Source organism: Arachis ipaensis, chromosome B5, assembly GCF_059453495.1.
Source record: "Arachis ipaensis isolate K30076 ecotype BB chromosome B5, ASM5945349v1, whole genome shotgun sequence".
NCBI classification, from domain to species: Eukaryota; Viridiplantae; Streptophyta; class Magnoliopsida; order Fabales; family Fabaceae; genus Arachis; species Arachis ipaensis.
Genome location: NC_142440.1, coordinates 91,472,237 through 91,544,325, shown reverse-complemented (window position 1 = coordinate 91,544,325; position 72,089 = coordinate 91,472,237). Strand labels below are relative to the sequence as shown.

Sequence of the window (72,089 nt, the reverse complement as noted above, 5' to 3'; positions counted from 1 at the left end):
ATAGCCACACAACAGGAGTCTCGTACACAAGATTTAGGTTAAAGTTCACGTACAAACGGGGTGCAGACATTGGCTGGTCTCACAGTATATACATATAAATAGAAAACGAAATTCACCCTAGACTCAGAAGACTACCTAGGGCAGAATCCTTTTTGGGAACGATTGTCAGCAAACTATGGAAGGTTACTCATGCTTCAATCTGAAGGGGGAAGGGAGAGAGAAAGGGTAAGAACTGGGGAGTTCTTAGTAGGGTCGGGGTTATTAGTTATGTTCATTAATTATATGTTGTTTTGCAAACGAATAGCAAAATATAAAAAGCAGTAAATAGAAGATGAAGATAAATAGAGGAAATAGGGAAAATAGAAAACAGAACACAAACAGAAGAATACAAAAAAAATACAACACAAACACAGAGAATAGTATACAAACAAGGAAAGCATACATTCATACCACAATCATAACAAAGGAAATGTGAAACCAAGTATGATACATGTCTAGCCCTAGCGTAGGTAATGAGCTCATTTGTCAGTTTCTACCCGCTCCCGACATAACCCGAAGCAGCTGAAACGGGTATGGTTTTCCAGTCAGCATAGGTACAGTTCTCACTAACTGACGTATGCGTCATATCCACTGTAAGCAGACTCTACCTTACAGGTGACGGCATTCCAGCCGTGTATGAAATCATATCCTCTGTAAGCAATCCTTGCGTTACAGATGCGGCATTCTAGCCGTGTATGAATTAATATCCTCTGCAAGTGATCCCAGGTTATCAGTTGCAGGTTTAGCTCTCAATAGCTGTGCAGCACTGAAAAACGCTCTGTGGTTGTACAACTATCTATCTGTCTGCCTTCACGCAGCAGATCATCACATAATCATTCTCATTACCATAATTTATTATCATTCTCCTTATTTGTCATCACATTCACATTCTTATGCAATATCTCTTTCTTTCTCTATTCAATCATACTATACAAACTTTACATCTTTCACTTTTACAATATCTTGGCTCAAACCATTTCTCTTTATCATATTACTCTTTTTTCTTTGTATCTCTTTACTCTATTCTGGTTACTCAGTTCTCTGTATTTCTTTACTTTTCTCTGATTACTCTTTCTTCTGTATCCATATCACTCTTTTTCTCTTTATCTCTTTACTTTACTCTGATTTCTCTGCTTAACGTATGTATTTAAAGCTTATGTAAATTTCGGTATGAATAGTTATTCTGCCCTAAGTATAGGTTCATTAAGTCTATACTGAAACAGTTTAACTTTTCATATAATACCTAACCCTAGTCGCAACTCAAGGACTAACTATGTTGCCCTAGTTCGTTTACTAATCTCTGTCTGTTTTCTGTCATTAAAACTTTACAGACTTTTCCTTTGATTTTTATCTTTTCTTCAACTTTTTATCATTCTTTCATCTTTGCCTCACAAATATGTTCTTACCACTCCCTAAGTGTTTTATGAAGGTGGTGCACGAATTGTGAATCACACTTTTCACAACGCGTACCACTAACCAGCAAGTGCACTGGGTCGTCCAAGTAATACCTCACGTGAGTAAGGGTCGAATCCCACGGAGATTGTTGGTTTGAAGCAATCTATGGTTATCTTGTAAATCTTAGTCAGGAAGTCAATTATGTTTATCAGTTGAATTGTGAATAACCAAGAGAACATAAATTAAAGATTACTTGTTGTGCAGTAATGGAGAATATGTTGGGGTTTTGGATATGCTTTGTCTTCTGAATCTCTGCTTTCCTCTGTCTTCTGATTCACGCACGCACTCCCTCGTATGGCAAGCTGTGTGTTGGTGGATCACCGTTGTCAATGGCTACCTTCCGTCCTCCCAGTGAAAACTACGCTCACGCGCTCTATCACAGCACGGCTAATCACCGGTTGGTTCTCGATCCGGTTGGAATAGGATTTACTATCCTTTTGCGTCTGTCACTAACGCCCAGCCTTCAAGAGTTTGAAGCTCGTCACAGTCATTCAATCCTTGAATCCTACTCAGAATACCACAGACAAGGTTTAGACTTTCCGGATTCTCATGAATGCTGCCATCAGTTCTAGCTTATACCACGGAGATTCTGATTAAGGAATCTAAGAGATACTCATTCAATCGTATATAGAACAGAGGTGGTTGTCAGGCATACGTTCATGATTTGAGGAAGGTGATGAGTGTCACAGCTCATCACCTCCATCACAGTTAAGCGCGAATGAACATCTTAGATAGGAACAAGCGTGTTTGAATGGAAAACAGAAATACTTGCATTAATTCATCGAGACACAGCAGAGCTCCTCACCCCCAACAATGGGGTTTAGAGACTCATGCCGTCAGAGAATACAAAGTTTAGATCTGAAATGTCATGAGATACAAAATAAGTCTCTAAAAGTTGTTTAAATACTAAACTAGTAGCCTAGGGTTACAAAATATGAGTAGACTATGGTGGATGATGCAGAGATCCACTTCTGGGGTCCACTTGGTGTGTGCTGGGCTGAGACTTAAGCAATTCACGTGCAGAGGCCATTTGTGGAGTTGAACGCCAGTTTTTATGCCAGTTTGGGCGTTCAACTCCAGCTTTTGATCCTTTTCTGGCGCTGGACGCTAGAATTGGGCAGAGAACTGGCGTTGAATGCCAGTTTACGTCGTCTATCCTTGTGCAAAGTATGGACTATTATATATTTCTGGAAAGCCCTGGATGTCTACTTTCCAACGCAATTGGAAGCATGCCATTTCGAGTTCTGTAGCTCCAGAAAATCCACTTTGAGTGCAGGGAGGTCAGAATCCAACAGCATCAGCAGTCCTTTTTCAGCCTGAATCAGATTTTTGCTCAGCTCCTTCAATTTCAGCCAGAAAAATGCCTGAAATTACAGAAAAACACACAACTCATAGTAAAGTCCAGAAATATGAATTTTTCCTAAAAACTAATAAAAATAGACTAAAAACTAACTAAAACATACTCAAAACTATATGAAATTATCCCCAAAAAGCGTATAAAATATCCGCTCATCACAACACCAAACTTAAACTGTTGCTTGTCCTCAAGCAACTAGACAAATAGAATAGAAGACTAATAGGTTGAGAAGCAATAATATCTCAGAGTTTTTTTTTTTTTTTTTTGATTGAAACTCAGATCCTAATTAGATGAGCGGGACTAGTAGCTTTTTGCTTCTGAACAGTTTTGGCATCTCACTTTATCCTTTGAAGCTCAGAATGATTGGCATCTATAGGAACTCAGAATTCAGATAGTGTTATTGATTATCTTAGTTCAGTGTGATGATTCTTGAACACAGCTTCTTTATGAGTCTTGGCCGTGGCCCTAAGCACTTTGTTTTCCAGTATTACTACCGGATACATAAATGCCACAGACACATAACTGGGTGAACCTTTTCAGATTGTGACTCAGCTTTGCTAAAGTCCTCAATTAGAGGTGTCCAGAGTTCTTAAGCACACTCTTCTTTTTGCTTTGGACCTTGACTTTAACCGCTCAGTCTCAAGTTTTCACTTGACACCTGCACGCCACAAGCACATGGTTAGGGACAGCTTGGTTTAGCCGCTTAGACCAGGATTTTAGTCCTTTAGGCCCTCCTATCCACTGATGCTCAAAGCCTTGGGATCCTTTTTATTTGCCCTTGCCTTTTGGTTTTAAGAGCTTTTGGCTTTTTTTTTTTTTGCAAGCTTTGTTCTTTGCTGCTTTTTCTTGCTTCAAGAGTCATTTTTATGATTTTCAGATTATCAATAACATGTCTCATGTTCATCATTCTTTCAAGAGCCAACATATTTAACAGTCTTAAACAACAAATTCAAAAGACATATGCACTGTTCAAGCATTCGTTCAGAAGACAGAAAGCATTGCCACCACATTTAACCAATTAGAATTTCTTTTATTAAACTCGAAATTTTATTGCTTCTTATTCAAAAGATCTACTATTTTATTCATGTTTAATGATGATGAGAAAAATAAACTATAGCTTAATTGGAGATAAAATCAAATAGATACTAATTACTATTATATGACTTCTAAGGTAAACTTTTTATAAGGACACTGTCACAGAGTTAAGGCAGAAATTGGAAATTAACAACCTTTATTCTGGGGGTATGGGGGTTCCTCTGATCCTTGGGATGCTTGGTATTACAGAAGACTTTTGGCGCTTCAGTTCCCTTAAGTCACGTCCCTGCTCCTCTTGTTCTTTAAACATATGGGTCAGCATTTGACTGTGTTCCTTCTGTTGTTTTATTATTTGCTCCATAGCTTCCTGTATCTTGGTGACAGCCGTCTCAAGATATTCCCAATATTCCGCTTGAGGAATCTCTGGGAGGAATTCCTGTACTCTCTTCTTGATAAGATCCTCCTGTGCTTGTTGTCTCTCCATTGATGCTTTGGTGATTGACTTTTCAATTAGGATATATTTAGTTATTCCCATCTTGACTCCAGCGTCCTTGCAGAGCAGAGAAATCACGCTTGGATAAGCCAACGTGGCCTCTTTTGAATTTTTGTTAGCAATCTTATAGAGTTCAGTGGAAATCAGCTGATGAACCTCCACTTCCTTCCCCGTCATGATGCAATGAATCATCACTGCTCTTTTAACTGTGACTTCAGAACGGTTGCTAGTGGGCAACAAAGAACGCCCAATGAAGTCCAGCCATCCTCTGGCAACTGGTTTGAGATCCTCTCTCTTGAGTTGATTTGGGACGCCCTTTGTGTTGGTGGTCCACCTGGCTCCAGGGATACATATGTCCTCTAGAATCTTATCCAGGCCAATGTCTGCTCTCATCATCCTCCTGTTGAAGGAGTCTGGATCATCCTTTAGCTGAGGTAGCTTTAATATCTCTCTGATCTTGTCAGGGGTGGTATGAACAATCTTTCCCCTGACCATGGTCCGAAATTCGTAGCAGGCAGTTCCAGATAGTCTTTGCTTGTCAGTCTGCCACATATTAGCATAGAACTCCTGGACCATGTTCCTTCCTACTTTCGTTTCAGGATTAGCTAGGACTTCCCAGTTCCTGATTCGAATTTGCTCCTGGATCTCCGGATATTCATCTTCTTTCAGATCGAATCTAACTTCCGGGATCACTGATCTCAGACCCATTACTTTAAGATAATGGTCTGAATGTTCTTTAGATAAGAACTTCCCTTGATTCCAAAGTGGTTTTGGAACGCTCTCTTTCTTGCCTCTTGGAGTGGATTGTTTTCCTTTGGGAGCCATGATCTTAGTGATTTCGGATAAACACACCAAACTTAGAGGTTTGCTTGTCCTCAAGCAAAAGAAAAGAAAGGAGAGGGATAGAAGGAGATCGAGGTGCACTTGGTGATGGAGGAGGGGGGAGGCCGAACCCAATTTCAAAGGGGTGGGGGGGTGTGTGGGATAAATGGATTTGGCTCCTCCCTGTCTTCCTGGCGTTTGAACGCCCAAACACTGCTTGTTTTGGGCGTTCAGCGCCCAAATGCTGATCTCCTGGGCGTTCAGCGCCCATTTGCTGCCATTCCTGGTGTTCAACGCCCAGTGGGTGGCCATTTCTGGCGTTGAACGCCCAAATTGCTGCCATTACTGGCGTTCAGCGCCCAGTGGATGCCCATTTTGGGCGCTGAACGCCCAAAATGCCCCTTTACTGGCGTTTTCTTGCCATTGAGCTCCCTATCTCTGTTTTGTGTGAAAATTCCTTCTGTAACCCTGTAAACTTATGCAAATGATTCTTTACCTTAGTGTCAGTAAACTTTATATAAACAAATAAAAATAAAATAGAAATAGGGCAAAATGCTTAGAGGATTGTTGCCCCATGGCTGGGTTGCCTCCCAGCAAGCGCTTCTTTATTGTCTTTAGCTGGACCTTGCTGAGCTTTTAATCTAGCTTCAGCCTTGAGCATTCTTGCTCGATGTTGCTTTCAAGATAATGCTTGATTCTCTGTCCATTGACAATGAACTTCTTATCAGAATCAATATCTTGGAGCTCCACATAACCATATGGTGACACACTTGTAATCACGTATGGTCCCCTCTACCGGGATTTCAGTTTCCCGGGGAATAGCCTGAGTCTAGAGTTAAACAACAGAACCTTCTGTCCTGGTTCAAAGATTCTAGATGACAGCTTTCTGTCATGCCACTTTTTTTATTTTTCTTTATATAGCTTGGCATTTTCGAAAGCTGTGAATCTGAACTCCTCTAGCTCATTTAGCTGGAGCAATCTTTTTTCTCCTGCTAATTTGGCATCAAAGTTTAGGAATCTGGTTGCCCAGTAGGCCTTATGTTCCAGTTCCATGGGCAGGTGACATGCCTTACCATACACCAGTTGGTATGGAGAGGTCCCTATAGGGGTCTTGAATGCTGTTCTGTAAGCCCACAGAGCATCATCCAAGCTCCTTGCCCAATCCTTTCTACGGGTATTTACTGTCCGTTCCAGGATTCTCTTTAATTCTCTGTTAGAGACTTCAGCCTGCCCATTGGTTTGTGGATGATATGGAGTGGCCACCTTGTGGCGAATTTCATACCGAACCATGGCAGAGTAAAGCTGTTTATTGCAGAAGTGAGTGCCCCCATCACTGATTAGTACTCTAGGGACACCAAACCTGCTAAAAATATGTTTCTGGAAGAACTTCAGCACTGTTTTAGTATCATTGGTGGGTGTGGCAATAGCCTCAACCCATTTTGATACATAGTCAACTGCCACCAGAATATAAGTGTTTGAGTAAGATGGTGGGAAAGGTCCCATGAAGTCAATTCCCCATACGTCAAACAACTCAATTTCCAAGATTCCTTGTTGAGGCATGGCGTAACCATGAGGCAGATTACCAGCTCTTTGGCAACTGTCACAATTACGTACAAACTCTCGGGAATCTTTATAGAGTGTGGGCCAATAGAAGCCACATTGGAGGACCTTGGTGGCTGTTCGCTCACCTCCGAAATGGCCTCCATATTGAGATCCGTGGCAATGCCACAGGATCCTCTGTGCTTCTTCTCTAGGCACACACCTACGGATAATTCCGTCTGTACATCTCTTAAAGAGATAAGCTTCATCCCACAAGTAGTACTTTGCATCAGTAATTAATTTCTTCTTTTGTGTCCTGTTGTACTCCTTGGGTATGAACCTTGCAGCTTTAAAGTTTGCAATATCGGCAAACCATGGTGCTTCCTGAATGGCGAATAAATGCTCATCAGGAAACGTTTCAGAGATCTCAAGAGAAGGAAGGGGCGTCCCTTCCACTGGCTCTATCCGGGACAGATGATCAGCCACTTGGTTCTCTGTCCCTTTTCTGTCTCTTATTTCTATATCAAACTCTTACAGAAGCAATACCCATCTGATGAGCCTGGGTTTTGAATCCTGCTTTGTGAGTAGATATTTAAGAGTAGCATGGTCAGTATACACAATCACTTTTGATCCTACTAAGTATGATCTGAACTTGTCAATGGCGTAAACCACTGCAAGTAGTTCTTTTTCTGTGGTTGTGTAATTTTTCTGGGCATCATTTAGAACACGACTGGCATAATAAATGACATGCAGAAGCTTGTCATGCCTCTGTCCCAATACTGCACCAATGGCATGATTACTGGCATCACACATTAGCTCAAATGGTAATGTCCAGTCTGGTGCAGAAATGACTGGTGCTGTGACCAGCTTAGCTTTCAGCGTTTCAAACGCCTGCAGGCACTTTGTGTCAAACACAAATGGCGTGTCAGCAGCTAGCAGATTGCTTAGAGGTTTTGCGATTTTTGAAAAATCCTTTATAAACCTCCTATAGAATCCTGCATGCCCCAGAAAGCTTCTGATTGCCTTAACATTGGCAGGTGGTGGTAATTTTTCAATTACCTCTATTTTTGCTTGATCCACCTCTATTCCCTTGTTTGAGATTTTATGCCCAAGAACAATTCCTTCAGTCACCATGAAGTGACACTTTTCCCAGTTTAAAACTAGGTTGGTTTCTTGGCATCTTTTCAGAACAAGTTTCAGGTGATCAAGACAGGAGCTGAATGAGTCTCCATATACTGAGAAGTCATCCATGAAGACTTCCAGAAATTTTTCCACCATGTCAGAGAAAATAGAGAGCATGCATCTCTGGAAGGTTGCAGGCGCATTGCATAGCCCAAAGGGCATCCTTCTATAAGCAAACACTCCAGATGGACATGTGAATGCTGTTTTCTCTTGATCCTGGGGATCCACTGCAATCTGGTTATAGCCTGAATAGCCATCCAAAAAGCAGTAATAATCATGACCTGCTAGTCTTTCTAGCATCTGGTCTATGAATGGTAAAGGAAAATGATCCTTTCTGGTGGCTGTATTGAGCCTTCTGTAGTCAATACACATGCGCCACCCTGTAACTGTTCTTGTAGGAACCAGTTCATTTTTTCATTATGAATCACTGTCATGCCTCCCTTTTTTGGGACGACTTGAACAGGGCTCACCCAGGGGCTATCAGAAATGGGATAAATAATCCCAGCCTCTAGTAATTTGGTGACCTCTTTCTGCACCACTTCCTTCATGGCTGGATTTAGCCGCCTCTGTGGTTGAACCACTGGTTTGGCATTATCCTCCAATAGGATTTTGTGCATGCATCTAGCTGGGCTTATGCCCTTAAGGTCACCTATGAACCACCCAAGAGCTGTCTTGTGTGTCCTTAGCAATTGAATAAGTGCTTCCTCTTCCTGTGAATTTAAAGCAGAGCTTATGATCACTGGAAAAGTGTCACCTTCTCCCAGAAATGCGTATTTCAAGGATGGTGGTAGTGGCTTGAGCTCTGGTTTCGGAGGTTTTTCCTCTTTCAGAAGAAAGTTCAGAGGCTCTTTCATGTCCCCTGAATCCTCCAAATCAGGCTGAACATCTTTAAAGATGTCTTCCAACTCTGATTCGAGACTCTCAGCCATGTTGATCTCTTCTACCAAAGAGTCAATAAGATCAACTTTCATGCAGTCTGTTGATGTGTCTGGATGCTGCATGGCTTTGACAGCATTCAACTTGAACTCATCATCGTTGACTCTCAGGGTTATTTCCCCCTGTTGGACGTCAATGAGGGATCGTCCAGTTGCTAGGAAGGGTCTTCCTAGAATGAGAGTAGCACTCTTGTGCTCCTCCATCTCCAGCACAACAAAGTCAGTGGGAAAGGCGAATGGCCCAACTCTGACAATCATGTCCTCAATCACGCCTGATGGGTATTTAGTGGAACCATCAGCAAGTTGGAGACATATCCGGGTTGGTTTAACTTCTTCAGTTAAGCCAAGCTTCCTGATAGTGGATGCAGGTATCAGGTTGATGCTTGCCCCAAGATCGCACAAAGCTGTCTTGGTGCAATCACCTTCTAATGTGCATGGTATCAGAAAACTCCCAGGGTCTTTAAGCTTTTCAGGAAAGCTTTTCAGAATGACTGCACTGCATTCTTCAGTGAGGAGAAATCTTTCTGTTTCTCTCCACTCCTTTTTATGACTCAAGATTTCTTTCATGAACTTGGCATAAGAAGGTATTTGCTCAAGTGCCTCTGCAAATGGAATCTTTATTTCAAGAGTCCTTAGATAATCTGCAAAGCGAGCAAATTGCTTATCCTGCTCCTCTTTCCGGAGTTTTTGAGGATAAGGTATCTTGGCTTTATATTCCTCAACCTTAGTGGTTAAAGAAGCCTTTTTAGAGGGGTTGTTATCAGCACTTGTGTGTGTCTGATCCCTCACTGGCAATTGAATGCCAGTGTCAGAAGCTGGAGTGACATTAGATGCCAGCTCACTGTCTGTTCCTGGCACCTGAACGCCAGAAATGTGCCCATTTTGGGCGTTCAACGCTGGATTCTGCCCCATTTGGGCGTTCAACGCCAGATTCTTGCCCATTTCTGGCGTTGAACGCCAATCTTGCCTTGTTTCTGGCGCTGAACGCCAGTTTTGGGCATGGTCTGGGCGTTCAGCGCCAGCCTTCCACCCATTTTCTGGCGTTTTAGTGCCAGAATTATTTTTCCCTGGGCTCTTACTGTCCTTAGGTGAATCTTTGGTGGGTCGCTCATTTCTTGAATTTTTGATGCCTTGAGGTGGGGTATTTAGTGTTTTCCCACTCCTCAATTGAACTGCTTGACATTCTTCTGCTATTTGCCTTGATAGCTACTGCTTTGTTTGCTTAAACTGTTCGTCCATATGTATATTAGCTATCCTTGTCTCCTGTAGCCTGTCCTTGAATTCAGCTAACTGCTTTGTTAGAAAGTCCAATTGCTGATTGAATTCAGCAGCTTGTTTTACAGTACTGAATTCAGCAGTTACTGTTTTAACCTCTTCATTCATGGAAGGGTTGCTGCTTAGGTACAGATGCTGATTCCTGGCAACTGTATCAATGAGCTCTTGAGCCTCTTCAATTGTCTTTCTCATATGGATGGATCCACCAGCTAAGTAATCTAGAGACATCTGAGCTCCTTCTGCAAGCCCATAGTAGAAGATGTCTAACTGAACCCACTCTGAAAACATTTCAGAGGGGCATTTTCGTAGCATCTCTCTGTATCTCTCCCAGGCATCATAAAGAGATTCATTATCTCCTTGCTTGAAGCCTTGGATGTCCAGCCTTAGCTGTGTCATCCTTTTTGGAGGAAAATATTGATTCAGGAATTTTTCTGTTAGCTGTTTCCATGTCCTTATGCTGGCCATAGGTTGGTTATTCAACCACCTCTTAGCTTGATCTTTTACAGCAAATGGAAACAGTAATAGTCTGTAGACATCCTGATCTATTTCTTTATCATGTACTGTGTCAGCAATCTGTAAAAACTGTGCCAGAAACTCTGTAGGTTCTTCCTGTGGAAGACCGGAATACTGGCAACTTTGCTGCACCATGATAATGAGCTGAGGATTCAACTCAAAGCTACTAACTCCAATGGAGGGTATGCATATACTACTCCCATATGAAGCAGTAGAGGGGTTAGAATATGACCCCAGAGTCCTCCTGGACTGTTCATTTCCACTTATGTCCATGATGGATATATGGATATAACTTGGACTGATTTATCTTTTTATTTATTTTATTTTATAAGAAGTAGATACTTAAATAAAATAAAATAACTAAAAAGAATTCGAATTTTGAAACTGAATATTTTTTTTTAATAAAAAATAAAAATAATTAGTTAAATAAAAACGAAATTTTGGAAAAAGAGGGAAGATATTTTCGAAAATTAGAGAGAGAGAGAGTTAGTTAGGTAGTTTTGAAAAAGTTAAGAAACAAACAAAAAGTTAGTTAGTTAGTTGAAACAAATTTTGAAAAGATAAGAAGTTAGGAAGTTAGAAAAGATATTTTGAAAAGATATTTTTGAATTTAGTGAGGAGAGAGAAAAATAATAAGATAGTACGAGAATTAAAATTTTTAGATCTAATGCTCCTTGTTTTTGAAAATTTTGGAGGGAAAATACCAAGGAACACCAAACTTAAAAATTTTAAGATCAAGACACAAGGAAAACTCAAGAACACTTTGAAGACTTACAAGAACACAGGAACATGAAGAAAGAACACCAAACTTAAAATTTTTAGAAAACCAAACCAAAATTTTCGAAAACCAAAGGAAAATCAACAAGAAAACATCAAACTTAAAGTTTGGCACAGGATTTAATAGAAAAAAAAATTATTTATGAAAAAGGTTTAAAAAATATGATAGCCAATTACCATGAACATAAACACCACGTTCTAACTAACTGAGTTATAAATTTGAAGTGTTTTAACAAGGGATAAATAATAAAAGACTCTAAACCAAAAAAAGAGAAATTTTTCCTAATCTAAGCAACAAAATAAATCGTTAGTTGTCCAAACACGAACAATCCCCGGCAATGGCGCCAAAAACTTGGTGCACGAATTGTGAATCACACTTTTCACAACGCGTACCACTAACCAGCAAGTGCACTGGGTCGTCCAAGTAATACCTCACGTGAGTAAGGGTCGAATCCCACGGAGATTGTTGGTTTGAAGCAATCTATGGTTATCTTGTAAATCTTAGTCAGGAAGTCAATTATGTTTATCAGTTGAATTGTGAATAACCAAGAGAACATAAATTAAAGATTACTTGTTGTGCAGTAATGGAGAATATGTTGGGGTTTTGGAGATGCTTTGTCTTCTGAATCTCTGCTTTCCTCTGTCTTCTGATTCACGCACGCACGCCCTCCTATGGCAAGCTGTGTGTTGGTGGATCACCGTTGTCAATGGCTACCTTCCGTCCTCCCAGTGAAAACTACGCTCACGCGCTCTGTCACAGCACGGCTAATCACCGGTTGGTTCTCGATCCGGTTGGAATAGGATTTACTATCCTTTTGCGTCTGTCACTAACGCCCAGCCTTCAAGAGTTTGAAGCTCGTCACAGTCATTCAATCCTTGAATCCTACTCGAAATACCACAGACAAGGTTTAGACTTTCCGGATTCTCATGAATGCTGCCATCAGTTCTAGCTTATACCACGGAGATTCTGATTAAGGAATCTAAGAGATACTCATTCAATCGTATATAGAACGGAGGTGGTTGTCAGGCACACGTTCATGATTTGAGGAAGGTGATGAGTGTCACAGCTCATCACCTCCATCACAGTTAAGCGCGAATGAACATCTTAGATAGGAACAAGCGTGTTTGAATGGAAAACAGAAATACTTGCATTAATTCATCGAGACACAGCAGAGCTCCTCACCCCCAACAATGGGGTTTAGAGACTCATGCCGTCAGAGAATACAAAGTTTAGATCTGAAATGTCATGAGATACAAAATAAGTCTCTAAAAGTTGTTTAAATACTAAACTAGTAGCCTAGGGTTACAAAATATGAGTAGACTATGATGGATGATGCAGAGATCCACTTCTGGGGCCCACTTGGTGTGTGCTGGGCTGAGACTTAAGCAATTCACGTGCAGAGGCCATTTGTGGAGTTGAACGCCAGTTTTTATGCCAGTTTGGGCGTTCAACTCCAGCTTTTGATCCTTTTCTGGCGCTGGACGCCAGAATTGGGCAGAGAACTGGCGTTGAACGCCAGTTTACATCGTCTATCCTTGTGCAAAGTATGGACTATTATATATTTCTGGAAAGCCCTGGATGTCTACTTTCCAACGCAATTGGAAGCATGCCATTTCGAGTTCTGTAGCTCCAGAAAATCCACTTTGAGTGCAGGGAGGTCAGAATCCAACAGCATCAGCAGTCCTTTTTCAGCCTGAATCAGATTTTTGCTCAGCTCCTTCAATTTCAGCCAGAAAAATACCTGAAATTACAGAAAAACACACAACTCATAGTAAAGTCCAGAAATATGAATTTTTCCTAAAAACTAATAAAAATAGACTAAAAACTAACTAAAACATACTCAAAACTATATGAAATTATCCCCAAAAAGCGTATAAAATATCCGCTCATCAGAAGGTAATTATGAGATTCTGCGCTTAAAGTTGTCTTTCTAAAACTTTTACAGAAAACTGCCTTTTCTGCGTTATTTTATTATTTTTATTAAAATATTATTTTTAATTAAATATTATTATTTAATATTTTATTATTATTTATTATTTTATCATTAATTTTCGAAAATTAACTTATCTTTTACTTTTAACCTTTAAAATTCACTTTTTACCACCAGTAACTTTTAATATTTCTACTTTTACCACCCTAACTTTCAGAAATTACTAAATAACCCCTTAAACACCAAAATTTTTACTTCCTTGCCCTTTTAAGGATCTAAAGCCTGTTCTTCATTGTTCTTCATCACACTCAAAGTGTTCTTCATGTTCTTCATAAATTCTTCAGATTCTTTCTCTGTTTTTGCCCGTTTTTTAGTCTTTTCAGCAACCGATGTTTACCATAATTCAAGATAAATTCTCAGCCACTAAAACCCCATCTTTTCTACATGATTTTAACACAAATTGAACCCCAATTTAGGGCCTAGGGTTTCGTTTTTCTAGCAGCCATGAAGAACATAAGTTCAAAGTTGAATATCATCAAATTTCATCAAATTTTCACCAAAATTTCAACAAGAATCACTCATATAAACCATCAATTTCAAGCACAGCCAAATCATATCATAATCACACAACTCAAACACAATCAATCAAGATTAATTTTGTCAAACCTTACCTTGATTTGCTGCTCCAAATCCGGTTACTCTTTGAAGTGTTCTTAAAGCACTTTTTCCTCCTAAATCACATCAAGAACAACTTTAAATCCAAAAATCCTCAACTAACCAAATATCAATCAGCATGTTAGGATGTGATTTCTAACCTTATACTTGATGTAAATTCACGTTTCTTGGCCCTCAAGTCTAGTTAAGCATGATTCCTAAGGAAAAGCATCAAGAAAACACATGTTTTGCATGGTTTTCCTTGAAAACCGAATTGAAGAGGGAGGGAGACAGCCATCTCACCTTATTTCCAGCCTTGATATGTTATATGGTTATGTAGAGAAAGAAGAAAGGATCATTTTGGTGAAATCGGAATTTTGATTTGAGTTTTAGTTCAGAAGAAATCAAGCTTTGAAGATTTGAAACTAAGAACTTTTCTCTCCTTTTTCGCTTGATGATTTTCGGCCACAATGAGCAAATGAGGCAGCCTTGGAGGTCTTGGGGGTGTAAGGTGAGTTGTGATTGGTTGGCTTGAAGGTGGGTTAAAATAATATTAAAATATCTCTAGTGTATAACTACTAAAACTAGGTGTATCGGAACACTTGTAAAAACATCTCTAAAAATTATTTTTCTGAGCTACTAGCATATATGACACTAGTAACATATTTATTATGAGAATAGAACATATATGATGAAGCCTTAGCATTGCTAAAGTCATCAAAGAGTGCTGGTGCTAAGCTGCATTAGTAAACTGTAAACCTGGTTAAACCAATTTCCTATTTTTAACTAAAACACACCAGGTAACCTTATAATATCATTCAAGCATCTTCTAATACTAATATAATGATAATATTATACTATTATCTCTTTTCTCTCATGAATCGAGTCCGGTTCATCAAACTGAGACTATTTACGAAAATAGAATCAAAACTCCTAACCGATACGGTTCAAAAACTAGGTTCTTCGTGATTGCATTATCGAGCTTGCCTCCGAAAAGGTTCTAGCTTAAAGATGACATAATGACAATGAGGATTGATATGATTGATGATATAGAAGACGTGTTCCCTTTACTGATCTTCCGGAGGATTCTGTGCCTTTAGAAAAGATCTCGCGTACTCGAAAATCAGGGTTGTTACAGTTGTAACATGTCACCTTGCTGAGATCTTTCCTTTGTTTCCTAGAGCTGCTTCCCTTGCTTCTCTCCTTGAACTTCACCATTTTCCTGAATTTTTTGGCAAACAACACAAACTCATTTTCAGAGGAATTATCACTGGATTCATCATCCAGGGGGTTAGTAACAGATGTAAAAGCAATTCCTTTCTTTTTTGAATCCTTTTTCAAATAAGTGTTTTCAAAAGCAAGTAGGTTTCCTCTCAAGTCATTATATGTCATGGAATCTAGACCACTACTCTCAGATATGATTAAAGCTTTTGTTTCCCACTCTTTTGTAAGACATCTTAGAACTCTCCTCACAAGCACAGAATCAGGATACGTTATTCCCATAGCATCCAAGCCAACAATGATGATGTTGAATCTTTCAAACATTCCATCTATTGATTCTCCTTCCTTCATTGAGAACATTTCATATTCTCTATTCAACATGTCTATCCTTGTCTTCTTTACTATGGTGGATCCTTCATGAGTGATTTGAAGTTTGTCCCAGATTTCCTTTGCCGTTGTGCATCGTGATACCCGTCGGTACTCCTCAAAGCTGATAGCACAGTTGAGCAAGTTGATAGCCTTGGCATTGAGCTCCACCTTCTTTCTGTCTTCTTCGGTCCAGCTGGCTTCTGGTTTGAGTGAGATCACTCCTTCAGCACTTGTAGTGGTTGGAAACTGAGGACCCTCAAGGATGATCTTCCATAGTCTGTAATCTACTACTTGCACAAAAATCTTCATTCTCTCCTTCCAATAGGTGTAGTTTTTCCCATTGAAAAGAGGAGGTATATTGCTTGACTGTCCTTCTGTCAGATTATAGGACACCAGAGTTGAGCCACTGTTCTCTGCCATCTGGATCTTTTTTCCAAGCTGCAAAGCTTGATCTCTTTGAGACCAAGCTCTGATACCAATTGATGGTTTACAGTGGCTAAGAGAAGGGGGGTTGAATCTTAGCCCCTTTTTCACTTAATAACTTTTGCTGGTCTTTAAAACAACTTCTGAAGACTTTTTGATTTTTGTCTCGTACCTAGCCACGAGACTTTTTCTTTTGTCTCGTCACCCGGCACGAGATATTTTCAGTTTTATCTCCTGGGTAGCAGAAAAAGAAATGGAGTAGAAGAGAGAGAAATTTACACCAAGATATATCCTGGTTTAGCTGCAAGGTGCAAGGCAGCCTACATCCAGTCTCCATCACAACAATGATGGAATTTCACTACAATCATTCTTGATTACAAACATCAATTCTCCCTAGGAACTACCCTTCCTATCCGGGACAAGTCAAGAATCTAATCCCCAATCCTGAACTTGACTTGGTCACAGCCAAGCTTTCAACTGCTAAGTGCTAACCCAACTTGCAAGGGGATTCCCATATAATCATGAAACACAACACAGATGTACAAAGGAACTCTAAGGACATCTATGGCTTTTTCTTTTAATTTTTCATTCTCTGCCTTTTTCTGCTCTATGGCTTTTTCTTACAAACCTCACTGTTTGCCTTTTTCCATAAGACTCAAGACAGACAAAATTAAACAAAAAAATTACAAAATGAGAAACATTGAAGGAGAAGAACTTCTATTAGCTTAGGTAGCTATGAGAACTCTGTGCCTTGCACTCTCACTCGTTGCTTCAAGCCCTAGCTGTTCACCCTTATATATAGGGAGAAGCCTCCACGGTTGAAACCAAACAAACCAAGCTAATCTTTTTCTTCTTCATGCAAACCGGTTCGGCCAGAGTGAGAGAAGAGATAACCAAATATAAAACCCAACATGCAATTACCTCTAGTCCTTCCTTGGTCACTAATCTTCATCAATCCGAGCCCTCCATCTTGCCTTGTTCTCCAAGACGGATTCCTAGCCCTTGATGAGTTATGATGATGACAACTTCATCTGCTCCAAGTTCTGCCTCCTCCATCACGTAGCCACTGTAGCTAACTCCTGTGGTGGTTGAGCAAAATCAGAGACAAGCCATCCCTCCAAGGATCTTCCTCTAGTGACCGAAATCTTCTTCATTCATTTTTGGTATGGAAAAGCTGTGATTTCTTCACCAAATCTTACCATAAGAGATGAGAATCTCAGCCACAACATACTTTATGTTTTCTTTTTCTTGCCATCATTATAATGGTCTTGTTGCTTGCATCTTCATCTCTTCGGTAGCTAGCTTTAGCTTCCATGCTTTCTCTGTTGAAATGACTGAAAGAAAAGAAAAAGTAGAGAGAAGAAAGAAAATATTTAATGGATTTGAGCAATAATCAATGTAACAAAGAGAGAGAATAAAAGTGAATTCAAGTTTCCCAATTGCCTTTGCTGAGTAGCGTGTAGAGTTATTAAAGCAATCAAATCAATTTCTCTCTCTCACATTTATATTTCCAATGTTAGCAAATTAAATTTTAAAATCCATTGAGAGAAAGGGTAGTGTCCGCGGAAACATGCAGCAAAGTATCAAAGAAATTGGGTTTCATCATATATTAAAAGAACAAGTTAATCATAGTGCCTAATTCCCTTTTAATTTTGGACCAGCCACCTTATTGGGCTTCAAATCTGTTTTACTGGCCCAACTAGAAAATCATTGTTCCAGCCACAATAAACATTGTATCAATGTTGAAAATATTTTAATGGGCTTGTTTTATTTTCTTTTCTTTTCGGCCCAAACAAAAACCTGCATAGCAAAAATTATTTTAATTAGCATATATGAATTAATAATTTTGCAAATAATCACATTAATAATGTTTGATCATCACTAATTTAAATTAGAGTTTTCCAAACTCATCAACCATTACTTCAAAATTGTGTGCAGAAGATTAGTGATCCCGGAAGTTAACTTCAATCTAAAAGAAGACGAATACCTAGAGATCCAAGAGCAGATTCGAAACAGGGGCTGGGAAGTCCTGGCTAATCCCAAGATACATATTGGAAGAAACATGATCCAGGAATTCTATGCAAATCTGTGGATGACGGATAAGAAAAGATTAGAGGGAACTGCTTTTTACTCCTTTCGGACTATGGTCAGAGGGAAGATTATTTACCTCCACTTTAACAAAGTCAGAGAAGTTCTCAAGCTTCCTCACCTACAAGATGATCCAGAGTCCTTTAATAGGAGAATGGCCAAAGATAAAAGGCTAAATCAAGTTCTAGAGGACATATGCCTCCCTGGAACCAAGTGAATTACTAATACAAAAGGTGTTCCAAACTAGCTAAAGAGAGGAGATCTCAAACCAATTGCTAGAGGTTGGCTGGATTTCATTGGGCGTTCTATACTCCCAACCAGCAACCACTCTAAAGTCACTATCAAGAGAGCAGTGATGATTCATTGTATAATGCTGGAGAAAGACGTAGAGATTCATCAGCTGATCCCTGGTAAAATTTACATATCTGCAAACAAGAAATCCACTGATGCCAAATTGGCTTACCCAAGCTTGATTAGTCTGTTATGTAAAGATGCGGGGGTAAAGATGGGTGTGGATGAATATATCCCAGTTGAACGTCCAATCACCAAAAAGGTGATGGATGGAACTCAAGTTCAAGACAACCCCATCAAAAGGAGGGCGCATGAGCTCCTCCCAGAAATTCCTCAATTTGAATTCTGGGCCCGCTTAGAAGCTTCTGTCACCAAGCTGAAAGAAGCTATGGATCAACTCAAAGAAGAGCAACAAAATCAAAATAGCATGCTCTGCAAACTGCTCAATGATGAGCGGATAATTTATACGCTTTTTGGCATTATTTTTAGTATATTTTTAGTATATTTTAGTTAGTTTTTATTATATTTTTATTAGTTTTTAAATAAAAATCACATTTCTGGACTTTACTATGAGTTTGTGTGTTTTTCTATGATTTCAGGTATTTTCTGGCTGAAATTGAGGGACCTGAGCAAAAATCTGATTCAGAGGCTGAAAAAGGACTGCAGATGCTGTTGGATTCTGACCTCTCTGCACTCGAAGTGGATTTTCTGGATCTACAGAGGCTCAATTGGTGCGCTCTCAATTGCGTTGGAAAGTAGACATCCTGGGCTTTCCGGCAATATATAATAGTCCATACTTTGCCTAAGATTTGATGGCCCAAACCAGCGTTCAAAATCAGCATAGAAATTTTGGCGTCAAAACGCCAGAACTGGCATAAGAGCAGGAGTTAAACGCCCAAACTAGCACAAAAGCTGGCATTTAACTCCAAGAAAAGTCTCTACACATGGAAGCTTTAATGCTCAGCCCAAGCACACACCAAGTAGGCCCGGAAGAAGATTTCTGCATTAATTACCTATTTCTGTAACCCTAGGCTACTAGTTTTCTATAAATAGGACCTTTTGCTATTGTATTTTCATCTTTTAATCATGTTTTGATGATTGAACCCTCTTTGGGGGGGGGGGGGGGCTAGCCATTCGGCCATGCCTGAACCTTGTTCTTATGTATTTTTAATGGTGGAGTTTCTACACACCATAGATTAAGGTGTGGAGCTCTGCTGTTCTTCATGAATTAATACAATTACTATTGTTCTTCTATTCAATTCATGCCTACTTCTCTATGATATTCATTCGTTCTTCAACTTGATGAATGTGATAATCCGTGACACTCATCATTATTCTCACCTATAAACATGTGCCTGACAACCACCTCTGTTCTACTAGCAATGGCTTGAATGCGTATCTCTTGGGTTTCTAATCTAAGATTGGAACCTTCGTGGTATAGGCTAGAATTATTGGCGGTCATTCTTGAGATCTGGAAAGTCTAAACCTTGTCTGTGTTATTCCAAGTAGGATATGGGAAGGGATGATTGTAACGAGATTCAAACTCACGATTGTTGGGCGTGTAACAGACGCAAAAGGATCAATGGATCCTATTCCAACTTGATCGAGAACCGACAGATGATTAGCCGTGCGGTGACAGCGCATTTGGAACATTTTCACTGAGAGGACGGGAAGTAGCCATTGATAACGGTGATGCCCAACATAAAGCTTGCCATGGAAGGGAGTATGAATGATTGGATGAAGGCAATACGAAAGCAAAGGTTCAAGAGGAACAAAGCATCTTCATACGCTTATCTGAAATTCCTACCAATGAATTACATAAGTATCTCTATCTTTATTCTATTTTATATTTATCCATCTTTTAATTATCAATTCTCTATAAATATTTGAATCTGCCTGACTGAGATTTACAAGATGACCATAGCTTGCTTCAAGTCGACAGTCTCCGTGGGATAGACCCTTACTCACGTAAGGTATTACTTGGACGACCCAGTGCACTTGCTGGTTAGTTGTGCGGAATTGTGACAAAGTGTGATTCACGTTTGAGAGCTCCAAGTCTTTGGCGCCATTGTTGATGATCACAATTTTGTGCACCAAGTTTTTGGCACCGTTGCCGGGGATTGTTCGAGTTTGGACAACTGACGGTTCATCTTGTTGCTTAGATTAGGTAATTTTACTTTTTATTTTTGAAAAAATTTTTAAAAATACAAAAATTTTCTATTTTGTTCTTCAGAGTTTTTAAGAATGAATTCTAGAGTTTCATGATGATCTGTTGAAGTCTGGCTGGCTGTGAAGCCATGTCTAATCTTATTGGACCGAGGTTTCAACTTATCATCACAAGAGCTTGTTGATTTCTATCAATTTTGCTGTTGTGAGCAATGATCTGCTAAAGCTTGGTTGGCCATTGGCCATGTCTAGTGTTTTAGACCGGAGCTTCCACTGAAAGCTTGGCTGGCTAGTAAGCCATGTCTAATTCCTGGACCGGGGTTTTAGACTAACATTGCAATGATTCTTGGAATTCTCATTAAAAATTTGGAATCCCTTTATTTTCTTTTCCATATAATTTTCAAAAAATAACAAAAAAATTTATAAAATATAAAAAAAAAAATATTTTATGTTTCTTGTTTGAGTCTAGTGTCTAATTTTAAGTTTGGTGTAAATTGCATGTCTTTATTCTTATTGCATTTTTTTGAATATATGCATTATGTTCTTCATTGATCTTCAAGTTTATTCTTGATGATTTCAGTGCTCTGATCTTTAAATTCTCTTGTTTTGTGTCTTTTGTTATTTCTCACATGAATTTTTAAATTGTTATAGTCCTTAGTATACAGACTTCTAAGTTTGGTGTCTTGCATGCATTGTTTATTTGATCATAGTTGCATTTTGATTGTTTCTCATCATTCAAAAAAAATTCAAAAAATTTTTTCAAGTCAATAACACAGAGAATTGAAGATTCAGAACATTCAGCAGAGGGATTACACAGAAAAAGCTGAACGCCCAGTGAAGAAGGAAAATTGGCGTTTAAATGCCAGCCAGGGTACCTGGCTGGGCGTTAAACATCCAAAAAGGTATCTTTTTGGGCATTAAATGCCAGAACGGATGCCATTCTGGGTGTTTAACGCCAGGAGGACACTAGAGGGAAGATTTTGTTTTTAATTCAAATCTTTTTCAAGTTTTCATGATTTTTCAAAATCAATTTTTTTTTCAAATCATATCTTTTCAATCATATCCTTTCAAAATCAATTTATTTTTAATTTTTTTATTTATTACTATTTTCGAAAATCCTTGCTACAATTAGTGATTTAATTCAAAATTTTCAAGTTGTTACTTGCCTATTAAGAAAGGATCAAAGGTTTTAATTCTAGAATCATATCTTCTAATTTCTTGTTAGTCAAGTAATCAAGTTTAATTTTAAAACTTTCTCTTTTTAATTTGATTTTCAATCATATCTTCTCAATCATATCTTTTCAATCACATCTTTTTCAAAATTAATTTTCAATCATATCTTTTTAATTTCTAATTTCAAAATCTTTTCCAAAAATCACTTAATTTCTTTCCCAATCTTAGTTTTCGAAAATTATTTACCAAATTTTCAAAATTCTTTTAATTATTTCAAAATCTTTTACTTTAATTTCGAAAATTCTTCCCCTCTTCTCACACCCTTCTATTTAAGGACTAACACTCCTCCTCAATGTGCAATTCAAATTCTATCTCCCTTGATAAGTTCGAATTCTCTCTTCTCTACCTCCTCCTTCTATTCTTCTTTTCCTCTGACACCTCAAGGAATCTCTATACTGTGACAAAGAGGATTCCATATTTTCTTCTTCTCTCTTTTCATATGAGCAGGAACAAGGACAAGGGCATTCTTGTTGAAGCTGATCCTGAACCTGAAAGGACCTTGAAGAGAAAGCTAAGAGAAGCTAAAGTATAACTCTCTATAGAGGACCTAACAGAACTTTTCAAACAAGAAGAAGCCATGGCAGCCGAAAACAACAACAATGCCAACAATGCAAGGAAGGTGCTTGGTGAATTTACTACACCTACTCCTGACTTCTATGGGAGAAGCATCTCAATCCCTGCCATTAGAGCAAAGAACTTTGAGCTTAAGCCTCAATTAGTTTCTCTGATGCAACAGAATTGCAAGTTTCATGGACTTCCATTGGAAGATCCTCATCAGTTCTTAGCTGAATTCTTGCAAGTTTGTGACACTGTCAAGACCAATGGGGTTGATCCCGAGGTCTACAAGCTTATGCTTTTTCCCTTTGCTGTAAGAGACAGAGCTAGAACATGGTTGGATTCACAACCTAAAGAAAGCCTGAACTCTTGGGAAAAGCTAGTCAATGCCTTCTTGGCAAATTTCTTTCCACCTCAAGAATTGAGCAAGCTTAGAGTGGAAGTCCAAACCTTCAGACAGAAGGAAGGTGAATCCCTCTATGAAGCCTGAGAAAGATACAAGCAATTGATCAGAAGGTGTCCTTCTAACATGCTTTCAGAATGGAGCATCATAGGTATTTTCTATGATGGTCTATCTGAACTGTCCAAGATGTCATTGGACAGCTCTGCTGGAGGATCTCTTCATCTGAAGAAGACGCCTGCAGAAGCTCAGGAACTCATTGAAATGGTTGCAAATAACCAATTCATGTACACCTCTGAAAGAACAAGTCAATATGATTTCTCAGAGTCTGTCTGGAATGCAAGCAGCAACAGGCAGTACCAAAGAAGCTTCATCTGAAGAAGCTTATGATCCTAAGAACCCAGCAATGAAAGAGGTGAATTACATGGGAGAACCCTATGGAAACACCTATAATCCTTCATGGAGAAATCATCCAAACCTCTCATGGAAGGATCAACAAAGGCCTCAACAAGGCTTCAACAACAATAACGGTGGAAGAAATATGTTTAGCAATATCCCTTTAAACCAAAAGGCAAGGGTAAAATAAAAAGGATCCAAGGCTTTGAGCATCAGTGGATAGGAGGGCCCACAGGAATAAAATCCTGGCCTAAGCGGCTAAACCAAGCTGTCCCTAACCATGTGCTTGTGGCGTGAAGGTGTCAAGTGAAAACTTGAGACTGAGTGGTTAAAGTCGTGGTCTAAAAGCAAAAAGAGTGTGCTTAGGAGCTCTGGACAGCTCTAATTGGGGACTCTAGTAAGGTTGAGTCACAATCTGAAAAAGTTCACCCAGTTATGTGTCTGTGGCATTTATGTATCCAGTGGTAATACTGGAAAAACAAAATGCTTTGGGTCACGACCAAGACTCATAAAGTAACTGTGTTCAAGAATCAACATACTTAACTAGGAGAATCAATAACACTATCTAAATTCTGAGTTCCTATAGATGCCAATCATTCTGAACTTCAAAAGGATAAAGTGAGATGCCAAAACTGTTCAGAAGCAAAAAGCTAAAAGCCCCGCTCATCTAATTAAGACTGATCTTCATAGATGTTTTTGGAATTCATTGTATATTCTATTCTTTTTATCCTATTTGATTTTCAGTTGCTTGGGGAGAAGCAACAATTTAAGTTTGGTGTTGTGATGAGCGGATAATTTATATGCTTTTGGCATTGTTTTTAGTATGTTTTTAGTATATTTTAGTTAGTTTTTATTATATTTTTATTAGCTTTTAAATAAAAATCACATTTCTGGACTTTACTATGAGTTTGTGTGTTTTTCTGTGATTTCAAGTATTTTCTGGCTGAAATTGAGGGACCTGAGCAAAAATCTGATTCAGAGGCTGAAAAAGGACTGCAGATGCTGTTGGATTTTGACCTCCCTGCACTCAAAGTAGATTTTCTGGAGCTACAGATACCCAATTGGCACGCTCTTAATTGTGTTGGAAAGTAGACATCCTGGGCTTTCCAGCAATATATAATAGTACATACTTTGCTCAAGATTTGATGGCCCAAACCAGCGTTCAAAGTCAGCATAGAAATTTAGGCGTCAAAACGCCAGAACTGGCATAAAAGCTGGAGTTAAACGCCCAAACTGGCACAAAAGCTGGCGTTTAACTCTAAGAAAAGTCTCTACACATGGAAGTTTCAACGCTCAGCCCAAGCACACACCAAGTGGGCCTGGAAGAAGATTTTTGCATTAATTACCTATTTCTGTAACCCTAGGCTACTAGTTTTCTATAAATAGGACCTTTTGCTATTGTATTTTCATCTTTTAATCATGTTTTGATGATTCACTACCAAATAACAAGTTTAAAATGGTATTTATATTATGGCAGTATTAAAGAACCTCCATAATATTTGAATATTATGGCATTTTATTATGCTGCCATAATTAATTTGTATAAAATGAAAATTTTTGTAATTTTGGCGGTTTTAATAGCCATAATCGAAACCCATCTTTTTAAAAAAAATAGATCAAATAAAACCCTCCTCCAACAAAGAAAAACCCTAGCCCAAAAACTCATTACTGTTGAAACTATAGCGTGCTGCCAACCAAAACCAAAAACGAAGACCTGTGTTCTGCTCCGGCGACGATTTGCTCCAGTGACTGCTCCAGCGACTGCTCCGGTGATGATCTGCTCCAGCGACTAATCCAGTGATGATCTTCTCAGTGGCGTTATCCTCCGACAAGATTGTGTGCTCTCTCCAGTGACGATCTCCTCTGGCAGGTTCTCCTGCATCGGCGGGTTCTCTTCCAGCTACAATCTCCGTGTGAGAGCAAGGTTGATCTTCTTTCTCTCTCTCAATTTTCTACTCTTGTAAAAAATACCTAAAAATTTGAAATGGAAAATCAAATTGCAGAAACTTCGTATAAAACTATGAGATCTGTTGCGCAAGTGTTTCCTCCAACGTTCTTCTCCGGCGGCGATCTCCTCCATTAACGCTTCTCTTCCATTGATGAGATCTATTGCGCAAGTCTTTCCTGCGGCATCGAGTTGTGTTATGCAATTTCTCCATTTCCATCGAGCTTCATTGAGCATCTAGGTTAGTGTACAAATTTGCATTATCTTCTTCTGTTTACTCATGATTGGTAAATATGCCATGTTCTATGCTAACAATGACCATGTCTTTTTCTTTAATTCTAGGTTTTTTATTTTCTTCCTTGTCAGAAGAAATTGGAGGTCAGGCATTCACAAAATTTTCTTCTAATTTTGTTTGTATGTATGTTAAATGATTATGGATTATGATGATATCATGTTTGAGCTCCATTCTCTGTTCTATTCTTCTTCCCTCTGTTCTATTATGATGATATGATGATATCTTGTAAATTTATATATTTGTTAGCTTTAATAATGTTGATTTCTGACTTTTTTAAATTTATATATGTTTAATGCTTTGACAGCTTTCTGAGCACTTGAAGAAATACCTTGGTACCAGGCATGAATTAAATGGAGGATTTACATGGCTCTCATTCATAGAACAGAAGACAACTTAGAGGTATCTAGTAGGGGAATGGTTAATATAAAAATACCTTGGGAACATATTGATAATTTAGTGTTACCTCTCTACAACCTCTTTTTTTTGTTTTTTTTGTTTTGTTTTAAATTAAATTGCTCTGCTGTATATTATTTTGATGGTTCAGTTAAGACTCGCAAAGAAGCCAAACGAATGGCCTTGTCGGATGCTATTGCCTCTGCAAAGGCTAGAGTGGAAAGCCTTAAGGCAAGCATTCAGCAGCAGCAGACAAAGAAACAAGACTTTGCGGAATTTCCTGCTCAACAGTCCTTTGGTAATGACCTTTTTTTTGCATGTGGTTGCTAGTGCTAGTGCAGCAATCTCTTTATGTTCCTCTTTCAATTAAACACAAGTACAAAGTCTCTTTATGTTCCTCTTTCAATTAAACACAATTAAAATATCAGTAAAATATCAGTACTAACTAATGGATTGTAAAATTGTTCATAATATCAGGTTTTTTCTTTCAATTTTTTTTTGCTTACTCAGATTTGAGCTGAATATCATATAATGGGGTTGAGCAATTTGAAGTAAGCTTCTACCTTTATGTCATTTTGGGTTTCTCTTCTTGTTTTTAATTTCAGTGAATGATCAACTAAGTTAGATGATCAAAAGAGTAATGTCTCTGCTCAATGAAGTGTATTGATGGATCTGTGTTCTGTTTGTGCTTAATGTTTTTAACAGTGGGCTTATCAAAAAACTTTGGGTAGTTCAAGTGACTGAATTTGAAAGTTTTAGTTTGGTTTGTTGGTTTGTATTTTTTTTGGGGGGGGGGGGAGGGTAATGGGAATATGGGTATTGAAGTACATGCAAAATATGTGTGAAGATTAATTTGATTGTTAAGGCGTGAAATAGAGGAAAATTGCTTAAAATATGTTCTGTTATATTTCTTCTTTTAGAAACTGGTTAGATAGTCATTAATGATAATAAAGCTTTTCAGCTAAGTTTTGTTCATGGTAGTAGACTTGTAAGATGCGTCAAACTAGTACTAATTTGATTTAGTCCTTTTTTATGGGTTTTGCAGGGCTGTTTGATGAGAAAGGAAAGCTTCTTGGTTCTTCTAGCAGCCCAATTCAGAGATGGAAAGATGGTGCTTTTGTTGAGGTACCTTTTATTTATATATTTATTTTTAATTTTCAATGGAAAATTCCTAGGTTTCATTTATCAATTATTATCATTATACATTGATGGATGAAGCTAGTATGCAATATTTATGATTTTAAAAACTGTCCTGCTTATGTATTTTGTTAATCTTACGAATGGGGAAGGATGGTTTTGAAGCTTCCACTTTAGTTCCCTGAGTTAGATATAAGTGGTGCTTTTCACTTTAATTTTTTTAATTTATGTTTATATTTTATAATGTAGATTCATCTTTTTGTGCTAAACAGCAATCCTCCACAGATATATGGCTTGAAATCTGTGCAGCTGTAAAAGCAGCTTGCTCTCAAGCAAAAGTTACCTTTAAATGTTTAAAATTTGTTCATTACTGACCCTATAGAATGCTACGCTATCTATATCTCTTTTTAATGGGCTTAATATTCTTTAAATATTGAAACCTCAAACCTTTATAAACCATGATGATATTAATAAGGACTATAATTTACCTTTATAAACCTCAAACCTTAGTTATACTATAATTTTCACCTGATCAGGTGTGATCTTGCTGGTTTGGAAGATGCATTAGTGAAGCGTGTGATGATCACCCCAGAGGAAGTTATTAAACGGAGCCTCGATCCGCAAAGCACAGCAATAAGCAGAGATGGCTTTGCCAAAACAATATATTCTAGACTCTTTGACTTGTAATTAAAAAAAATATAATCAAATTCTAGCTATTCAAAACCTGCTCCACTAATGTGTTTAATTTGTTAATAGGTTGGTGGACAAGATTAACAATTTGATCGGACAAGACACGACTTCTAAATTTTTTATTGGAGTCCTTGATATCTATGGCTTTGGAAGCTTTAAAACCAACAGGTAATATGTCGGAAACATATTATTACCTTACAAACAGCTAGGAAATCATGTAGGAAACTCCACGCATCAGTTCTTACCTTACAAACAGCTTTAAGGGCAGTGGCATCCCTTAAAGAGTTCAAATTTAAAAAACATACTAAAGTCTCAATCATTATTCAGGTCTGTCCAAATATGGCAGGCTCGTTATAGGTGTCACAGAGCTTTTAAATATTACAAATGCAGATGAATGGGGATGATGACCAAGAGAGAACTCAGGAAACTGAAGATGGTAAATTTCTCTAGCTATGATTATGTATTAAGAATAATTAGTTGTAAATTTTGTAGTTTCAGTGAAACTAGTCACACTTGGAGGAATAACCAACAAAAAGGGAAATAACTTCATGTTTATTCATTCTTATTTTAAATACGTGGTTTATCCATCACCAAAAGATTCTATTTTTGATGTAGGCAAGTGGGCAAAGGTTGAGAGGATCAAGAAGAGGATGAAGAAGGGGAAACAGAGAAAATTCCAAGGGTTGAGTTGGATAGGTAATGTATAATAATATTGTAGGTTGCTGAATGATTATTTCTAGATGGGTGATTCCCTTGAGATTTCCCAGATTTATGTTGGTAGGTAAGGTGTCTGGGTTTTGCTTCTGCAGAAAGAACAGGATGCATTGTTTCACGCTCCTCATTAGGCAACAGTTACAATATCTCTTGGGAGGCACCGTTGGACGAGCCAGCGAAGCAAAGGATGCTTAAGGTTAAGGAGCCATTGAGTTTACTTATGACGTAATTGCAAGGAAGTGGAAGCATAACAAGAAAGGATTTGCTCATGAATTTTGACAATATTTACCTTTGTTTATTTTAAAGCTCTTGAATTATGATGGATTCCATGACCGCATTATTCTATTGTTAATTTAAAGAATAATGTTGATATTAGGTGCTCCTCTTTTTTATCCAATCAAGTTTCCTTTGATTGTCTTCCAATCGACTTTACCCTTTCTTTGAATCTTTCCGTTACTTTTAAGAAATCTATTTCACAAATTTGTTGCTTGATCAAAATTAAGCTGCAGGAGTAAAAGAAAACAAGTATAAGGAGGTCATAAGAAACTTGCAAGCTTGGTGTTCCTATTTAAAATAAGAATGAATAAACAACTTGAAAATATCACTTTAAATAGGTGGTTTCATTTTTATTTTAAAAAACATAAAATTGTCATTATAATTAGGTATAAATGGCGGTTAGAAACTCCCATTTTAAACGAAAATGATGTCATTATACTCTGGTAAAAACGGCGGTTAGAAACCCCCATTTTAAACGAAAACGATGCCATTATACCTTGGTAAAAATGGCGGTTAGAAACCCCCATTTTAAAGGAAAATGATGCCATTATATCCGGTAAAAATGGCAGTTAGAAACCGTCATTTTAAACAAAATATGCCACTATATCCTGGTAAAAATAGCGGTTATAACCGCCATTTTAAACAATATAAAAACTGCCGTTTTACGTGGAAATAATGGCAGATAAAAACCGCCATTTTAACCGTCAGAAAACCGCCGTAATAACCAGAATGGCGCCCAAAATTCTGGCATTTCCTGGAGGTGCCATTTTTGGTAAAAATGGCGGTTAGAACCGCTGTAATTTCCAAAAAAAAAACCGCCATTTTAACCTTTTTTTGTAGTGATTGAACCCTCTTTGGGGGGGGGGGGGGAGGGCTGGCCATTTGGCCATGCATGAACCTTGTTCTTATGTATTTTCAACGGTGGAGTTTCTACACACCATATATTAAGGTGTGGAGCTCTGCTGTTCTTCATGAATTAATATAATTACTATTGTTCTTCTATTCAATTCACGCCTACTTCTTTTCTAAGATATTCATTCGTTCTTCAACTTGATGAATGTGATGATCCGTGACGCTCATCATCATTCTCACCTATGGACATGTGCCTGACAACCACCTCTGTTCTACTAGCAATGGCTTGAATGCGTATTTCTTGGGTTTCTAATATAAGATTGGAACCTTCGTGGTATAGGCTAGAATTATTGGCGATCATTCTTGAGATCCGGAAAGTCTAAACCTTGTCTGTGGTATTCCGAGTAGGATCTGGGAAGGGATGACGTAACGAGCTTCAAACTCGCGATTGTTGGGCATGTGATAGACGCAAAAGGATCAATGGATCCTATTCCAACATGATCGAGAACCGACAGATGATTAGCCGTGCGGTGACAGCACATTTGGAACATTTTCACTGAAAGGACGGGAAGTAGCCATTGACAACGGTGATGCCCAACATAAAGCTTGCCATGGAAGGGAGTATGAATGATTGGATGAAGGCAATAGGAAAGCAGAGGTTCAAGAGGAACAAAGCATCTTCATACGCTTATCTGAAATTCCTACCAATGAATTACATAAGTATCTCTATCTTTATTCTATTTTATATTTTATCCATCTTTTAATTATCAATTCTCCATAACCATTTGAATCTTTCTGACTGAGATTTACAAGATGACCATAGCTTGCTTCAAGCCAACAGTCTCCGTGGGATCGACCCTTACTCACGTAAGGTATTACTTGGACGACCCAGTGCACTTGCTGGTTAGTTGTGCGAAATTGTGACAAAGTGTGATTCACGTTTGAGAGCTCCAAGTCTTTGGCACCATTATTGATGATCACAATTTCGTGCACCACTCAAGGAACAGGAGAAGTAGGGGCATGATCTACAGGAGATGAAGCGCCAGAAGCTGTCCCCTGAAGCGCCAGATGTCCCACAGATAGAAGGAGCCAACACCCTTCAAAGCTAAAGGTTGTTTAGTCCTAACTCTGTGATAACTTTTATTGAACCTATTGCAAGAGATGTGTGAAGCATTAGTATTAGATTAGTTTATTTTTATGTCTTTAATTATTATTCCATAAGTATTAGTAGTATTTAAATTTCCATTTTAATTATCTGTTATTTTAATTAATAAAATTCTAATTGCATGAGTAGTATTTTATTTTTATTTTCTAAATTGGCTATAATTTATTCCTCTTATCATCATTAAACATAATAAAATAGTAGATTTTTAGGAATAAGGGTGCAACCATTTTGAATGTATTAATAAGAAAAATTCAAATTATTTATATGTGGTGGCATTACTTTAGCTCTCTGAATGAATGCATGAACAGAGCATGTTTTGATACTAAAGATGCAAGTATGTATTGGCTCTTGAAGGAATGATGAAAAACATACATGTTATTGATAATCCGAAAAATCATAAAATTGATTCTTGAAGCAAGAAAAAGCAGTGAAAAACACAAAGCTCGCGAAAAAAAAGAAAGAAAAAGAAAAAGCAAGCAGAACAAGCCAGTAACCCTTTAAACTAAAAGGCAAGGGAAAAAAAGGATCCAAGGCTTTGAGAATTAATGGATAGGAGGGCCCAAAGGAATAAAATCCTGGGCTAAGCAGCTAGATCAAGTTGTCCCTAACCATGTGCTTGTGGCGTGAAGGTGTCAAGTAAAAAGCTTGAGACTGAGCGGTTAAAGTCGTGATCCAAAGCAAAAAGAGTGTGCTTAAGAACTCTGGACACCTCTAACTGGGGACTCTAGCAAAGCTGAGTCACAATCTGAAAAGGTTCACCCAGTTACGTGTCTGTGGCATTTATGTATCCGGTGGTAATACTGGAAAACAAAATGCTTAGGGTCACGGCCAAGACTCATAAAGTAGCTGTGTTCAAGAATCAACAAAACTAAAACTAGGAGAGTTAATAACGTTATCTGAATTCTGAATTCCTAAATAATCCAATCATTCTGAGCTTTAGAGGATAATTAAGATGCCAAGACTGTTCAGAAGCAAAAAGCTATAAGACCCGCGCATTTAATTTGAATTGTGAGCTTTATTGAGGACTCTGAGATGTTATTGCATCATTATCTTCTTTTTATCCTATTTTATTTATCTAGTTGCTTGGGGACAAGCAACAGTCTAAGTTTGGTGTTGTGATTAGTGGATATTTTATACGCTTTTTGGCATTATTTTTAGATAGTTTTTAGCATGTTTTAGTTACTTTTTATTATATTTTTATTAGTTTTTATGTAAAAATCACATTTCTGAACTTTACTATGAGTTTTTGTATTTTTCTGTAATTTCAGGTATTTTCTAGCAGAAATTGAGGGACCAGAGCAAAAATCTGATTCAGAGGCTGAGAAAGGACTGCAGATGCTGTTGGATTCTGACCCTCCTGCACTCGAAGTAGATTTTCTGGAGCTACAAAAGCCCAATTGGAGTGCTCTTAATTGCATTGGAAATTAGATATCTTGGGCTTTCCAACAATGTGTATTAGTCCATACTTTACTCGAGATTTGATGGCCCAAACTGGCATTTAAACGCCAACCAGAGACCCTTTTCTGGCATAAAACACCGGAACTGGCACCAGAATGGGAGTTAAACGCCCAAACTGGCATCCAAGCTGGTGTTTAACTCTAGAAAAGGCCTATGCACGTGTAAAGCTCAATGCTCAGCCCAAGCACACACCAAGTGGGCCCCGAAAGTGGATTTCTGCACTATCTGCACTTAGTTACTTATTTTCTGTAAACCTAAGTTACTAGTTTAGTATAAAATCTACTTTTAGAGATTCATTTTGGTAACTTGTGACATTTTACATCTCATATTATATCTTCTATGGCATGAGTCTCTAAACCCCATAGGTGGGGGTGAGGAGCTCTGCTATGTCTTAATGGATTAATGCAATTACTATTGTTTTCTTTTCGATCACGCTTGATTCTGTTCTAAGATACTCACTCGTACTTAATTATAAAGAATATGATGATCCGTGACATTCATCATCATTCTCAACTTTATGAACACGTGCTTGACAACCACTCTCGTTCTATCTTAGCTCAATGTAGTGATTGGGCGACAGCTTGAGTGCGTATCTCTTGGGTCTCTGATCCACGGATTTGACTTGCCTCTCCTGAAAACAGAGCATTCGAATCCGTGAGATTAGAACCTTCGTGGTAGAGGCTAGAACCAATTGGCAGCATTCTTGAGATCTGGAAAGTCTAAACCTTGTCTGTGGTATTTCGAGTAGGATCTGGGATGGGATGACTGTGACGAGCTTCAAACTCACGAATGTTGGGCGCAGTGACAGTGTGCAAAAGGATAGAGAGATGCTATTCCGACACAAGTGAGAATCGATAGATGATTAGCCATGCGGTAGCTGTGCCTGGTATTTTTCATCCGAGACGAGAGATCCGACAGTTGATTAGCCGTACAGAAACCGTACCTGGACCATTTTCACTGAGAGGATGGATGGTAGCCATTGACAACGGTAATCCACCAACATACAACTTGCCATGGAAGGAAGCCATGCGTGTTTGGAGAAGATGACAGTAGGAAAGCAGAGATTCAGATGACAGAGCATCTCTAGAACCTCAACCTGTTCCTCATTACTGAATCACAAGTATCATTCATCTCATGTTATTTACTTTTCATAAACAAAATCATTTTTATCACTAATCTCCTGACTAAGATTTACAAGATAACCATAGCTTGGTTCAAGCCGGCAATCTCCGTGGGATCGACCCTTACTCACGTAAGGTATTACGTGGACGACCTAGTGCACTTGCTGGTTAGTTGCACCGTAGTTGTGAAAAGTGTGATCACAATTCTGTGCACCACTCAGCTTGTCCCCTCTCACCGTGAACCTTTTTCCTGTGTTTTTGATGAACAATCTCTATGTGTTCCAGTGAGAGTATTCTGTTGACAGTGTAATAATCATCAGTTTATGGGCCTGTCTCCAACTGTTGGTAGATCAGTTTCACTTTGTCTCCTTTTGAGAACCCTTCAGTTGGGATTCTTTTGTTTCTCACCCTTTTGGAACCTTTTTCTTGCTCTTCTTTCCTTTCTTCAGTGACTCTTCTATCTTGGCAGCAGGCTTTATGTCAAGGGCTTTCTTCCTAGTGATCAAATTTTTAATCTCTTCCTGCCTTCCCTTCTCAGTCTTCACATCTTCGTTACCCTTTTGTTTTTCTCCACTATCTGTCTTCTGCTTCAGAGGTGAGTTGATAAGTGCGTTCTTGGGGTTTTTCCTTCCAGTTCAAATCTTCCTCTTCAATTCTCATGCACCCTTTATCTTAAGCAGGATGTTGCATATCCTTAAAGACATTTAGAGTGATCTGCTCATCATGTGCTCTCAAAATCATTTCTCCTTTCTCTACATCAATGATGGCCCTTGCTGTGGCTAGGAAAGGCCTTCCTAATATGATGGAATCGCCTCCCTCTTCATCTAGGTCCAGAATTACAAAATCCGCTGGAAATATGAATTCTCCCACCTTCACTAACAAGTTCTCCACAACCCCATTGGGTATTTTAAGTGATCTATTCGCCATTTAAAGTGACATTCTGGTGGGTTTGACTTCCTCTATTGCAAGCATTTTCATTAGTGAAAGAGGCATCAAATTGATGCTGGCACCTAAGTCACAGAGCTTTTTCCAAGGTCATATTGCCTATGGTGCATGATATGATGAAACTCCCAAGATCTTTGAGCTTTAGTGGGAGGCCTTTTTGGATTACTGTACTGTACTCTTGGGTTAAGACCACTGTCTCCTTCTCATTCTATCTTCTCTTCTTATTGATGAGCTCTTTGAGGAACTTAGCATACAAAGGCATTTGTTCTAGAGCTTCAGCAAAGGGAATGTTAATTTCCAGCTTCTTAAAAACCTCTAGAAACTTGGAAATTGTTAATACTTGAGCTCTCTTTGCAATATTTGAGGATATGGCAGAAGAGGAGTATAAGGCTTCACTTCCTTCATCTGTTCTTGTGAGTTCTCTTCCATGACTTGCTTTCCTTTCTTTGAAGCTTGTGGCTCTTCATCCTTCTTCTTGATCTCTTCCTGGTCTTTCTTTTTAATTGCCACTTCCTTCTTACTGCCAACCTTATCATCCTCCAATGTTCTTCCACTCCTGAGTTGAATTACTTTGCATTCTTCTTTAGGATTTGGAATGGTATCACTTGGGAAAATATTGGTTGGTTTTTCAGCTTCTCTGGCCAATTTCCCTACTTGTCTTTCATGATTCCTCATAGTGGCCTCTTGTCTCTCTTAACTTTTAATCAAACTATCTTGCCCTTTGGCTAGAACCTGTGTGGTTTGAGCAAGTGCTTGTAATGTTGCTTCAAGAGCTGAGATTCTAGTTTCCTGATGGTCAATGGATGGTATGTTGGGATATGATGGTTGTTGTTGAAAGTTATTTGGGTTGTTGAAGTGGTTGTTCTGGGAATTGAAAGGTGGTGTGGAGAAGTTATTTTGGTGAATGTGAGTTGTTGTTGGGTTGCTGATATGAGTTTTGTGGTTTTATGTATTGGTTAGTGTTATTGGATGAATGAGTTTGGTTGTTTGTGTGTCGGGAGTTGTTGGAATTGTGATTCTTTTGCCATGAATTCTGATTATCACCCCACCTCAAGTTGGGATGATTCCTCCATGATGAATTGTATGTATCTCCATGAAATTTATTCTGAGAAGAGCTTGAGGTGTTATGTATATATTGGACTTGTTCTGGTTGTTGCCAACAGTTGCTTTTCTCAAAGGTTTCTTCACTTTGGCTCCATCGAATTGAGGGTTGGCTTGCTGCATTTACTGCAGCCACTTGGAGTCCATCAATTCTCTTTGTCATCAACTCCATTTATTGCTGGATTTATTGGTGCATCAACTTGTTCTGTGCCAAGATGGTGTCTGTTCTTTCTAGCTCCAACACACCCTTTTTTTGGATTGGTTGGCGTTGCCTCTGATGACCATAGAAGTATTGATTGTTGGTCACCGTGTCTATGAGGTTCTGGGCTTCCTCAGCTGTCTTTATTAGTTGTAATGAACCTCCTGCAGTGTAGTCTAAAGATTCTTGACCTTTTAAAGTAAATCCCTCATAGAAATTTTGGAGTCTATCCCATTCACTAAACATCTCAGGTAGACATTTCCTAATTAGAGCTTTGTATCTTTCCCATGCCGCATAAAACGATTCTTCATCCATTTGAGTGAATGTTTGCACTTCTGTCTTCAGTCTTATGATCCTCTGAGGTGGGTAGAACTTAGATAGGAATTTGTTCACCAAATCATCCCAAGTGTTGATGCTTTCTTTAGGGAATGTCTCCAGCCATTGAGATGCCTTGTCTCTCAAGGAAAATGGAAATAACAGCAACTTATAGATGTCTGGGTGCACACCATTCATTTTGACAGTTTCACAAATCCTCAGGAAAGTAGATAAATGCTGATTTGGATCTTCAAGTGGACCTCCTCCATAGGAGCAATTGTTTTGTACCAAAGTGATAAGTTGAGACTTCAATTCAAAGTTATTTGCATGAACATTGGGAGTGAGTATATTGCTCCCACAGTTTCTTGGATTGGGGAAGGTATAAGAGGCTAGAGCTCTCCTCTGAGGTGGACCATTGTTGTTGGCCATGATGCACATAAACTAGTTATGCTACGATTTAGGAAATTGCACGATCGGCAAAATTCCTTCCGGCAAGTGCACCGGTTATCGTCGTCAAGTAAAAACTCACAATAGAGTGAGGTCGAATCCCACAAGGATTGGTTGAGTGAGCAATTCGGATTAGAAGTGTGTTCTAGTTGAGCGGAATCAAGATTTGAGATGAGAATTGCGGAATGTAAAATTGGCGGGAAAAGTAAATGACAAGAAAATTAAATGGCGGAATCTTAAATTGCATGGATTAAAGAGCAGAATGTAAATTGCTGAAATTAAAAGGGAATGGGGGTGATTGCAAGAATGGAATTGCAGAATGTAAAGAGAAAGTGGAAATCAGAAATGGGGAATTCATTGGGTTTAGGAGATATTGAAATCTCCGAATCAAAACATGTATATCTCTTCCTCAACCAATGCATTCATTGAATTTTGCTTGGCAATCTTATATGATTGGATCCCAATCCCTTGGCTCACCAATTCTCTCTAAAAACAAACAAATTCCCAATCCCTTGGTTTAAATGTTCATAAGAAGAGATGATGCTCGATCACTGATTATACCACACAGTTTCATGAACCACAATTTGGTAGGATTACATGTCACAATATCCATCCAAACCCCAATCCAATTCACTGTGAGAAAGCTTCTCTAGCATGAATCCTCCATTCCTTTCCCAAGGCTCCGAAGGATTCCAAGTATGGGTAGTTTCTTTCCCAAGACAACTACTCAATGGAATTAGATCGAGAAGCTTTCTAACAAAATTCAAGAGAAAAGATTGAAGAAGAAGATAAACTATTATTGATTCATTGAATTACAATAGAGCTCCCTAACCCAATGAAAGGGGGTTTAGTGAATCATAGCTCTGAATTCAATTACAAAGAAAGGGAAAACTAGCTAAAAATGAAAGTAAAAGTCAAAGGTCCCCATCAGGGGCTGGATTCCCCTTCAATCCCCCCTTCTAAATGCAGAAACTAAGGCCTTTAAATAGGCTCCCTAAATTACAAAATGAAAATGAAATTCAAAGCAAATTACAATCAAATGAAAATAAACTATTCTAGATGATTCTTGTGGCCTTGATTTGGTGTTGTTGATGGGCCTTGCTTGCTTGAAGGGCTGAGTGACATAATTGATCCAAAAAGGATAATGATCCATTAAACTACACTCAAATGTTGCACCCCCCTTTCTTGAGTCGTCACTTTGTTCTCTTGTCAACCTTGCCAATTTGATGTCAAATATAGACTATTATACCTCGTTGGAAAGCTATGGATGTCAGCTTTCTAACGCAACTGGAAGCACCTCAATTGGATCTCTACAACTCGAGTTATACTCCATGGAAGGTGAAGAGGTCAGCTGGCCTGATTGCATGTTGGTACTATGCTCTTCTATGCACATTACGGGGCTGTTTTCTCCCTCAATTTTTAGTATCCACCATGCATGCCATATATTCTTGGAAAGCTCTAGATGTCTTCTTTCCAATGCATTTTGAATCACCTCATTTGGAGTTTTGTAGCTCAAGTTATTTATGTTTGAAGAAGGCATGGTCAAGCTGTTCCATATAACACGTTTAAGCTTCAGTTTAAGGTTAAACTGAAGCTTAAACGTGGATAAAGGAAGGGCAGCCCTGGAGGTCGAACACGTTTAACCTCCAGTTTGAGGTCAAACTGGAGGTTAAACGTGGAAGCTTAGAATGGTAGCCCTGGAGGTGTCGAACACGTTTAACCTCCAGTTTGAGGTCAAACTGGAGGTTAAACGTGGAACTCCTTCCTGAGTGGCATTATTATTCTGGCGTTTAACCTCCAGTTTGAGGTCAAACTGGAGGTTAAACTTGGAAATGCTTCTTTGGTGAGACCTTCCATTCTGGCGTTTAACCTCCAGTTTGAGGTCAAACTGGAGGTTAAACTTCATTTCCAGCATTTCTTATCCTTCATGATTTTTGGCGTTTAAGCTCCAGTTTAGGCTTAAACTGGAACTTAAACTCCACATGTGATATTCAAGCTTCCTTTATTGATTTTGTTGCTTCCTTGCCTAGCCTCTTCTTCCCTGAAATCATCCAAACAGTTGCATCAAAGTCTTGCTAAAATTCATGAGAATTCTTCCATTCATAGCATTCAAGGAATATAACTAAAAACTCATGGAATTTGCATAAAAATCTTCATGTTTGAATGATTTAAGACAAGCATGACTATTTGGCCAAAATGATTACTTAAGGCTCAAGAAAATGCATAAAACAACTAAAAATAAAAGAAAAAGGCTAGTGAAACTAGCCTAAGATGCCTTGGCATCACAACACCAAACTTAATCCTTGCTTGTCCCCAAGCAAGTTCTGAATTATTGAGAAGAAAGAATGAAACAGAAAGTAAATTCATTAGCCATATCAGTAAGTAATTGACATTGATTAATGGGGTGTTCATGCAGAAAGTTGTTGCAGCATCACTTTATTGTTTCTTAGGTAAGAAAGTCACTTTTTATGTTTCCACTAAAACACTGCTTATGGCCTCTTGTTATTCACATATCCTTGGCAAGTTTCTTTTCTTTGTTTTTCTTTTTATTTGAGCTTATTTGCTCCTTGTTGCTCAGTGTCATGTGTTGCTCAAGCCTTTGGCATTTTCTTTTTCTTATTAGTGCACTACACATATCCACTACAGGCATTTTAGTTCACATTTCTTCTTGAGACATTGGTGCCCAGCACCTCTTTGTGTGACTAAATGTTTTGTATTTAGGTTGCTCTTGATAATGGACTTTTGGTTGATAATCCCGGGTTAGTTAACCCAAGTTACCAAGTGTTGAAACACTCCTCAGAACCTATTCATCCAAGCATATCCTTAATACATAAACACCACAGGCATTTGTCTCAGAAGTTCAAACCATTGGTGCCTAGCTTATTTTCTCAATTTTTTGCTTTTTGGTTGCCCTTTTTCAGTGGCTTTTTCTTCTTCTTTTTCTTTCTTTTTCATGGCCAAAGACATTTATTCATCAAGATCCATAGACAGCATCCTAATTTCCACTAAAAGTGACAATTCTAACTTTATTTCTTAGTGAGCTGACTATTCAATCAAACATGCATACCACCACTTAATCTTATTTGATTTCTTACCAAATGGAATTGAGTTACTTTTGTTCAAACATTTCTTTTATTTTATGGAAACAGAACAAGCATGGCAAGCATACATTTAAGCAAGTGAAGTTTATCCAGACACTTAGACTATCACTTATTTGGAAATTAAACAAACAGACAAACAAAAACTGCAATGACTCAAACTTAAAGCAGGGGTGCATGCAAACTTCCAATATCAGCAATTCAAAGTACAAGCAATTAAGTGACAATACAACCTTTTAGCATCTTCTTTGTTGTTCATCATCCTTCCTAGCCTTGGTGTTCTCTTTGATGATGATGTATATTCCTTCCATGAGATTGATTGTCTTCCTGCAAAGCTATTAGAAGTTGCTTGTTCCCCAAGCACTTTGGTTAGCATGCATGTATGTTTGTAGGCCTCTGAACTTAGATTGGTGTGTGAACACCAAACTTAGTTCCTTGCCATATGCAGCAATTTGGATCATATGCAGAAAACCTCATGTGCTTTTATTAAGAAAATAACTATGAACTAGAAAAAGAAACTATGAACTAGAAATTAAACTATTGTTTAAGTAGTTTCCCTGATTGGTTGGAGCTAGTGACTAGTCATGCTGAGGTAGAAATGTGCTTTTAATGAAGTTTTTGGTGGAACACCAAACTTAGAATCTCACATTCACCCTTGAATTGTTTTGGTGTGCAACACCAAACTTAGCTCCTTGCAATACAGATAAATCTACTTAACTCTTTTATTGAAATAACTAGAAAAGAAAAACTACCTTTGGTTGGGTTGCCTCCCAACAAGCGCTTCTTTAACGTCATTAGCTTGACATGCTGTTCTTGACTTTCTTCCTCTTCCTCCAGTTTGTTAAGAGGAATGACTTCAAGTGGATAAAGGAGCTAGTTAGTGCCCCTTGTTGTGAATGCTTCTTTCCAGCAAGCTTTCCCTTGTGATTGGCTTGAGTGAACTTGCTTGTTGGCTCAGGAGTTGGATTGTTCTCCGACCTTCTCTTCTTCATGGATATGGTCCTTTGTTTCTCGGTCACAATCCTCATTTTGGTGCTTGTTTCTACTGCCTTCACATCCTTGATCTCAGAACTTGGTTGTTGTTGGACAGTTGGAGTATCCTGTTCATCAAAAGCTTCCTGAATTTGTGGTTCAATGAACCCTTCCTCTTTGCAACTCTCTGTGTCATTGGAGTGTGATCTCCCTTGATTGACTTTCTCCCTTTCTTGTTCTTCTGATTCCTCCCTTGGGTTTGCCATGGTCTCACTAGAAGAATTGTGGGTAGGGATTTGCTTTGATAGATATCCAATTTGTGCTTCTAGCTTTTGAATGGCAGCACCTTGATTTTGTAAGTTGGATATCAATTCTTCCTTAAAGCCTTTCAAATCGGTTATGTCTTGACTCATGGTTGCAAGCATTCCTTCTATCCTGTTTAATTGATCTTGAAATTGTTGGTTCGGATTAGGTTGATGAGGTTGATTATCTTGGTTGTGATATGGTGGCTGGGAGTATGTGTTTTGTGTGGGTTGATAGAGTCTTTGGTTGGCGTGTTGGTAGTGGTATGACTCTTGTGTGTAGTGGAATGAGTCTTGTGGATAGTGAAATGAATTGTATGAATTTGAGAAGGAATTTTGTGCTGAGAAATGCTCAAGTGATGAAGAATTTGGATATGTAAAACTAGGAGGTGAGGTTGGATAATTCAGAGGTGATGGCTCTTGATGAATGGGGTGTGAATAAGTGAAATCTCTTTGGTTTTGATCTTCCCAGCCACAACTTGAGTAGTGTTCAAATTCACCAAAACATGGACCATTTTGTGGCTCTGGGAAGTACCCCGTTTCCTGTTCCTGATACTCCCACCCACCATGAGCATAATAACATGAATCATTCTGTGGTGGTGGAGAGTTTCTCATGGATTTTGATTGACCAAAAGATGATGGATACTCCTTTCTTTTTTGCAATGTGCTTAGTCTCAAACAATACTCATCCAAAGATAGTGGAAATCCCATAGTGAGGCAATATCACAAACAGCTAGTGGTTAGTATGCTAACAAGTGAATAAGCAAAGAAAACAAATTAAAATCTGCAGAAATTAGCAGTAATAAACTGAAACAAAAACTATTAACAAAAGAAAAGAAAAATTGCTCAATCTAGTTAACTTCCAATTTGAGAATTGTCAATCGAAAACCAATCCCCGGCAACGGCGCCATAAACTTGATGCACATAAACTAATTATGCTACGATTTAGGAAATTGCACGATCGGCAAAATTCCTTCCGGCAAGTGCACCGGTTATCGTCGTCAAGTAAAAACTCACAATAGAGTGAGGTCGAATCCCACAAGGATTGGTTGAGTGAGCAATTCGGATTAGAAGTGTGTTCTAGTTGAGCGGAATCAAGATTTGAGATGAGAATTGCGGAATGTAAAATTGGCGGGAAAAGTAAATGACAAGAAAATTAAATGGCGGAATCTTAAATTGCATGGATTAAAGAGCAGAATGTAAATTGCTGAAATTAAAAGGGAATGGGGGTGATTGCAAGAATGGAATTGCAGAATGTAAAGAGAAAGTGGAAATCAGAAATGGGGAATTCATTGGGTTTAGGAGATATTGAAATCTCCGAATCAAAACATGTATATCTCTTCCTCAACCAATGCATTCATTGAATTTTGCTTGGCAATCTTATATGATTGGATCCCAATCCCTTGGCTCACCAATTCTCTCTAAAAACAAACAAATTCCCAATCCCTTGGTTTAAATGTTCATAAGAAGAGATGATGCTCGATCACTGATTATACCACACAGTTTCATGAACCACAATTTGGTAGGATTACATGTCACAATATCCATCCAAACCCCAATCCAATTCACTGTGAGAAAGCTTCTCTAGCATGAATCCTCCATTCCTTTCCCAAGGCTCCGAAGGATTCCAAGTATGGGTAGTTTCTTTCCCAAGACAACTACTCAATGGAATTAGATCGAGAAGCTTTCTAACAAAATTCAAGAGAAAAGATTGAAGAAGAAGATAAACTATTATTGATTCATTGAATTACAATAGAGCTCCCTAACCCAATGAAAGGGGGTTTAGTGAATCATAGCTCTGAATTCAATTACAAAGAAAGGGAAAACTAGCTAAAAATGAAAGTAAAAGTCAAAGGTCCCCATCAGGGGCTGGATTCCCCTTCAATCCCCCCTTCTAAATGCAGAAACTAAGGCCTTTAAATAGGCTCCCTAAATTACAAAATGAAAATGAAATTCAAAGCAAATTACAATCAAATGAAAATAAACTATTCTAGATGATTCTTGTGGCCTTGATTTGGTGTTGTTGATGGGCCTTGCTTGCTTGAAGGGCTGAGTGACATAATTGATCCAAAAAGGATAATGATCCATTAAACTACACTCAAATGTTGCACCCCCCTTTCTTGAGTCGTCACTTTGTTCTCTTGTCAACCTTGCCAATTTGATGCCAAATATAGACTATTATACCTCGTTGGAAAGCTATGGATGTCAGCTTTCTAACGCAACTGGAAGCACCTCAATTGGATCTCTACAACTCGAGTTATACTCCATGGAAGGTGAAGAGGTCAGCTGGCCTGATTGCATGTTGGTACTATGCTCTTCTATGCACATTACGGGGCTGTTTTCTCCCTCAATTTTTAGTATCCACCATGCATGCCATATATTCTTGGAAAGCTCTAGATGTCTTCTTTCCAATGCATTTTGAATCACCTCATTTGGAGTTTTGTAGCTCAAGTTATTTATGTTTGAAGAAGGCATGGTCAAGCTGTTCCATATAACACGTTTAAGCTTCAGTTTAAGGTTAAACTGAAGCTTAAACGTGGATAAAGGAAGGGCAGCCCTGGAGGTCGAACACGTTTAACCTCCAGTTTGAGGTCAAACTGGAGGTTAAACGTGGAAGCTTAGAATGGTAGCCCTGGAGGTGTCGAACACGTTTAACCTCCAGTTTGAGGTCAAACTGGAGGTTAAACGTGGAACTCCTTCCTGAGTGGCATTATTATTCTGGCGTTTAACCTCCAGTTTGAGGTCAAACTGGAGGTTAAACGTGGAAATGCTTCTTTGGTGAGACCTTCCATTCTGGCGTTTAACCTCCAGTTTGAGGTCAAACTGGAGGTTAAACTTCATTTCCAGCATTTCTTATCCTTCATGATTTTTGGCGTTTAAGCTCCAGTTTAGGCTTAAACTGGAACTTAAACTCCACATGTGATATTCAAGCTTCCTTTATTGATTTTGTTGCTTCCTTGCCTAGCCTCTTCTTCCCTGAAATCATCCAAACAGTTGCATCAAAGTCTTGCTAAAATTCATGAGAATTCTTCCATTCATAGCATTCAAGGAATATAACTAAAAACTCATGGAATTTGCATAAAAATCTTCATGTTTGAATGATTTAAGACAAGCATGACTATTTGGCCAAAATGATTACTTAAGGCTCAAGAAAATGCATAAAACAACTAAAAATAAAAGAAAAAGGCTAGTGAAACTAGCCTAAGATGCCTTGGCATCAGGCCACTTCCTCGGGTGGATTAGGGAGGTTACCCTCCATTTCTTGGTCTTCCTCTTCTGATGCTTCTTCTCCAATAACACTCTTCCCTCTTGCTTCTCTTCTTAATCTCAAGAATGTCCTCTCTACCTTAGAATAAAAAAAGGCAGATGCACCTCTTCTTCCTCCTAGCATACAACACAAACAAAACCAGAAAACTAAAACAAAACACTCTACTGCTAGAGTGTGGTTAAGGTTAGTTTAAACAAAATCTCAAACAGTTAGTATGTTTAGGAAAAATAGAAATAAAAATGCTTAATCTAGATTATCACCTACTTAATCATTGTCATCTAAATCAATCCCTAGCAACAGTGCCAAAAACTTGATGAGGGAAAATCGATTCCACACAAACTCACCGGCAAGTGTACCGGGTCGCATCAAATAGTAATAACTCACAGAAGTGAGGTCGATCCCACAGGGATTGATGAATTAAGCAACTTTAGTATGGTGATGAATTTAGTTAAGCAAATATTTGATGAATTTAATGAAATTTGATTAACAGAAGGGAAATTACAAGTAAACTAGAGTGCAGAATGAAAATTAACAGAAAAGTAAATTGCAGGAAGCTTAAATGGCTGAAACTTAAAGTGCAAGAAATTATAAGAGCTAAAACTTAAATTGCAAGAAAGGTAAATAACTGAAACTTAAAGTACAAGTAATTTAAATTGCAGAATCTAAATTGCTAAGAAACTTAAATTGTATGAATAATAAAGGAAATTGGGTGCTAGGATATCAAAACAGAATTTAACAATGTAACTATAGTGAATCAGAGAAGAAAATGTAGAAGATGAAAACTAGAAATAAGACTCAGATCCAATTTAAAATTCTAAAATAGAAAAGGGAAATTGCAGAAGAAAAATAAACAGAGAGGAAAGCTCAGATCAGATTCTCAATTCTTTAACAGGAAATTGAAATTGCCGAAGAAAAAAAGAACAGAAAGAAAAGTTGCGGAGCAAGAAAAACAGAAAAGAAAACTCAGATCCGATCTCCAATTTTCAAATTCTAAAAACAACAGAAAAAAATAAAAGGAAGCTCTAGTACCAAAAACAGAAAAAAAATGCAGAAGATGAATAACAGAAGGAAAACAGAAAGCAAACTAAACTTAGATCTCAAATTCTATGCAATTCCTAAAAGAAAAGCTCCAAGAATAAAAAGAAGATCAAACTCCAGGAAAAAAAAAGGTCCTAAGGAAATCAAATTTTCTCCTCTTTATACACCTTCTAATTCCGTTATCGAGTACTTGGAGTGGGCTTCTTAGCCTGTGATGAAGTGAATCAGGATTGGGTGCTTGATTTCAGCTTTCAGGGGAACGTTGCATTCTCAAAGTGAGCGCAGCGTTCATTCACCCATGGGTACGCATCCCCGACGCGTGCACGTTATTGCCTTGCTGAGTACTCATCACGCGTACGCGTGCTTCACGCACAGGCGTCCTTTTGTGTTTTTGTCCATCGACGCGTATGCGTCACATATGCGTGCGCGTTGCTGCCAACTTCAGTCTCAGCCATGCTTGCACGTCCCATTCACGCGTATGGGTCTTCGATAGCGTTCTTTTAACGAGCGCTACATTCACCCCATGAATGCTGCCCACGCATGCGCGTCCTCTGTGCGTGCGCGTGGGTTGCAAAATGTCAATTCCAGGCTTCAGCGCTACCCACACATTCACGTTCTTCCTTCCAAATTCTCCATCGACGCGTGCACGTCATGTACGCATGCGCGTCGGTGAAGAACTGAAGATTGATGGTTTAGAAGTTATAGTAAACTCTCGTTGCAAGTATAGTTACTAAACCAAGCAATCAACCTTTCTTACAAAGTTTTGGTTGTCACGAGTAACAAACCCCTTTAAAATTGATAACCGAGTATTTAAACCTCGGGTCGTCTTCTCAAGGAATTGCAGGGAGGTGTATTTATTATTGGTTATGAGTCTTGTAAATTGGGGGTTTTGGAAGTATGGTGGGAATATGTTATATGACAAGTAAAATAAAACAATAATAATAAAATCTCTTAGCAAGGTATAAGAAATTGGAAGTCCAGACTTAGTTATTCTTATCAATAGTAATGAAAGTTGAATCTTAATTCCACTTAGTTAACCTTTACTAAAGCAAAGGAAAGTCAAGGGACTAATCAGTTTGATCTTCGAATCCTATTTATTTCCTAAGAAAAGGTTGGGATTATTGAAGTTCAATTCAATTAGCAAAGATAACAGTTATCAATTATATTGAGCTAAGATAACTCCTGAGTTACTGATTTCTTAACCAAGACCAAAAGGGGAAAAGTAAATCTACTGGAATAAGAATGCCTTCAGATGGGAAGCAATAATCATGTAAATAAAATAAAGCAATAATAACTGAATACCTCAAATAACATTAATTCAAGTAATCTGGAACAGTTCATAAACTAAATTGGGAAAATAAATAAAAATAAAGAACCTGGGATTGAGAGTTACTCCTAAAACTAAGAGAAGTCCTAAATCCTAAACCTAAGAGAGAGGAGAGAACCTCTCTCTCTAAAAACTACATCTACTCCTAAAATTGTGAATGTGAAAGCCTCTTTTTGAATGGATACATTCCTCCACTTTATAACCTCTAATTTGTGTTTTCTGGACCGAGAACTGGGTCAGAAACAGCCCAGAATTCGCTGGTCTCGAATTCAATCACGCTGGATTTTCGTCACTGCGATGCGGCCGGATAGAGCATGCGGTCTCGTCGCCTAGCTTCAAGGAAACCATAGCATATTATATATCAAATTGAAGCCCCGGAGGTTAGCTTTCCAACGCAACTGGAACCGCTTCATTTGGACCTCTGTAGCTAAAGTTATAGCTATTTGAGTGCGAAGAGGTCAGGTTGGACAGCTTAGCAATTTCTCCAACTTCTTGTATTCCTTCCAGTTTTGTATGCTTCTTTTTCATCCTCTAAGCCATTCTTGCCCTGTAATCTCTGAAATTACTTAACACACATATCAAGGCATCTAATGGTAATAAGAGAGGATTAATAATAAGCAAATATAAGATCAAAGAAGCATGTTTTCAATCATAGCACAAAATCAAGAAGGAAATATAAAACCATGCAAATATTATGAATAAGTGGGTAAAGGGTTGATAAAATCCACTCAATTGAGCACAAGATAAACCATAAAATAGTGGTTTATCAGTCGGTTGTAAAATTCCATTTCTAATTTTGAATTTGCCCGAAAATGGTCACTTAATGAACATAGCGCTCTCTTTGAAAACGAGCGCCAAACACTTCCACGCGTACGCATCATGTACGCGTATGCATGGGTCTTCAAAATTTGTCCCTGATGCGTAAGCGTCCTGTACGCGTGCGCGTCGCTACTGAGCGTGGCGTTCTTTCTTTGAGCGCAACATTATTCTGCAGTGCCTCTCTTTCTCTTCATTTTCTCACCTGAATCCAATAAAAAAGGAAATCAAAGTCTCACCAAAATCATAAGGTTTTGCATCATTCATAACAATCTCCTAATTCTTGCATAAATCTCATGATTTTGTATAAAATTAATGATGTTTGATTGAATCAAGAGAATCATGAGATTCCACTCCAATCACTTACTTATTGAGCAAGAAAGTGCATAAAATCTAATGAAACAAATGAAAAATGCTTGTGAAACTAGCATAAGATGACTTGTCGTCAGGGTCTTATATCCTACATCACTGGGCACTGTTACCATACTGAGAACCTCCGGTTCTCATACCATATTTCTATTGTATTTTTCAGATGCAGGTCGCAACCCACATCGGTGAGTTGCTTGAATGGTGACAGAAGCAGAGGATCCTGTTACTCTTGAAGTCTTTTTGGTTTATCCTGTTATATATCTCTCACTTTTGTATTTTGTTTTGGCCTAGAGGCTTGTTTTGAGAGAGAAAAACTTGTATAAGCTGGTTTTACTGTCTGTTCTCTATATAGTCTGTATATGGCTAGTCGGCTTAAACTCCGTGAGCCGTGGCTAGATTATTATGATATTATACTCCTATCTTTTGTTATATTACATCGATATCTTGTGCTTTAAGTTAGTAGATTCGATAGTATGTTTGTGCTTTTAAATTCTATTTTTGAGCTATATCCTTCATTGGGCTTCTAGATTATACTATTCTTTCTAGAACTGTCATATCTCTGATTAACCTTTGCTTTACGATGCGAGGTAAGGCTAAGGCTAATTAGGGTGTTACATTTGGTGGTATCAGAGCGGTTCGTCCTCGTGAACCTGAGGGATGGACCGATTGTGCTTCATTGCATACTTTGTTTGTCTTTTTCTTTAATGCTATTAGGTTATCTACTTGATATTTCATAGCATGTTTGTTTGTGAGTGCCTGTTTGGGATAATTGAAGCACTGGACTTTTGATATTGAGACCGATCACCTTGATATCAACTGTTTGGTGTAGACAAGAACCTTAATGGCTACTCGCGGACAAGGTCGGTCACCTATACGGAGAGATTATGAGGGTAACCCTTCGACAGATAATCACGCTGAACTTATGTCGGCGATGACTAACTTAGCTAACACGATTCAAGCGGGCACTGCTATGGCTACTGATGCTTTGCAACAAACAAGGCAATCAGTCGGGGGCGAAAATGAAGAAGGTGCTGAGGACAACTTAGTTAGTGTTCCGAGAACTCTAGCTGCTTTTCTGAAAGCTGATTCGCCAGTTTTCGATGGATTGATAAATTCTGCTGAAGCAGACAACTGGTTCAAAGCTGTGGAGGGTGCATTACAAGCTCAACAAGTCCGGAGTAATCAGTTCGTGGAATATATGGCTTATCAACTAATAGGAGAAGCTTAGCAATGGTGGCAAGGAGAGCGCCGACTGCTACACCTACAGAAGGTGGACATTACATGGGTGTTATTCCAGGAAGCTTTCTACAAAAAGCACTTGGATGAATCATTAAGGGAGGCCAGAGAGTTGGAGCTCTTACAGTTGAAGCAAGAGTCCATGACCATAGCTGAATACACCAGCAAGTTCGAGGAACTCTGTAGGTCCTCGAGAATAAGTCAGGGTACTCCTGAGTCCTATGAGGGATGGAAATGTGTCAAATACAAAGTAGGGCTGAGGGAAGATATCATGTGTGTTGTGGCTCCATTGGAGATTAGGAGATTCTCTGAATTGGTGGACAAGGCAACGATTGTTGAAGATTATGCCAAGGAGGCGACTTTGGAGAGAAATGTTCATGGCGGTACCAGTGGTAAAGTTCGTGGGAAGTATGTTCCATCAAGAGGCCAAAATTTCAAGATGGGTAAACGTGCCCCTCAGCGTCTCCAAGGTCAAGGGCATATCGAGTAGAATAACCATGACAAGTATCACAGGGCAAAAGGAGCAGGTAAGCAGGTGTGAGCTCAACAAAAAGAGTTAAGGTGCCAGAGATGTGGAAGATACCACCAGGAAATGTCGTGCATGGCTGGGTTCAGTGGATGTTACCGCTGTGGATTGTCAGGGCATATCTCTATACGTTGTCCCTACAGGAAGGGCCAGGATGCGAACTAGTCTCAGCGACGGGAATTAGGATTTCCAATTTGAGGTAATGATAAAATTACTAACCGAGTTTTAATCACGTTTAGGAGGTTGTAACTCAACTCTCCTTTTCTAGCTTATGATGGAGGTAAGGAATTAGAACTAGGAATATCAGGTCGAACATCAGGCTTAGGATCAATCATTTTTTCCGTAAGAAGTACGAAGTATATCGCTACCGGAGGAGGAGGATGGCAATAAGAGACCTAATAAGAGAGAAATTACCAATAAATACGTGTGACCCGATCTGTCTTTCTTTCTTTTTTAACCCGAGTTGAGGTACCTTATTCTGTGGTCTTTGTTGATAATTAGTCTGAACATTTCCAAATCTTATTCATTGCTCGCATGTATCTTTGCCCGAAACTCGTACCCCTTGGCATGAGCCTAAAACCATCTTTATTCACGGACTAGTGATAAAATCAGTAGGGACACATTTTGATTCAATGTGCCATATTATTTTCTTCAAAGATTCTTAATTTGGAATCCCTTACTTGAGGTGCACTCTAATTTTCCTTCTGGTGCATTTTCTTATTCTCTACAACCTTGTCTAAACACAACATAATGTACCTTTTCAATTTCTTATGGATACCATTCAAATTTGTTTGCTATCTCTTGAGCTCGGTAACCCTTCAAATAACTTAGGCTTAATTCGGCATCACATGCCATCCTTAGACGCAACCATCGATAAGTTGGTTCCGTAGGACGCAACTTCTGAACACGAAGGATGAAACCGGTGAGCGTGCGATCTTGCGAGGAGTTGTGAAGTCTTACTTTTACGAATGGTGTTACCTATGAATAAATTGATACACAAGGATGCTCCATTGGCTCCAACGCCGAATTGTAATTCCTCCAGAACTTGAAAGAACGATTAGCTACATCACCGGTACTTGTATTATGTGAACTTCAGGGACCAGTTAGGATCTATGATAACGCCTCATTGGAAGCCTTGGAGTGCGTATCGACGTAGCATTAGGAGGTAATGGTTGGTGCGTCGCAATGGTTGAGGCTATACGAAGTGGAATCTCTGACTCACGATCTAGAGCCTACTGCGTTTATACTTGTGTTGGAGATGTGGAGCAAGGGGAACTACCTCCATAAAGATGGAGGAAATCACTCAAGGGCTGCAATTGGGAGTTAAGCTACTACCTATGGATAATCACGTTTGATTTTGGTTCTCACGTGTAGATCATAAGATAGTTAATATGACGTTTGGCACATGGTGAACCATTGAGTGCAGAGGTAATTAGAAAAGAAGAAAATAAGTAAGAATAAATTTAGGCTTGAATTTTTGGATGAGTTTAATATTTGATTTTAGTATGATAAGTAGAAGTTTATTAGTTGTTTAGGATGTCTAAGGAAGGTTGAATTGTATATATTGGTGCAATTGTAGATGAATGGGGCGTTAGATACAGAATAAAGGGTGTGGTGGTATTGAGGACATTGGGATTTTGTCAAATGAGTAAAGAAAATGGAGAATAGAATATTTTAGGTGTTGAAATGATTGAGCGTGGTTGAGTGGGTGGTATTGAAACTGTGACGAGTATAAGAACTGTTGCTAGGCTTTGAAAGTGTTGAATGGTTGGAATTGATGGATATTGTAATTGGAGCTGTAGAAAATTGCTTAAGACTAGAATTAGGCATAGAGACCTTATAAAGCACTGAGTTATGAATTAGTCTTAGGATGAGCATAAACATTATTAGGGTCAAGTTGAGGAAGTTCAGAAGTAAGACTAGGTTTTCTAATCCGATGAGGGATGTATGTCTTGATTGGATATTTGGAATAGTTAGTTAGTTAGTGGCTAAAAATCAGAGTAGCACAGCGAAAGCTTGTGGAATGCAACAGCACATGATAGTCATGAGTAGATGTCGTAGGAAGATGACTAAACGTATCTTCGGCTTGAATACTTGAAGAGTTAGTGTGTTAACGTAAGTAAAGGTTTTCTAAAAACTAAGTCTAATTATGGCAGTAAGATTAGAATGAGTTGGGATAAGCTATGAAGATGAGGGTAGGCGAATAAATTAAAATTGGGTGATAACTGAATGCAAATGTTGTGTTGAGGTTGAATTAAGGAAATCTAAGAGTTAGAAGGATGAGTATGTCATAGACTTGAATTCGGTTAAGATATAACATTATAAATAAGACTAAAGAATGTAAATAGAGTATTGAGCTCGCATGGAGGAATGAAAAGGTGAACAGTGAATGCTAGGTTTAAGTTGAGGGAACGTTTAGGGATGATGATGGGGTGATCCAAATTTTGAGGGCAAAATTTCTTATTTGATGGGGAGAATGTAAGAACCGCGATTAATTAACTGCCTAATTAGATAATTTATTTACCCAAATTAGGATCCGAATAATTAGAGTGAGAATTAGGGGATTTAAATGTGATTTTTAGACTCAGTGGCTTTTTCTGAGTCAGAAAATGTATTGAAGAACGGATTTCTGTCAGTAAAGAAATTCGCAAATAAATTCCCGTTGTAAGTATAGCTTCTAAACCAACAGAAAATCCTTTCGTACAATAGTTTTGGTTGTCACAAGTAACAAAACCCAATAAAATTGATAACCGAAGTATTTAAACCTCGGGTCGTCTCTCAAGAAATTGCAGGGAAGTATGATTTATTATTGGTTATGGAAAAGTATCGTTGGGTTTTTGAAATAAGGAACAAGTAATTTAAATGACAAGAAAAATAAATTAATAATTAGAAAAACTCTTGGCAAGGTATGAGAACTAGAAATCCCATTTTAGTTATCCTTATCAGGTGTGATGAGAATTGTTTATTACTCCCACTTAGTTAACCCTTACTAAATAAAGGAAAGTCAAGTGGACTAATAAACTTGATTCCTCAAGTCCTAGTCAACTCCTATGGAAAGACTAGCTTTAGAGGGATCCAAATTAATCAGCAAATTTTAATTTTCAATCAACGGCTGAGTTTGACAACTCAAGTGTCACCAATTACTCAACCAAAGCCAAAAGGGAGAAAAATCTAAATTATTTATATCATAAATAGAAGAAAGCAATCAAAAATCTGAAATACCTCAAATTGCATTTAAACATAAATTCAAATCTAATATGGGAAGGTTCATAAGCCAATTTGGCAACATAAGTAATTAACAAGTAAAAGTAAAAGTAGAAGAGAAACATAAATTAAAGGAACATTGAACCTGGAATGAAGAAATAACCATAAACTAAGAGAAATCCTAATTCTAAAACCTAAGAGAGAGGAGAGGGCCTCTCTCTCTCTCTAAAAACTACATCTAAAACCTCAAAAATTGTGAATAATGATTGTTTGTTTATGAATGAATGGATTCCCCCACTTTATAGCCTCTAATCTGTGTTTTTTGGGCCTGGATTCGGGCCAAAAAGGGCCCAGAAATTGCTGGGGGCGACTTCTCCAATTTTCTACACGTGGCGTCTTTCACGCGTGCGCGTGGGTCACGCATGCGCGTCATTTGGAGATTTTCCTTGCCACGCGTACGCGTCGGTCGTGCTTTTTGCTAGGCGCACGTTCGCGTTGTTTATGCGTGCGTGTCGCTTGTGTTCTGCGCGAAGCACGCGTCCGCGTCATCCATGCATGCGCATCGCTGCTATTTTCTTCAAAACTCTATTTTGTGCGTTCCTGCCATTTTTGCATGTTTCCTTTCTGTCCTCTAAGCCATTCCTGCCCTATGAAGCCTGAAAATACTTAACACATAGATCACGGCATCGAATGGTAATAAAGGATAATTAAAATTAATATTTTTAAGGCATAGGAAACATGTTTTCACATATATCATGGAATAAGGAAGGAATTAGAAAACCATGCAAATCTTATGAATAAGTGGGTGAAGAATTGATAAAAACACTCAATTGAGTACAAGATAAATCATGAAATAGTGGATTATCATGTATCTTCTGCAAAAAACCAAGAAAAACCGTGAAATGGCAGTCAAACTGGTCGAACCAGTTTAAGTCTGTCCGGTACTGTGCGAGAAAAAAAATTAAAAAAGTCAAAAACCTTAGAAAAATATTTAAAATCGAAAACCGGACGTTAATTTTAAATGTTTGGCCCAAAGTGGGACAAACAGACTAAAAACGCTAACGGGTTGGACCGGACCCAAGTTGGGCCCAAGCCCAACACTATATAAGTCCATTAAGTGGCCATTTCAGCCACTTTAACACCACACAACCAGCAGCAACGTGAAACGAGAGAAGAGAGGTAGGAATCCAAAAGTTCACTATTCATCATCTTCTTCTTGGAGCCATATCTCACTCTTCGGAGCTCCGATTCGCGTGCCGTCAGTTGCCACGCGAAGCTCTCATCGAACTCTTCGATTTTAGTTAAATAAAGTGGTAAGAAACTTCCAATTTCTTGCCCAGTTTTTCATTCTATAACAGATCCGGTTTTTGGCTATGGTGAATGAGTGGTTCTTGTGATTTTGATTAATTAGGTACAATCTAGCACCGGGTACGTAGTGGGGTTTATCTTAATCAACTATGGGTAAGGTAAGCTCACCTTTATTCCTGTGAAATTGAATAATTAAGAACCCTAGGTACTAATTTATTACACATTAATGTGTATAGCTTGGAATATTGATGGTTGATGCTTATTGGAGATTAATTGATGGATTGATTGAGTTTGAGAACTTGTGGAAGCTTGGCTGAGGTCAATTTGGTAATTTTTGTGCATATTGGGAATCGGCCAAGGTATGGTTTTGGTTTTCTCTATGTAGTATATAATATTCATGGACACTTAGGCTAGTGACCTATAGGATATGTTTGATTTGATGTGGTTGTTGATGATAGTTGGTTAATGATGTATGATGAATTGAATTTGTTAATGTTGATAAGTAATGATGTGGGGGTATGATGTTTGATGAATTTGAATGAATATATATATTGTTGGCTATTGATATAAATCATGAATGAGATGGATAATGAGAATTTATAGTGGTGGAATGATGATTGATGATTGTGTTGATGGAGGATTAATTTAATGTTATATATATAATTGATGTTGATGATTGAGAATAGTGAAATGGGATGGAAAGATTGTACAAATGGTGAATTGTGACCCAACAGGGTAGTTTGTGCTGTAAAGGGGAGTTTGGAATTAATTTAGTTGGATGTGGCTTGAGAATTTGGAAAATTGAGTACTTGTGAACTTCTGGTAAAGAGGGAATTTTGGTGAACTTTGTCTGATCATAACTCATGCCTCAGTTTTCAAAATTTGTTTAAATTTGTTTAAAATTAAAGTCCATTGAAAACTCTTCAAAATGATATAAAGTTTGTAAAATTTGTACTTTTGTAGAGGAAGTTATCATCATTCAAATTTCGATGTTAAAATCTGAAATTCTGCAAAGTTGCAGAATTTTGTGATTTCTGGTATGTGCGCACGCACAGCCTTGTGCATACGCACACCTCTGCAAAATTTTACAGCTGTGCGCACGCACAGACCTGTGCATACACACACGCAGAGGAAGGCAAATTGTTTAGAGCGCTAGCACAGCTTGTGCACGCACATACCCAATGAATGTTTACAATCTGTGCATACGCATAGCACAGTGCGCACGCACACGTTAGGGAGGTCAGTCTGTTGAGGGTGCTAGTACAGCTTGAGCGAGCGAACAGACTTGTAAACTTTTGCACTTGTGCGTACACACACCTTTATGTGTATGCACACGTTTTGAAACTTCTCCTGGGCCTGTGCACGCACACCCCTGTGCGGACGCATACGCCCTGTTTCTCAAACTTAAACTTTGTTTTCAACTATTTCACCTTCCTAACAAGATTGTAAGCTTCTATGACACCATTTTAAGACTTTTGGGCTTAATTTTGAGTATGAGAACATGTGATATACCTTAAGAGTCTTAGTTGATATTATTATGAAAAATTAGCAAACGGAGGCTTAGGTTTCTGGTGTACCGAGGATGGGTTTGGTTGAGAGAGAAGGAATAGTAATGAATTGATGATTAGTGAAATTAAATTGAGAAAGTGATGAACTATTGGGTTCGGAAATAGAAATGTTGAATTGTCAGAGGTTGAGATGAGTCGAGAACTCTGAATGAAATAATGGATCCATGCTATACTGAAAAATGTTTTCTGAAAATCACTAAACTATTGTTTTATACTGAGATTTGTTGATACGCTATGCGCCTGGCAGGGACGGGGTTGGATCCCGCCTGTCGAGGTAGCGGCGGCGGCGTAAGGGTGGTGGTTCGTCCCGCTTGCGTTGAGATGTGAGGTCTGTGGTAAGAGTATCCTGCTTGCATCCCATCGGATCAATAGAGTGTGTAGGCACAAAACCCTGGACAGTGATCCGAGCACTATATCTCGGGGGTTCCCAATGACGATTCTGAAGGGCAACATCTCCATGGATATGTGTCGGGTTGGCAGTTGAACCGACAATGTGATATCATAGCCAATAGGACAGGCATTCATCATGTGTATTCTCTACCTGTTTGTTTGCTTTGCCGACTTGTAATTGTATGTGGGACAGCGGTGTTTGGTCAGAATAGAAATCCCTTAAGATAGAGTACCCTGTTTATTTGTATTAAGATTTATATAGTTATGTTTTATTGTTTTAGTGTGCTTTAAGATTGAATCTTGTGATGGATATGAAGTCTAGGATTGCCTTTGGCGTCTCGGGGTCTTATATCCTACATCACTGGGCACTGTTACCATACTGAGAACCTCCAGTTCTCATACCATATTTCTGTTATATTTTGCAGATGCAGGCCGCAACCTACCTCGGTGAGTTGCTTGGATGGTGACAGAAGCGGAGGATCCTATTACTCTTGAAGTCTTTTTGGTTTATCCTGTTATATATCTCTCACTTTTGTATTTTGTTTTGGCCTAGAGGCTTGTTTTGAGAGAGAAAAACTTGTATAAGCTGGTTTCACTGTCTGTTCTCTGTATAGTCTGTATATGGCTAGCCGGCTTAAACTCCGCGAGCCATGGCGAGATTATTATGATATTATACTCCTATCTTTTTTTATATTACATCAATATCTTGTGCTTTAAGTTAGTAGATTCGATAGTATGTTTGTGCTTTAAATCTTATTTTTGAGCTATATCCTTCATCGGGCTTCTAGATTATACTATATATATATATATATATATGAGCTTAGAACTGTCGTAATCTCTGATTAACCTTTTCTTTATGACGCGAGGTAAGGCTTAGGCTAATTAGGGTGTTACAGGAGACACCCCAAGCTCAGTCCAAACACTCACCAAGTGGGCCCGGAAAGTGGAGTTTCGCACCTCTAAGTCTTGTCTATCTTATTTCTGTAATCCTTAGTTATTAGATTAGTATTTAGAGGAGAAGATCACCAATGTTTAGGATCTTCTAGCTCATCTTTTTCCTCCCCCATTCAAACCTTTCATTGCTTTTGTACAGTATGAGTCACTAACCTCCTAGGTTAAGGTTAGGAGCTCTGCTGATTCTTATAGATTAATAATATCACTATTTTACTTCAGTCTCTACTTGAATCTATTCTAAGATGTATCTTCGTTCTTCATCCTAACGAATTGGGAGTGTAACTTGACCGTCATCCCTATTCACGTGGGTCCTTGTGAGTCCTTAACGGGATAGTATTGAACCACAAGCTTGATTATACATCTCTTAGACGGCTAATCCACGACTTTGTTGGGGACTTCTCGAGACATCAGTTCAGCCAAGGTACGGGGCGATTAGGGCCTTTGTGGTATAGGCTAGAATCCTTGGAGCAACGTTCTCTGATCTAGAAGATTCGACTTTGTCTGTGGCACTTTGAGTAGGATCACCAAGGGAATGGACTGCTAGAGCTTCACCCTCGCTCAGATTGGATGACTGTTGACCTGGCATTTGGTCTGAAGCAGAGGAGATTAATGACCACTGACCCGGCGTTAGTCACTTACAGCCTGCCATGGAATGAATCAATCAGAAGTTGGAGTAGACAGTGAGAAAATTTGATCCAGAAGGAGGAAGCATCTCCGAAGCCCCAATGGTTCTCTCATCACCGATTTTACACCAATTAAGTAATTCTATCTTTATTTTGTTTTTATGCGTTTTTTGTGACAAACTATATTTTCTATCCGCCTGACTAAGATCTACAAGATAGCCGTTGCTTGCTCAAACCAACAATCTCCGTGGAATCGACCCTCACTCACCTGAGGTATTACTTGGACGACCTGGTGTACTTGCTCGTCTATCTGTGCAAATATTGCGGAGTCTATTTCGTGCACCACAGTTGCATGCCTCATTAATGGAAGCACGTGACTGCAATTTTGGGGGCAAGTTTCGACCCAATTCAAGGGAGGGCACACACTCTATCATTCCATCAATTCCACATAGTTTTGGAGAGTTTTTGTTCATGGTTTTCTATTGAGGGTTTTTCTAGGGTTTTCGTTAATGTAGCATTCAATTCTGAATTTCAAACTTGTTTAGTTATAGTTTTGTTTTAAATTTTGTTATTCTCGTAATTAATTTTTTCTTAGAATTTTTCTTGAGTCATCTTTGAGTTAATTTGCTATTTTTTTAGTTGTGAACTTTGTTAATTTTGAATTTCTATTAATACATTGATGTTTATATGTTTTATATATGTTATTTGATTTGCTGTTATTGATATTTGGTAGTAATTACATTTAATTTTGATCAATTTTTACAATCTCATGATGTTTTCTCTTATTGCTCACCAAGTATTCAATGAAATATTTACTTTAGCTATGGAGTATATTTTTGAATTCTTGACTTGGGGTTGAGTAAATAGGGATCATTAAGTTATTAATGTCTAATATTGATTGGTAATTGAGGGTTGTTAGTTGATTTGGTTTCCACTAACGCGAATCTTTTATCAAGCTTAAATTGATAAGTTGATTAGAATTTGTGGATTGAGATCAATTATGCCTACTTGACTTTCCTCTTATGTTAGGGGATGATGAAGTAGGAATAACTCTTAATAATTACCACGTTTGTGGTTGATAACAAGGATAAGAAGCCTAAATCCTCAGCCCTAGCCATGACCTTTTAAATATTTGATTTCCATCTCTTTTATGGATTCAATTCTCTTAGTCTTTTTAGTTTAATTCCATTGTTTCCTAGTGTATTTAATTCTTAATTATTGCCATCTCAATTGCAAGCTTACTAGATAGTTGTTTACTTTATTATTGAGTTTACTTATTGCAATTTTGTTGTTGATTGCTCTTTAATTTCTAGTTACCTTACCTTTTCGCATTCATATTCAAACCCCCCAAACTTCATAACCAATGATGTGCATTCAATTGCATGTCCAAAGGAGAGCGATCCGGGATTCAACTCCCTGTTATTGATTTAATTTTATTTTTGTGATAACCTTTTAAACTTTGATTGTGAGTTGGTTGCCGGTTCAGACTATACTTGTGACGTAATTGAGTTTTAAAACTAGTAAATTTCTAAATTGGTGATTAGCCCGCGTCTTACACAATAAAAAAAAGGAAACTCTAAATGCACCCAGAACTCCTCAAAGGACCATGTCTTTTCACTCTACAATGATTTCTCTTCCAATGGCTATCCTTACTATTGTTTAATCTAGATACGGGAAAGAGGTCATGCTCATGAGTATAAGGCATACTTTATACAAGACATGGTCCTTAGTTGAACTACCACCTAATGAAAAAGTGATTGGTTGAAAGTAGGTGCAGTGAAGAAAACCTCCAAGGGAGAGGTGCCACGATATAAAGTCATGCTTGTTGCAAAAGGCTTCTCTCAAGCTACTGGCATAGACTATGACCAAGTTTTCTCACCAGTCATTGAATCAGTGACTATTAGAATGGCACTTACCTTAGCTCTATCAAAAGGTTAAAAACTTAGGCAATATGATTTTTATTATGCCTTTCTTAATAGAACTCTCCATCAAACCATGTATATGTCTTGCTCTGGCCCGGCCCAGCAAGCACTACGCCCCGACCCGGGCGATCGGCCTAGAAAGGTCGTCAGACCGGATCTGGGAGACCGACCCGATGCCTCCACCCCTCTAGCACAGCACCTGACAGCCGAAGGGAAAGGAAACTTCCTGGAAGGCGGGTCTGCACCTGTGGGACCCGCCCTAGGCATGAGGTATAAAGGGGGAGGGCCCTACACCTCCCTAAGGTACATCATTATCTCATCACCTTTACTGCCATTTGTACGGACTTCTGACTTGGGCGTCGGAGTCCTTTTTGCAGGTAGCTCCCCCCTTTTTCAACACCACAGCTCGTGAGGTCCCTAGATCCCAGTCTTCCACTCTTCAACACTAGCTCGGCAAGTCCGTTCCTTCGCCGGCCGCCCACCTTCACACTTCCATCCCCAACGCCCATCAATTCTACCGACCCGTTCGACACCCGAACATTAAAGCCGTCTGTGGGGACTGGCTTGAATGGATTTTCTACTAGGCCCTATGGAAGAAGGGGATGCAGACGAGCTGCGTGGGGAGGACTCAGCCCGCCGCTCGGTAGGGTAGCCTCCTTGGCTTCCTTCTGCGAACGTACAAGATCTTCCCTTGGCGAGTTAAGCTTCCCTCCGGTTCCCAGGAAAGGCGTCCCTTTGGAGGGACGGGGAGCAATAGCGCTAGAATAATGCAGGAGCTGTGCCATAAGGTGTAGAACCTGGAGCAGGAACTGGTGAGCAGGGAACGTTACCATCCCGCCCCAAGTTATTCTCGGTCCCGATCCCACAAACGAACGAGATCCCCCTAAGGGAGGAAGGAAACCAGAGGACGAAGCCCACAAAGAAACCATCCTAGGCGCACCCTGATGATCGGATTTTTGTGTGGTTTAGAATTTCACAATTGAAATCTCGTCGAAGTATAGTTTCTAAACCAACAATAATCCTTTCATATGAAAATTTGTTTGTCACAAGTAACAAACCCCTAAATTTATAAATCAAAGTATTGGAACCTCAGGTCGTTCTCCCTAGGAATTGCAATAAAGTGTTCTTGTTATTGGTTGAGGTATGTTTTGGGGTTTTGGGAATAAGGAACAAGAAATATAAATGGCAATGAAAATAAACTAATAACTAACAAAGCTCTTGGCAAGATATGAGAACTAGAAGTCCTATCATAGTTATCCTCCTCAATTGTGACCACAAATTGTCCATTGCTACCACTTAGTTAACCTCTAACTATGGAGGAAAGTCAAGTGGATGAATTAACTTGATTCCACAAGTCCTAGCCAACTCTCAAGGGAAAGACTAGCTTTAGTGGTATCCAAATCAATTAGCAACTTCTAATTATCAATCAACAAAGGAATTAGATAACTCAAGCATCACTAATTACTCTACTTAGGCCAAGAGGAATAAAATCTATACTAAAATCCAACAAAGCATTTCATCAAACACTTGGAAGGCACAAAAGAAAAGCATAGTAAATTGACAACTAGAATGAAATCTAACAACAATTATTACAAGAAGTTAACAACAACAATCAAAAGAAGAATAATTATTATGAATTACCTCTAATTGAATTGGAAGAAAGTAGAAGAGACAAGAGTAGATCTACAACAAAATATAGAAACAACATAAAGGAAATCATAACAAAAGAATAGAAGAATGATGATTGCAATAACAAAGAATTGAGAAGCAAAAGTAGAAGAAGGCATGAATTAAAACCTAGATCTAAGAACTAAACCTAATCCTAATCCTAATTCTAGAGATAAGAGAGAGCTTCTCTCTCTAGAAACTACTCTAAACTAATCCTAATGTGTAAGAATGATGCTAAGTGATGATTCCCTTCAATCCTTGGTCCTTATATGCATTTTGGCGCCAAAGTTGGTTGCAAACTGGGTCCCACAGCTCTCAGAAATCGCTAGCACATTTTCTATTTAAAAATCACGTGCGCCCACCGACGCGTACACGTACAGTATGCGTGCGCGTCCCTTGCATTTTCGCGATCCACGCGTGCGCATACAGTGCGCGTGCGCGTGGATGATGTTTCTCAAATCTTTGGCTTTTTCCATGTGTTCACCATTTCGCATGCTTTTCTCTTCACCCCTTTGATCCATTCCTAGCCCTTTTCAACCTAAAATCACTTAACAAATGAATCAAGGCATCTAGTGGGATCAAAGGTGAATTAAATTTAGCTAATTAAGGACCTAGAAAGTATGTTTTCACACTTAAGCACAAATTGGGAGACAATCATAAAACCATGCTATTTCATTGGATAAATGTGGGTAAAAGGTCATAAAATCACCTAAATCAAGCACAGGATAAACCCTACGAATGGGATTTATCACACCCCGACCCTTCTGTCCGAGCCAGAGCGCCAGAGGGAAAGCAGGGATGTGCTGAGGAGGCGCATAGACCCCATAATCTACACTTGACCTCCAGCGAGACATGTCGAGGAGGAAAACCAAGAAGATAGCAGAGAAAAACCAAAGAGGCGGCGACACCCTATAATTATGGGGGCAACCCCTTTTTTCCACTCCATTCTCAAGGTCCGGCTACCGAAACACTTCGATAAGCCAACGGACATGATGTACGATGGCACCCAGGACCCTTAAGAGCATCTGACAGCCTTTGAGGCCAGGATGAATGTGGAAGGGGTGCGTGATGAAGTGAGATGTCGCACCTTCCTCGTAACCCTAGCAGGGCCGGCAATCCGCTGGTTCAACGCTCTCCTCCAAGGCTTCGTGACAACTTTTGCGGACATAACCCGCACCTTCCTGGCTCAGTTTACCATGCATATCACTAAAGCTAAGCACCTGATTAACCTGCTAGGAGTGACGCAAAAAAGCGGGGAACCGACCAGGAAATATCTGGACAAATTCAATTATGAATGCCTAGAGATTGACGGTTTGATGGACTCGGTGGCCACTTTGTGTTTGACAAACGGGCTGCTAAATGAAGACTTCAGAAAACACCTTACCACCAAGCCCGTGTGGACGATGCAAGAAATCCAAAATGTGGCTAGGGAGTACATCAACGACGAGGAGGTAAGCCAAGTTATGGCAGCCAACAAGCAACAGCCCGCATATCACCCTCCTCATCAGCCCGGCAACGAGGAAAGGCCTAAGGAGCACTCCAAGGACGGAGGGCTAGCTAAAGCCTTCAAGCCTTTCCCCCGGGTAGGGAAGTTTACTAACTACACTCCCCTGATGGCCCTGATCATCGAGGTGTACCAGCAGATAGCCGACAAAGGCATCTTGTCGAAGCCTCGCCAACTCAAGGATAGAACTGGAGGGAACAAGAACCTTTACTGCGACTACCACAAGGGTTTCGGCCACAAAACCCAAGATTTCGTCGATCTGAAGGATGATCTGGAGCAGGCGATCCAGGGAGGTAAGCTGGCGGAATTCTCCCACCTCATAAGAGAACCCAGGAGGCAAGATCGTGACCGACCTGTCAACGACAGAAGCCGTACCGTAAAACAAAGGCAAGAGCCCGAAGAGGATAATAAACGCGGCCTCACTATTATAAACGTTGTAGTCGGAAGAGACGTTGCCCCTAGGTCAAAGTTGGCATGCAGGAAAGATGCCAAAACTTTGGCTGTGACATCGTCTAGTCCTACACCTTCCTCGAGGAGAGTCCCGACAATATCATTCGGACTGGAGAACCCCCCCTCCCATGGTAATCACAGCAAGAATGGGAACTGGTTTGGCCAGACGAATCCTCATCGACACTGGAGCCGATTCGAATATCATGTTCTGGAACGTGTTCGACGCTCTGGGCCTCCGAGAAGCCGACCTGAAAACCCACCAACACGGGGTGGTCGGCTTAGGTGATAACTTTATCAAGCCCAATGGAATAGTCTCCTTACCGGTCTCCATAAGAGGAGGACAAGGGAAGAGGTCGTTAATGGCGGAGTTTGATGTTCTAAGAGACTCCACAGCCTACAACCTTATTCTAGGAAGGAAAACAATCAATGACTTTGGAACGGTAATATGTACCAAGCTGTTGATGATAAAGTTTGTGGCTGACGATGGGTTGGTGGGATCCATCAAGGGAGACCTGGAAACGGCAGTCGCATGCGACAATGCCAGCCTCTCCCTAAGGAAGAAGTCAAAAGACGCATCCGGGGTCTTCCTAGCTTACCTTGAGAAGTGTAGAGTCAGCGACTCGGACGAAAAGTTTACCTTCGTGAACAGAAACCTCCCTCATAACTTGAAAGAACCATTGGTGGAAATGATTCAAGAAAACAGCAACCTGTTCGCCTAGACACAAGCCGACATGCCAGGGATTGAGCCCCAGTTCATGTCACACCACCTAGCTGTGAAGGGAGAAGCTAAACCGGTGGCACAGAGAAGAAGAAAAATGTCTCAAGAAAGAGCTGACGAGTTGGCCAGGCAAACGGCCAGCTTACCAGAAGCAGGGTTCATTTGAGAACTGGACTACTCGACCTTTCTGTCAAACGTAGTCCTCGTCAAGAAAGCCAACGGGAAATGGAGGATGTGTGTAGATTATTCCGACCTCAACATGGCATGCCCCAAGGATTCCTTCCCCCTCCCTAACATTGATGCTTTGGTAGACGCGGCCGCAGGATGTCGATTTCTGAGTTTCATGGACGCATACTCTAGCTACAACCAGATACCGATGCACCGTCCAGACGAGGAAAAACAGCGTTCGTAACGCCAGGGGGTACGTACTGTTATAAGGTGATGCCGTTTGGATTAAAAAACGCAGGGGCTACGTACCAAAGGCTGATGAATAAGGTATTTAGCAGTCTTATTAGAAAAACGGTAGAAGTGTACGTAGACGACATCCTGGTAAAGACCACCAAGGCCGAAGAGCTCATCAGTGATCTAGAGACCGTGTTCGCATCTCTTCGGCGGCACAATATGAGGCTTAACCCTTTCAAGTGTGCCTTCGCCATGCAAGCGGGGAAGTTCTTGGGTTTCATGATAACCCAAAGAGGAGTGGAAGCCAATTCAGAGAAATGTGAAGCAATCTTGAGGATGACGAGCCTGGGAAGTGTTAAAGACGTGCAGAGACCGGTGGGAAGACTCACGGCGCTATCCCAGTTCCTCGGCGCATCGGCCGCTAAAGCTCTTCCGTTCTTCAACTTGATGGAAAAAAGGGATAGTGTTCGAATGGACCCTGGCGTGCGAGGAAGCTTTCAATCACTGCAAGAACATAATCTCGGCACCCCCTGTCCTTGGCAAACCCAGGAATGGTGAGACACTGTTTTCGTACTTGGCAGTAATTGATGAGGCTTTGACGACCGTCCTGGTATGGGAAGAAGGAAAGACCCAACAGCCGGTCTACTTTGTGAGCAAGGCATTGTAAGGGGTAGAGTTAAGGTATACCAAGCTTGAGAAGTTGGCATATGCGCTCCTAACCTCCTCCCGAAGGTTGCGACAATACTTCCACGGACACCGGATAATTGTCAGGACGGACCAAGCGATCCGCCAAGTACTACAAAAACCCGACCTGGCAGGTAGGATGATGACCTGGGTAATCGAGCTATCCCAGTACGACCTGCAATACGAGCCAAGACAAGCAATCAAGGCTCAGGCTGTGGCCGACTTCCTCGTAGAGGTCATGGGAGATCCTCACGAATCCCCGGGCACACGATGGAATCCCTACATTGACGGAGCCTCTAACCAAACATCTGAAGGTGGAAGGATTATCCTAGAAAGCCAGAAAAGGATAGTGTACAAACAATCCATCAAGTTTGAGTTCCCGGTCTGCAACAACCAGGCGAAATACGAACCCTTATCGGTGGCCTGCTACTGGCAAAAGAAGTAGGGGAGACGAGGGTAGAAGTGAACAGTGACTCTCAGGTCATCACCTCCCAGGTCAACAGAATGTATCAAGCTAAGGTCCCCCTGCTACACAAATACCTGGAAAAGGTTTAGGACTTGAGTAAGGACTTTGAAGAAATTGTGGTACAGCACGTCCCAAGGGAAAGGAACACACGTGCCGACCTCCTATCCAAACTAGCCAGCACAAAACCAGGAACGGAGAACCATTCCCTAATTCAAGGCTTGGTGAAAGAACCAACAGTCGCCTCGTGCGCAACCCGAGTAGACGTCGACCCTTCATGGATCGACCCAATCATCGACTTCTTGGAAAGTGGCAAACTCCCAGGCGACAACGAGAAGGCAAAGGCGTTGAGAAAGGAGGCGGCCAAGTACACAATAGTGCAAGGCCAGCTGTTTAAGAAAGGGCTGAATCAACCCCTATTAAAGTGCCTACGTCCCGACCGGACAGACTACGTCCTTAGGGAAGTCCACGAGGGTTGTTGCAGCCATCACTTACGAGGGAAGGCCTTGGCTTGGAAGCTCGTCAGAGCCAGTTACTTTTGGCCCACAATGATGAAAGACTCCCAAGAATTCGTCAGGAGATGCAAAAAGTGCCAAGAAAATGCTAACTTCCACAAGGCGCCGGCATCCAAACTCAGCCTATTAATGACCTCCCAGCCTTTTAGCCAATAGGGGATCAACCTCATGGGTCCCTTCCCAGTTGGCCCTGGACAGGTCAAATACATGATTGTGGCCATTGATTACTACACCAAGTGGATTGAAGCGGAACCATTGGTCAACATCTCGTCAGCTAACTACTGTAAGTTCGTATGGAGACAGATAATTTCCAGGTTCAGAATCCCAGAGACCGTGATATCGGACAACGGGACACAGTTTGTGGACAACAAATTTAAGGAGTTCCTCGTCGGCTTAGGAGTAAAACAAAGGTTCTCGTCGGTAGAACACCCCTAGACTAACGGCCAAGTCCAAGCTGCAAATAAAGTCATCCTCCAGGGCTTGAAAAAGCGACTCGACCAGAGGAAGGGAGCATGGGCAGACGAACTAGCATCGGTCATGTGGTCTTATAGAACAACACCTCAGTCCTCCTAATAAACCACTATTTTATGGTTTATCTTGTGCTCAATTGAGTGGTTTTTATCAAGCCGTTGCACACTTATTCATACAATTTGCATGATTTAACAATTCCTTCCCAATTTTGTTCTATGGTTGAAAACTTGCTTCCTAAGCCTTTAAATTGTGTATTTTAATTCCCATTTATACCATTCGATGCCGTGATCTGTGTGTTAAGTACTTTCAAGCTTTATAGAGCAGGAATGGCTTAGAAGATGGAGAGGAAACTTGCAAAAATGGAAGGAGCACAAGAAATAAAGGAGATGACCAGCGAGGATCGACGCGCACGCATGGCTTACGCGTGCACCTGATTTGGAGATTTTTACCGCGACGCGTGCACATAACTGACACGTACGCGTGACAAGCGAGATTGCACAGCGACGCGTGTGCGTACCTGACGCATACGCGTGACATGCGAAGAAGGCCATCGACGCGTACGCGTGACTGACGCGTACGCATGACATGCGCAACGTGCAGAAAACGCAGAAGATACTGGGGGCAATTTTGGGATGAGTTCAGACCCAATTTTTGGCCCAGAAACACAGACTAGAGCCAAGGGACAAGCAGCAACTCAACACACATTCTCATTCGCACAGTTTTTAGTTTTTTAGATTTGAATCTTAGAGAAAAACACTACTTCCTCTAGGTTTTCTTCATATTCATAGTTTTAGAGTTTATGCTTTTGATTTGGATATTGAGAAGAGTTACTACCTCCGTTGAAGTTGCCATTATTCTAGTTTGTTTCTTTATTCCTTTACTCTTTTAATCACCCATTAACCCTGTTCAGATTTACGTATGGATATCTTTGATTTTGGAATTTATTAATGCAAAGAATTATTTTTACCTTTAATTAATTTTCTGTTATTATTTTATTAGAATCTCCATGTCTTCTTTTCTTTCCCTTTTATGGTTTATGAAAATGGCATTCATGTCAATAGAGTAGACTCCCAACTTGACTTGGGAGTTGATTAAAAGGAGACCCTTGAGTTGGAATACTCAAGTGTTAATTGGGAATTGGAAGTTGTTGGCTGGCACTCTAGTCACTAACGCTAATCCTTCCATAGGAGAGAATTAGGACTTGTGAATTGGAGCTGGTTCAGTTACTTGACTTTCCTTTATTTGGTAAGGGATAACTAAGTAGAAACAACAACCCATTACCATTATACTTGGGAGAATCCAACAAGGATAGAACTTCCAATTAATTTTCTCCTAGTCAAGGCTTTTTATTTTGAATACATAAAACTTCTTGTTAATTCCCAGTACTTTAATTAATAATTATTTTAATTTCCTGTTCTCCAACTCGAAAAATTCTCAGAAAATTCCTGACTAATAAAATAGCACTCTTTTGTCAACTCGTTGGGAAACGACCTGGGATTTCTACTCGCGGTATTTTATTCTTAATTTGTGAAACCCCCTTTTAAATTGATAAACGAAATTTTCATCAGTTAAGAACTGTACTTGCAACGCTGTTCTTATTATAAATTCTTAATCGGCAATTTTTCGCTCGTAAATTTTTGGCGCCATTGCCGGGGAGTGGCAATAGTGTGCTAAATTATTGGTTGGTGTAAATATTTTTTATTTTACATATTTGCATATTTTATTTTATTTTATTACCATGAGCTGTATGTTTCTTTCATTGAATGACGCATTCACTGCCTGATACGAGCTTAGCCGCGTTTGATCCTGAAATTGAAAGTACTATTTCACGTATTAGGCAAGCTCAACGTCGGTTAGCCTCTGAAGGTGGTGAAGTGGTTACTACCAATTCACCAGTCTTATCTGAGAGCGAATCTGAAGCGCCATTTGAGGAAGAAACAAGCTCCTCTTCTACTGATTCTGTTGATTTACGTGCAGGTAATATGGCGGAGCCCAGAAGGATTACTCTCCAGGAAGCAGGAGCTCCGGACTTTACACTGCAACCGTATCAAGCGCGTCACCCAAATCTGGCTGCAGATTTTGAACTAAAGACTGCGCTAATTAACTTACTGCCCAAGTTTCATGGCTTACCTGCTCAAAAGCCTATCAAGCACCTCAGGGATTTTCAGACAGCCTGCTCAACTACTAGGCGTCATGGTGCAGATGAAACCACTACTTGGTTATATGCCTTCCCGTTTTCTCTTGAGGGAAAGGCAAGGGAGTGGTTCTACACTCAACCTGAAGCAGCTGAAGACTAAGGAAATTCCTGGTAAAAGACTTTCCAGCTGAAGTTACAGATAGACTAAGGAAATAAATTTCCTGCATTATCCAAGGCAAATCAGAGACTCTTTATGAGTATTGGGAACGCTTCAGGAATCTCCTAGACTCATGTCCCCACCACAAGATTGACCAGTTGGTGTTGATTAGCTATTTCACACAAGGCATGAAGCCTCAAGACAACACTACATTAGATGCTGCGAGTAATGGCTCTCTGAAGAAGTACAAGATGGCGACAGAAGTATGGCAACTGATCACCGACCTAGCAGAGTCTACCCAGAATGCAAAGCATAGGAACAACCATTCCAAGGAGAGACTACTGCTGTCACACAGACTTTGGGAGAGATAACCAACATATTGAAGCAGCTACAACTGAATCAACAACAACCTCAGCCTCTCCCACAACAACAGTGTCAACAGTTGGTTCCTCAGAGAGTGTGCGGAATATGTGCCTGCTATACTCATTACACTGATGAGTGTCCGCAACTCCAACAAAAAGACAACACCTTGGCAGCTACCCATAATTTCTATGACCGTCCGAATCAAGGATACTATCAACAAGGCGGCAATTATAACCAAGGTGGGAACTACAATCCAGGTTGGCAAGATAACTCCAACTAAGGCTGGAGAGACAATTCCAACCAGGGGTGGAGAGATAATTCCAACCAAGGATGGAGGGACAACTATAACCGAGGAGGCAGAGACAACAGTGGGAATCAGAGGTGGAACAACAACGACAATTGACAGCAGAACCCTCCTTACCAACAGCAGAACCAAAACCAGCCTTATCGAGCACCTCACCAAAGGCAGTCCCAAGCGCCTCAGAACAACCAAAAATAGACCCCTCAAATCACTTACCCCCCCTTCTTCTTCTAATGATGAGATGCTTCGCTATCTTGCACAGGGACAACAAGACATTCAGAATACACTTAACTCTACCATAAATGGTCTCAATGCTACTTTATAAGTGCTCGTCTCTTGGATGGATTCATTATCTACCCCCAACAATCAACCTTCAAGCTCTAGTGCAATTTCTTCTCAACCTTTACCCAACCCCAAAGGTGGAATCAATGCTATCACTTTGAGGTCCGGAACCACACTGCAAGAGAGGAATCATGAGGAGCCAAGCTCAAAGGAAGACATTCAAGTTGAAGACATTGTTGAGGTAGAAGATGTTGTAGAGGAGGATGAAGTACAAGACATGGTTGAAGAAGAAGCAGCTCAACCAGGGAATGGAGCACCAAAGGAAGATGAAGTTACAAGAGAAGCCATTCCCATTCCCTTCCCACACCTTGCTAGGAAATCCAGGAAGCAGATGAAGCTCGACCCCAAGATGGTGGTGATCTTCAAAAAGGTTGAGGTAACTCTTCCCTTTTTTTATGCCATTCGCCAGGTACCTAAGTATGCGAAGTTTCTAAAAGATTTATGCATGAATAAAGATAAAATACAGGATTTAGAAACTATTCCTCTAGGTAGCTCTATTTCTGCTTTAATGGGTGATATACCGGAAAAATGTAGTGATCCGGGTCTATGCATAGTTACTATTACTATAGAAGGTGTAAAATTTTCTGACTGCATGTGTGATTTAGGCGCGTGTGTGAGTATTATGCCATTATCTGTATATGATGCTTTGAGGCTCCCTCCCTTAAAAAGGTCCGCAACATGTTTTATTTTGGCAGATAAAAGTATAATCTCGGTGGTAGGAATTGCTGAGGACGTGCTGGTGAGCATTAAGGGGCTAACATTCCCTATTGAATTCTATATTTTGGAGATGCCCCCTAATGACTCAGGAAGACCATCTTCCATCCTCCTTGGAAGGCCATTTCTGAAGACTTCAAGGTTCAAATTGGATGCATTCTCAGGAACTTACTCCTTTGAGATAGATGGAAGAGCAATGAGCTTCAACCTGGATGAAGCTATGAAGCATCCTCCGGAAGATCATTCCGTCTTCCAGTGCGACATCATTGATGAAACTGTAGCTGCAGTTTACCAAGAAGAGGTAGAAGAGATTCACATGGAGCAAGGTGCAAGTGTGGGGAAGCCCTCTGAACAAAATGAAGACACTTTGCCACCATCACTAGCTCCAGATGATCAAGTGCCTAGCCATGAGCAGAAAATGGAGTTGAAGCCCTGATGAGCGGATAATTTATACCCTTTTTGGCATCGTTTTTACATAGTTTTTAGTATATTTTAGCTACTTTTTATTATATTTTTATTATTTTTTATGCATTAAATTTCTGGAATTTACTATGAGTTTGTGTGTTTTTCTGTGATTTCAAGTATTTTCTGGCTGAAATTGAGGGACCTGAGCAAAAATCTGATTCAGAGGCTGAGAAAGGACTGCAGATGCTGTTGGATTCTGACCCTCCTGCACTCGAAGTGGATTTTCTGGAGATACAGAAGCCTAATTGGCGCGCTCTTAATTTCGTTGGAAAGTAGACATCTTGGGCTTTCCAGAAATATATAATATTCTATACTTTTCCTGAGATTTGATGGCCCAAACTAGCGTTCAAACGCCCACCAAAGACCCTTTTCTGGAGTAAAACGCCAGAACTGGCACCAAAACTGGAGTTAAACGCCCAAACTGGCACCCAAGCTGGCGTTTAACTCCAAGAATGGCCTGTGCACGTGTAAAACTCAATGCTCAGCCCAAGCATACACCAAGTGGGCCTCGGAAGTGGATTTCTGTACTATCTGCACTTAGTTACTTATTTTCTGTAATTCCTAGTAACTAGTTTAGTATAAATAGCACTTTTTACTATTGTATTCGCATAGAGCTTATGCCATTTTTCACATTTGGAGGCTGGCCACATGGCCATGCCTAGACCTTTTTCTCTTATGTATTTTCCAACGGTGGAGTTTCTACACCTCATAGATTAAGGTGCGGAGCTCTTCTTCATGAATTAATGCAAGTACTATTGTTTCTCTTTCAATTCACGCTTACTTCTTCTCCAAGATATACTCTCATACTTAATTCAGTTAAGTCAGAATGAAGGGGCGACCCTTGACAATCACCCACTATCTTCGTTACTCACTTAGCCAAGATCCGTGTGCCTGACAACCACAAAGTTGTCTACATGATGTTCAACATAGTCATTGGACGACCGCCGGTGTATATTCTCTTGGGTCTCTAATTCACGGACCGAGTCTGCGGGATTACAACCTTCGTGGTATAGGCTAGAACCAATTGGCATTATTCTTAAGATCTGGAAATTCTAAACCTTGTCTGTGGTATTCCGAGTAGGATCTGGGAAGGGATGATTGTGACGAGCTTCAAACTTGTGAATGTTGGGTGCAGTGACAATGTGCAAAAGGATAGAGAGATCCTATTCCGACACTAGTGAAAACTGACAGATGATTAGCCGTGCGGTAGCTGTACCTGATATTTTGCATCCGAGACGAAAAATCCGACAGTTGATTAGCCGTGCAGAGATCATACCTGGTATTTTTCATCCGAGAGGATCATACAGCTTGCCATGGAAGGGAGCATGCATGATTGGAAGAAGACAATAGGAAAGAAGAGGTTCAGAAGCAACAAGGCATCTCCAAACGCTTATCTGAAATTCCTACCAATGAATTACATAAGTAACTTTATTTTATTTTATGTTTTATTTATCTTTTAATTATCAAAACTCATAACCATTTGAATCCACCTGACTAAGATTTACAAGATGACCATAGCTTGCTTTAAGCCGACAATCTCTGTGGGATCAACCCTTACTCACATAAGATATTACTTGGATGACCTAGTGTACTTGCTGGTTAGTTGTCCGGA

At 39.5% G+C, this 72,089-nt stretch overlaps 1 protein-coding gene and 1 non-coding gene across 2 annotated transcripts; both read right to left on the bottom strand.

Moving 5' to 3' along the window:
- Positions 1 to 22,780: 22,780 nt before the first annotated feature.
- LOC148564952 (small nucleolar RNA R71) lies at positions 22,781 to 22,888 on the bottom strand. The gene has a single exon (XR_015885249.1). It is a non-coding gene; the product is annotated as a small nucleolar RNA R71 (small nucleolar RNA).
- A 12,537-nt stretch (positions 22,889 to 35,425) lies between these two features.
- On the bottom strand, positions 35,426 to 36,184 carry LOC148564951 (uncharacterized). The gene has a single exon (XM_088487113.1). It carries the CDS (start codon positions 36,182 to 36,184, stop codon positions 35,426 to 35,428), a length of 759 nt encoding a protein of 252 aa, XP_088343239.1.
- Between the last annotated feature and the right edge of the window lie 35,905 nt (positions 36,185 to 72,089).

Bases quoted from the DNA above. Each gene is read 5' to 3' on its own strand.
- LOC148564951 (XM_088487113.1), bottom strand. From the start codon at position 36,184: ATGGCCAACAACAATGGTCCACCTCAGAGGAGAGCTCTAGCCTCTTAT.